This window comes from Marmota monax, unplaced genomic scaffold (assembly GCF_021218885.2).
Source record: "Marmota monax isolate L192 unplaced genomic scaffold, Marmota_monax_Labrador192_F-V1.1 WCK01_AAM20220418_F8-fsc00155, whole genome shotgun sequence".
Classification (NCBI taxonomy): domain Eukaryota; kingdom Metazoa; phylum Chordata; class Mammalia; order Rodentia; family Sciuridae; genus Marmota; species Marmota monax.
Genome location: NW_026694554.1, coordinates 3,052,898 through 3,124,986, shown reverse-complemented (window position 1 = coordinate 3,124,986; position 72,089 = coordinate 3,052,898). Strand labels below are relative to the sequence as shown.

The following is a 72,089-nucleotide window of genomic DNA, read 5'->3' as shown; positions in this document are numbered from 1 at the left end:
CCCCAGACAGATGCTGTTGTGGTGGTAAACCTGCTGGCACTCTGGCCCCATGCCCTGGTTAGTCCCCCAAGATGGGTGAAGCCACTGGCAACCAATCCTGGAGTCTCCCCTGCAGCAGTCCTCTAGGCAATGTTAGCAGTGGTAGTGCTGGTGGTTGGTGGCAGCAGGTCAGCAGCAGCGGTACTGCAATGGTGTCTGCAGTGGTGGCTGCAACTGCAGCTGTGGAGGCAGCATCACCCAGATGATCTCCGGGGGATGCAGCAGGTGGCTGCAACTGCATGGGCAGCAGTACCCAGAAAGAAGACCTCCAGGCGACCTCGGGGTGGCAGCAGCAGTATCAGAGGCAGCTGTGAAGGCTGTAGTGGTGCAGGCTGCAGCTGATTGGAGAAGACACCTCCTGGCATCAGCAGCAGTGACCTCAGAGGTAGCATTGGAGGTAGTGTCGCCTGTGCCCAGAGAAAAGACCTCCAGGCTCTTTGTAATTTTTAAAATTAAACTTTACTTTTAACTGATACATAAAAAGAAAAATACTACGTATTAATGGGTTACTATGTAATGTTTTGATACATGCATACATTGTATAACTTTTTTTTGGGGGGGCGGGTATCAGGGATTGAACTCAGGGGCACTCGACCACTAAACCACATCCCCAGCCCTATTTTGTATTTTATTTAGAAACAGAGTCTCACTGAGTTGCTTAGCACCTCACTTTTTGCTGAGGCTGACATTGAAGTTGCAATCGTCCTGCCTCAGCCTCCCAAAATGCTGGGATTACAGGCAATCGCCACTAGGCCTGGCTACATTGTGTAACATTTAAAGAGTTAAATACATCTGAAAACTTCATAATTTTTTTTCTGAAAACTTCATAATTTTTTTTTTCTTTTTTCTGTTACTAGGGATTGAACTCTGGGGTGTTTTTACCATTGAGCTACATCCCTACCTTTTTTGTTTTTTTATTTTGACACAGAGTCTCACTAAGTTGTGAAAGGTGGCTTCAAATTTGCAATCCTCCTGCCTCAACCTCCTGAGTAGCTGGCCATTTACCTTTTCTTTATAACGAAAGCTTTCAAAATTTTTTCTTCTAGTTTTTTGAAATGTACATTGTTACCTATAGTCACCCTACAGTGGAGTTTCTTATATATTCTGAATATCAACCTCTTGTCAGATGTATCTTTGCACAATTTTTTGCAACATTATTGTAAGTCTGAAAGTTGAAACAAACAAACTAAGAGAACTCAACAGAATAGAAAATAATATTGATGATAATAATAATGTTGTTTATATATAGCTGACCAATTCATTAAAATCTCATTTCTCCAGTGAGACATGGTAGGGACTGTGTTAGTAACTATTTTGTTTCTTGGAGCTATATAGAATACAAGACGAATAATAATAAAAAAAAAGAATAAGAAGAACTAAAGCTAAGGCAGTGCCTAGTAATTCTCATGAAAAAAACAAGGAAGAGGCTCAGAAGCAAGACTAGGGCCTTAGATATACATGTACTAACACCCAGAATATGGGTAATAAAGTGAATGTAAAATTTTAATACAAGCAGAAAAACACAATTTTAAAGGTATTGTTCAGTTTCCATAGAATGGGACTTACGGCCGACATCTGGAAAAGGAAGAATAAACCTGGTTCAGAGAGATTCCATGTAGAAGGAGAGGAGAGCAATAATTTATCAAGAAGGTATAGCCAGGGCTGGGGATATAGCTCAGTTGGTAGAGTGCTTGCCTTGCATGCACAAGGCCCTGGGTTCATTCCCTAGCAACGCACGCACGCACGCACGCACGCACGCACAAGAAGGAATAGATAGTAATTCATTGGCTGCAGGGTAAATGTGTTCATCAAGAATGAAAAGGAGGGGCTGGGGATGTGGCTCAAGCGGTAGCGCGCTCGCCTGGCGTGCGTGCGGCCCGGGTTTGATCCTCAGCACCACATACCAACAAAGATGTTGTGTCCACCGAGAACTAAAAAATAAATATTAAAAATTCTCTCTCTCTCTCTTAAAAAAATATTTAAAAAAGCAGTCATTTATTTAAAAAAAAGAATGAAAAGGAGAAATGAAAGTGATTTTAGTTGTGAAGGTATATAAGAGCGTATATCTTAGGTAGATAAAAGAGATATGAAGAATTTATAAAACTATTATAGAAGCAAGAAATGATCACAAACATAGACCATCTGAATATCTGCTGGAAGTTTCAGTTTTTTTTGTTTGTTTGTTTTTTGTTTCGTGGTGCTGGGGATTGAACCCAGGGCCTTATGCATACAAGACAAGCACTCTACCAACTGAGCTATACCCCCAGCCCAGTTTCATTATTCTGATGGCAGCACATCTGGCAAGTTTGTGACTCTCTTCCTGATAATTACAGTTTGCACACAAATGAGAAATAATGAATACATTGCTAAGCTGGGCTTAAAACAACCAATAAGAAAGATCTGGTTAGCAAAGTGAAAGTGACAGGAATCTTGGGGAAAGTGACCATGCCATCTGGATCTGTTAAGCAAAAGAATTGGTCACATAGGTTAATTGGCGTGTGTGTGTGTGTGTGTGTGTGTGTGTGTAGAGCTCAGAGAAAAAGTAAGTGTGATATCCTGTTCAGATACCAAAAAGGAAAATTCAAGAGGGAGGGGGATCCAAAAACAAAATATAGATCTGCACAATTTAGCGAAATTCCAGTGAGAAATTAAACAGGAGAGATATCTAATAAACTACAGGATCCGTATAGATTATTCTCTGATGAGCTCACATTTTATAAGTACATGTAAAGATGACAGAAGGAGGACTAGGCTTCCTAGTACAAAGACCAGAGTATCACAAATCTCCAGGAACTGAATCATAAGGACAAAAGTCCAGAGTATACCCAGGCTCATAAAATGGGAAGAACTGCAATAAAGTGTTCTAATGCTATATATATTTTTTTTGGGGGGGGATTGGCTTACTTTTTTTTTTTAAATTTTTTATTGTGGGTTGTTCAAAACATTACAAATTTCTTGACATATCATATTCCACACTTTGATTCAAGTGGGTTATGAACTCCCACCTTCACCCCATACACAGATTGCAGAATCACATCAGTTACACATCCATTGATTTACATATTGCCATACTAGTGTCTGTTGTGCTCCGCTGCCTTTCCCATCCTCCACCATCCCCCCTCCCCACCTCTCCCCTCCCCTCCCCTCCTCTCTCTCTACCCCCTCCACAGTATAACCCTGAGGGTCTCCTTCCATTTGCATGCAATTTCCCTTCTCTCTCCCTTTCCCTCCCACCTCTCATCCCTGTTAAATGTTAATCTTCTTCTCCTGCTCTTCGTCCCTACTCTGATCTTAGTCACTCTCCTTAAATCAAAGAAGACATTTGGCATTTGTTTTTTAGGGATTGGCTAGCTTCACTTAGCATAATCTGCTCTAATGCCATCCATTTCCCTGTAAATTCTATGATTTTGTCATTTTTTAATGCAGAGTAATACTCCATTGTGTATAAATGCCACATTTTTTTAATCCATTCGTCTATTGAAGGGCATCTAGGTTGGTTCCACAGTCTTGCTATTGTGAACTGTGCTGCTATGAACATCGATGTAGCAGTGTCCCTGTAGCATGCTCTTTTTAGGTCTTTAGGGAATAGACCAAGAAGGGGAATAGCTGGGTCAAATGGTGGCTCCATTCCCAGCTTTCCAAGAAATCTCCATACTGCTTTCCAAATTGGCTGCACCAATCTGCAGTCCCACCAGCAATGTACAAGTGTACCCTTTTCCCCACATCCTCGCCAGCACTTGTTGTTGTTTGACTTCCTAATGGCTGCCAATCTTACTGGAGTGAGATGGTATCTTAGGGTGGTTTTGATTTGCATTTCTCTGACAGCTAGAGATGTTGAGCATTTTTTCATGTACTTGTTGATTGACTGTATGTCCTCCTCTGAGAAGTGTCTGTTCAGGTCCTTGGCCCATTTGTTGATTGGGTTGTTTGTTCTCTTATTGTCTAATTTTTTGAGTTCTTTGTATACTCTGGATATTAGGGCTCTATCTGAAGTGTGAGGAGTAAAGATTTGTTCCCAGGATGTAGGCTCCCTATTTACCTCTCTTATTGTATCTTTTGCTGAGAAAAAACTTTTTAGTTTGAGTAAGTCCCATTTGTTGATTCTAGTTATTAACTTTTGTGCTATGGGTGTCCTATTGAGGAATTTGGAGCCCGACCCCACCGAATGTAGATCGTAGCCAACTTTTTCTTCTATCAGACGGCGTGTCTCTGATTTGATATCAAGCTCCTTGATCCATTTTGAATTAACTTTTGTGCATGGCGAGAGAAAGGGATTCAGTTTCATTTTGTTGCATATGGATTTCCAGTTTTCCCAACACCATTTGTTGAAGATGCTATCCTTCCTCCATTGCATGCTTTTAGCCCCTTTATCAAATATAAGGTAGTTGTAGTTTTGTGGATTGGTTTCTGTGTCCTCTATTCTGTACCATTGGTCCACCCGCCTGTTTTGGTACCAGTACCATGCTGTTTTTGTTACTATTGCTCTGTAGTATAGTTTGAAGTCTGGTATCGCTATACCGCCTGATTCGCACTTCCTGCTTAGCATTGTTTTTGCTATTCTGGGTCTTTTGTTTTTCCATATGAATTTCATGATTGCTTTCTCTATTTCTACAAGAAATGCCGTTGGGATTTTGATTGGCATTGCATTAAACCTATAGAGAACTTTTGGTAATATCGCCATTTTGATGATGTTAGTTCTGCCTATCCATGAACAGGGTATATTTTTCCATCTTCTAAGATCTTCTTCTATTTCTCTCTTTAGGGTTCTGTACTTTTCATTGTATAAGTCTTTCACCTCTTTTGTTAGGTTAATTCCCAAGTATTTTATTTTTTTTGAAGATATTGTGAATGGAGTGGTTGTCCTCATTTCCATTTCAGAGGATTTGTCGCTGATATACAGGAATGCCTTTGATTTATGCGTGTTGATTTTAAATCCTGCCACTTTGCTGAATTCATTTATTAGCTCTAATAGTTTCTTTGTAGAGCCTTTTGGGTCTGCTAGATATAGAATCATATCATCTGCAAATAGTGATAATTTAATTTCTTCTTTTCCTATTTTTATGCCTTTAATTTCTTTCGTCTGTCTAATTGCTCTGGCCAGTGTTTCGAGAACTATGTTGAAGAGAAGTGGAGAGAGAGGGCATCCCTGTCTTGTTCCAGATTTTAGAGGGAATGCCTTCAGTTTTTCTCCATTCAGAATAATGCTAGCCTGAGGCTTAGCATAGATTGCTTTTACAATATTGAGGTATGTTCCTGTTATCCCTAGTTTTTCTAGAGTTTTGAACATAAAGCGATGCTGTACTTTGTCAAATGCTTTTTCCGCATCTATCGAGATGATCATATGGTTCTTATTTTTAAGTCTATTGATGTGGTGAATAACATTTATTGATTTCCGTATATTGAACCAGCCTTGCATCCCAGGGATGAATCCTACTTGATCATGGTGCACAATTTTTTTGATATGTTTTTGTATCCGATTCGCCAGAATTTTATTGAGGATTTTTGCATCTAGGTTCATTAGAGATATTGGTCTGTAGTTTTCTTTCTTTGAAGTGTCTTTGTCTGGTTTAGGTATCAGGGTGATGTTGGCCTCGTAGAATGAATTTGGAAGTTCTCCCTCTTTTTCTATTTCCCGAAGTAGCTTGAAAAGTATTGGTATTAGTTCTTCTTTAAAGGTTTTGTAAAACTCTGCTGTATACCCATCTGGTCCTGGGCTTTTCTTAGTTGGTAGTCTTTTGATGGTTTCTTCTATTTCCTCAATTGATATTGGTCTGTTTAGGTTTTCTATATCCTCCTGACTCAATCTGGGCAGATCATATGACTTAAGAAATTTATCTATGCCTTCACTATCTTCTAATTTATTGGAGTATAAGGATTCAAAATAGTTTTTGATTATCTTCTGTATTTCTGAAGTGTCTGTTGTGATATTGCCTTTTTCATCCCGTATGCTAGTAATTTGAGTTCTCTCTCTTCTTCTCTTCGCTAGCATGGCTAAGGGTCTGTCGATTTTGTTTATTTTTTCAAAGAACCAACTTTTAGTTTTGTCAATTTTTTCAATTGTTTCTTTTGTTTCGATTTCATTAATTTCAGCTCTGATTTTAATTATTTCTTGCCTTCTACTTCTTTTGCTGTTGTTTTGCTCTTTTTTTTCAAGGATTTTGAGATGAAGTATGAGATCATTTATTTGTTGTTTTTTTCTTTTTTTAAGGAATGAACTCCAAGCAATGAATTTTCCTCTTAGAACTGCTTTCAATATGTCCCATAGATTCCGATATGTTGTGTCTGTGTTTTCATTTATCTCTAAGAATTTTTTAATTTCCTCCTTGATGTCTTCTATAACCCATTGATCATTCAGTAACCTATTGTTCATTCTCCAAGTGATGTATGCTTTTTCCTTCCTTCTTTTATCATTGATTTTCAGTTTCATTCCATTATGATCAGATAAGATACATGGTATTATCTCTACTCCTTTATATTGTCTAAGAGTTGCCCTGTGACATAATATATGATCTATTTTTGAGAAGGATCCATGTGCTGCTGAGAAAAAAGTGTAAATGCTTGATGTTGGGTGGTATACTCTATATATGTCAATTAGGTCTAGGTTATTAATAGTGTTATTGAGTTCTATAGTTTCCTTATTCAACTTTTGTTTGGAAGATCTGTCCAGTGGCGAGAGAGGTGTGTTGAAGTCTCCCATGATTATGGTATGGTGGTCTATTAGACTCTTGAACTTGAGAAGAGTTTGTTTGACGAACATAGCTGCACCATTGTTTGGGGCATAAATATTTATGATTGTTATGTCTTGTTGGTGTATGGTTCCCTTAAGCAGTATGTAGTGTCCCTCTTTATCCCTTTTGATTAACTTTGGCTTGAAATCTATTTTATTTGATATGAGTATGGACACTCCTGCTTGTTTCCGAAGTCCATATGAGTGATATGATTTTTCCCAACCTTTCACCTTCAGCCTATGTATGTCTTTTCCTATCAAATGCGTCTCCTGTAGGCAGCATATTGTTGGGTCTTGTTTTGTGATCCATTCTACTAGCCTGTGTCTCTTAATTGGTGAGTTTAAGCCATTAACATTTAGGGTTATTATTGAGATATGGGTTGTTCTTCCAGCCATATTTGTTTATTTCTGTTACTAAACATGGTTTGTTTTCCTCTTTGATTATTTTCCCTCCCTTTACTGTCCTACCTCCCACTGTTGGTTTTCATTGTTATTTTCCATTTCCTCTTCCTGTAATGTTTTGCCTAGGATGTTTTGAAGAGATGGTTTTCTAGCTGCGAATTCTTTAAACTTTTGTTTATCGTGGAAGGTTTTAATTTCATCTTCCATCCTGAAGCTTAATTTCGCTGGATACACAATTCTTGGTTGGAACCCATTTTCTTTCAGTGTTTGAAATATGTTATTCCAGGATCTTCTAGCTTTCAGAGTCTGTGTTGAAAGATCAGCTGTTATCCTGATTGGCTTACCCCTAAATGTAATCTGCTTCCTTTCTCTTGTAGCTTTTAAAATTCTCTCCTTATTCTGTATGTTGGGCATCTTCATTATAATGTGTCTAGGTGTGGATCTCTTATGATTTTGCACATTCGGCGTCCTGTAGGCTTCTAGGATTTGGGATTCTGTCTCATTCTTCAAGTCTGGGAAGTTTTCTTGTATTATTTCATTGAATAGACTGCTCATTCCTTTGGTTTGGAGCTCTGTACCTTCCTGTATCCCAATGACTCTTAAGTTTGGTCTCTTAATGTTATCCCATATTTCTTGGATGTTCTGCTCATGGTTTCTTAACAGTCTTGCTGAGCTGTCTATGTTCTTTTCCAGTTGAAATACTTTGTCTTCATTGTCTGATGTTCTATCTTCTAAGTGTTCTACTCTGCTGGTAGTATTCTCCATTGAGTTTTTAAGTTGGTTTATTGCTTCCTGCATTTCTAGGATTTCTCTTTGTTTGTTTTTTATAACCTCTATCTCCCTGTATAGTTGATCCTTTGCTTCCTGGATTTGTTTGTGTAATTCCTTGTCGAAGTGATCTTTCATTGTCTGATTTTGCTGTTTAATGTCTTCCTTGATACTCCAGATCATCTGAAGCATGTATATCCTGAATTCTTTATCTGACATTCCATCTGCTGCAGCTGTTACCTCTTCTAAAGTTGCGTTGACCTGCATTGCTTGTGGTCCTTTCTTTCCTTGTCTTTTCATACTGCTTGCGTATCTTTCCTGCAGGTGCGGGCGGCGGCTCTGCTCTCTCCTTATTCCAATTGGGGTGTCGTGGCTACCACGCCGGCAGGTCACTGGGCCTGTTCTGGGCGCTGGCGGCGGCTCTGTTCTGCCCCTACTCTAATTGGGGTGACGAGTGTACCACGCCGGCAGGCCACCGGGCCTGATCCGCCGGTCGGTTGCAGGTTTGCCTACCCTGCAGGCGCGGGCGGCAGCTCTACTCTGCCCCTACTCCAAATGGGGTGACGTGTCTGTCGTACCAGCAGGCCACTGGGCCTGTCCCGCTGGTCGGTCGCAGATCTGCCCACCTTTCGGGCATGGGTGGAGGCTCTGCTCTGCCCCTACTCCAATTGGGGTGTCGTGACTACCCCGCCTGCAGGACGCTGGGCCTGTTCCTGGCACGGGCAGCGACTCTGCTCTGCCCCTATTCCAATTAGGGTGGTGTGTGTACCACGCCGGCAGGCTCCTGGGCCTGATCCGCCGGTCTGTTGCAGGTCTGCGTACCTTGGAGGCGCGGGCGGCGGATCTGCCCTGCCCCTCCTACCACGCTTGCGGACCCCTGGGCCTGATCTGCAGGTTGGTCACAGGTCTGCTCACCCTGCGGGCACGGGTGGCGGTTCCGCTCCGCCCCCACTCCAATTGGGGTCACGTGGCCACCACACCGGCAGGGCCTGATCCGGGCGTGGGAGAAGGATCTGCTCTGCCCCTACTCCAGTTGGGGTGACGTGTGTACCACACTGGCAGGCCACTGGGCCTGACCCGCCAGGCTGTCACAGGTCTGTTTACCTTGCAAGCGCGAACGGCGGCTCTGCCCTGCCCCTCCTACCACGCCCATGTACCACTGGGTCGCGGGTCTGCCCACCTTGCGGGTGCGGGTGGCGGCTCCGCTCCGCCCCCTCTCCAATTGGGGTCACGCGGTCACCACGCTGGCGAGCCGCTGGGCCTGCTCCGGGCGCTGGCGGCGGCCTGACTCCTCCCCTCTGGCTCCACGACAAATTGAGGAGACTCGGGTGTCTGTGCCTCACCCCCCCTACCAGGAGACCAACTGTTTCTGTCGCCGCTGGTATTGATGAAGTTCTCTCCTCCGCCGCTTTCTGATGACATCAGATCTCTGCCATGTTGGTATCCTATGCGAATGGCAGCATTTCGTTCCCCTTGCCGGGCAACCAAAGCAACGGGTGAGTCCTGACCGGCCCTCAGCAGGACCCGGACCGAGACGCAGTTTCCGCGGGCTCCTAGTCCCGGGCCAGGGAAGTTCCGGGAGCTGGAACTCGGCCGCTCCGTGCTCGGTGTAAGCTCCTATAAGAGTAGGCTCCAAGAAGCAGTCCCCGCAGGCTCATTTCCGGGAGCCGGAATGTTCTAATGCTATATTTAGTGCAAGACATTTAAGGATAAAGAAGTAGAACTTAATTGTAGTGTGTGTGATAAAGAACTGGGGGGAGGGATCTTGTCTGTGAATTGGTAATGCCCCAAAGGGCTGAATGTTGGGCTGGACAGCTCAGGGGGACTAAATGGTAGAAGCTTCATGAAGGTAGATTTCAGCTTGACAAGAAATTACTTTCTAAAATATGAGGTATTTCAAGGTCAAATATGTTGCTGTGTGATGTGGTGCACTTCCCATTCCTGGAAATGCTAAAATTTGAGGTAGACTAGCCACTTAATATGGACATTGTGGAGGGGATTGCTGTGTTGGTTGGGAAGGGAGGTCTACAGGCCTTCCAGTTCTATGATTATATGGCTCTATAGTTTTTTTGATGGGGAGGGTAGGGTGGGTACTGGGGATTGAACTCAGGGGCACTTGACCACTGAGCGACATCCCCAGCCCTGTTTTGAATTTTTTTTCTGAATCTGTTGCATTTTATCAAAGAAGTATTTTGCATTTGCAGAGGCACTGAAAGGTTATTGAACCAGTAGGCAATATAAAGGTTACTGCATTCTTTTGAAGAATTGTATTATATATGTTCTTTTTTTAAACTTTAAATTTATTTATTTATTGTAATTTGTTATACATGACAGCAGAATATATTTCAATTCATAGTACCCATACAGAGCTAGATCCATAATTTTTTAAAAAAAAAATGCATTTGTAAATTAAAAGTTAATAGTTGTTTTCTAATGATTTACTCAGGCTTTTCTTAAAATGCTGCCATTTGAGATGATAACAATTTCACCCAGTAAAACATCTTGATATTTAACTGATAGGTCTAAAAAATCCTTTCAGAATTAAATCCAGATCTCAAATGTTGCGGTTGAAGCACCTGCCTGCCTTTTGTTTTCCTTCCTTATTCATAGTAAAAAGAAAAAGCAAAAGGAACAAATGCAATAACCTCTTCTTTGTCTTCCTAAAAATGTAAGCTGATTTTCAGAAGGCAGTTAGTAGTACATCCTTTTTCTTTTTTAAAATTTTTTATTTTAATTTGTTATATATGACAGCAGAATGCATTACAATTCAACTATTTTGTATTTTATTTAGAAACAGGGTCTCACTAAATTGCTTAGTGCCTTGCTTTTGCAGAGACTGGCTTTGAATTCATGATCCTCCCGCCTCAGCCTTCGAGCCACTTGGGATTACAGGCCACTGCACCTTAGGGAGGCCCTAAGCAACTTAGTGGGACCCTGTCTCAAAATAAAAATATAAATATATTATAAGATTGAATGGGTTCAAACATCTGGGTCCCAGCATATGGGGCAAAATGAGAAAAGTTATCCCAGTGGTTAAGAGGATAGACTCCGGAGCCAAACTACTTGAATTCAAATTTGGTCTCTGCCGTGTTCCTAGCTGTCAGGCCTTGAGCTCTGTTGCTTTTCCTCTTTAAACTTCAGTTTTTTCAGGTATTAAACAAGAATGATAATAGTATCTACACCTCAAAGGACTGCTTGAACAAGTAACAATAATAAGCAATAATGTATATATAGAACAGAGCCTGATACACAGTATGCATTCAATACATGTTTGATTTTATTACTATTAAGAAAAGTGCTACCTTACTTAGGTTGACCAACTCTAAATTTTAGTGAACAGTTCACTCAACCCTGCTTAAGTAGGGTGGTAACTCAGTTCTTCATTGTAGCCCAAAGGCCTACGTGTACTTTGGCAACCCTATCAGAGGCCAAAGGATTTGAATTTCTAAGAGGCGCTCAGAAAAAGTGCTCTCAGTTCTTTCAGACCTGGCTTATGCTTCCAGTGTGGAAGATTAATTCATAATGTAATTACTGGGGAAAAATCCATGTATATAATTTGTGGATCATTCTTTTTGTGTCTAGTCTGTCACTGCTTCAGCTTCTGGAATGTTCCTGCCATGCCCACTTTTTATCACATCAACTGTTACTCAAGAACCTAATGGCTCCCTTTTGCTTACTGGATCAAACCTAAACTCCTCAGCATAGTCTTGGAAGCACGTTTTTCTTTTCCTCTCAGTGCTTAGAGGGACTTTATTTCTGGCAGGCTTAGAAAGCATTTACAGATTTCAGCCCTGGGGTAAAGGTTTAGAAGAAACAAAATAAATCTTACTGAGGTATAATTGTCATGCAAGTAGCTGGGGCCCTGGTGCATGCATATAATCCCAGGGGCTGAGGCAGGAGGACTGCAAGTTCAAAGCCAGCCTCAGAAACTTAGTGAGGCCCTAAGCAACTTAGTGGGACACTGTCTCAAAATAAAAAAAATTAAAAAGGGCTGGGGATGTGACTCAGTGGTTAAGCACCCTTGAGTTCAATCCCCAGAACTGCCCCTCCTAAATAATTGTCATGCAAAAGAATTGTACGTATTTGAAGTATACACTTTGATAATGTTTTTACATATGTGTATACCTGCAAAATTATCATAGCAGTGAACATAGTGAACCTGTCCATCAACCCCTACAAATTGAACATGCCCCTTGGTAATCCCTCTACCCCAACACAACCATTGTTCAGCTTTCTGTCATTCTAGATTAGTTTGCATTTTCTAGAATTTCATATAAATGGAATCATACGGTTTCATTTTATATTAATCATACAGTTTTTGTGGTCTCACTTCTCTTGTTATTATTTTAAAATTATTATTTTTATTTTAAAATTCATCCATGTCATTGTATGTATTAACAGTTCTTTCCTTTTGCTAAGCAGTATTGCATTGTAGGGATATACCATATTTTATCTGTTCATCAGTTGATGGACATTGGGTTATTTCTACTTTTTGCCTATCATGAGTGATGCTGCTATAAACATTCCTATGTAAGTTTTTGTGTGAACATAGGTTTTCATTTCTGGGCTACAAACCTAAGAGTGGAATTGCTAGGTCATATGGTAACTCTATATTGAACCAGTTGAGGAACTTTTCATTTTTTCCAGAGTGATTGTATCATTTTACATTCCCAACAGTAGGGTACAATTGTTCTATTTCTTCCACATCTGGAGGCCTTTCTTTAGCTGCCATCCCTTCCATGTCATTTCTTGTTTCTTTCTTTGAGTTTCTTCCCATCTATTCCTTTGATGGTCTCATTCAGTCCCTCCACTTTAAATGCCATCTATCTGCTGATGACACCCAAATTTCTATTTCCAACCATCACTTTTACCTGAACTACAGACTTCTCCTATTTTGAAATAATTATCAACAATGTTCTGGTATATTAGTTTCCTATTGCTTCTTTAACAAAATTATCACTAACTCCATGGCTTAAACAACACAGATTTGCTATTTTATCATTTTGTAAGTCATAAGTCTGACATGGGTCTCACTGGGTCAGAATCAAGGTTTTGGCTGGGCTGTGTTCCTTTCCTTTCTGGAAGATCCACATGAAAATCCATTTCCTACCTCATTCGGCTTATTGACTGGATTCAGTTCTTTGTGGTCATGGGACTGAAGTCCTCCTTTCCCTACTGGCTGTCAGCTGAGGTTCATTCTCATCTTCTAGAGTCCTTCTCCATTCTTTGGTTCCCAGGTACCTTTGTCTTCAAGGCCAGCAGTGAGTTGAGTCCTGGTCATGCCTCATTTCTCTCATCTTTACTGCATCTCTGACTCACTCTTCTGCCTTCCTACACCACTTTTAAGGACTCCTGTGATTAGACTGGGCCCATATTAACAATCCAGAATAATCTCTCTGTCTCAGTGTCTAAGTGTAATTTCTTCTGCCAGATCTCTCTCTCTCTTCTTTTTTTTTATTGGTATGGGGATTGAACTCAGGGGCACTCTACCACTGAGCCACATCCCCAGCCCTATTTTGTATTTTATTTAGAGACAGGGGCTCACTGAGTTGCTTAGTGCCTCACTATTGCTGAGGCTGGTTTTGAACTTATGATCTTCCTGCCTCAGCTTCCCGGTCTCTGGGATTACAAGTGTGCATCACCATGCCTGACTTCTTGATTTCTATGTGTCCTGGGCATTTCGAATTTTACATGTCCAACATACAACATTTAATTCTTTACCCATCAAAACTCTGTCCCCTAATCTTTCCCACATCAGCAAATAGCAATATCATCTACCTTGTTAACTCAAATAAAAACCTAAAAACTGGGCTGGGGCTGTAGCTCAGTGGCAAAGCACTTGCCTAGCATGTGTGAGGCACTGGGTTCGATCCTCAGCACCACATAAAAGTTAACAAATAAAATAAAAGCATTCTGTCCATCTACAATACAAAAAAAAAATTTTAAATAGAGCCAAAAACCTAGGTGCTATGTTTAATTCTTTCCTTTTACTCCCTACATTCAATTGTTCAGCAAATCCTGCTGAGTCCAATTCCAAAATAGGTCTACCTTTATTGACACCATTGTACTTCAAGCCTTCATTTCTTGCTTGGACTTCTGAAATCACCTCTTAATTGGTTTTCCCACTGCCAGACTTGCTTGCCTCCACTCCATTCTCTACATAGCAACCAGAATGATCTTTAAAAAATGAAAATCATATTGCTTTTCTGCTTAAACACCTTCAATACTTCCCACTATATTTAGGATAAAATCAAACTTCTATCTCTGGCCTATGTGGCCACATAAGATCTGGCTCTTAGGATCTGGAGCTGTCGTTCAGGGCTAGAGCATGTGCCTAGCTTGGGCAAAGTCCTGGATTCAATCCCCAGTGCCATAAACAAATGAAACAGATCTGGTTCTTTAATTCAACCTCATCTCACAGTACTTTCCCACTTGCTCACTGCACTCTGGCTACACTCCCCAAACCTTTTCTCACAAACAGATTTTTATACTGTTCTTCCCTCTGCCAGAAGTTTCTTCTTATTTCTTTCTATGGTTGGCTCATTCTTATCCTTTGGGTTTTATCTCAAATGTTTCCCTCGGAGTGGGCTTCATTGGCTCCTTGATTTAAACCGGTTCCTTCTTTACCTCATAATCCTTTAATAAAGAACTGTTTATTACCCTCATAGTGTAACCAAAAGCTCAGTTCTTGTCCCTGATGCCAATTCAATAAGGAGGACACAGGAAAAAACTTTTATTGCTATACTAGCAAAGGAGAAACACTAGGGACTCCTGTCCCAGAGGCTGTGATTCTACCCATCCGGGAAAATGGAGGACTTTTAAAGGAGCTATTCAAAAGCCACATTCCAGGTGTGCTCTGCAAGGGGGGTCCTAGGGCGCCCTCCTGGTGTGTTAGGATTTACTTGTTAATTTGGGAGATAAACACTTCCTAGATTCTCTGCCCTGCCCGACAACTCCTCCCTATGGAGCACAGATAATTCAAGGTAATCTTATTCCCTGCCCTCAGGTTAGGAGGGGGAGAGGGAGAAAAGGAAAAGGAAAACGTGTCCTTTTTAAAAATAAGCCTCAGAACTATATTCAAAAGATCAAATGGACCACTGTTACAATAGCATAGCATTACAATGTATAATTACCTAACTTATCTATTAGCTTACATGTTTATTGACTGCACCCCATGAGTGTAAAGCTCATGGGGGCAAGAACCTTATGTGTCTTTCATACCATTGTGTCCATACTACCTAGCAGTTATTGCATGCATGAAATGTCTTCTCACTCTATCCCAAACACTCCTTCCTTGCTATGACATTACTTACACCCAGCCTTCAAGCTGCAATGGCTTTCTATTCTTGACCAATTAGTATTTCAGGGCTTAGTTCAAGACTCAATACCTCCAAGAGCCCTCGTTCTTTATTAGCCCACCCCCCTGTAATGATCCCTTTAATAATTTATTCAGTTAGTATATATTGAGCTCCTTGGCAGTCTTGCCAACAGTTGAAACTACATCATCAAGACTTTTCTTGTATTTGCTTTATAATCATGGTCATGTCATGCATGTATGTATGTTTTATTTCTGAAGACTGTAAGTTACTCCTGGGTCAATATTTCATCACACCTCTTTATAATCCTCATGAAGTACTTAATCTTGTGTGGTGCACACTGGAAATGATAAAATAGAGCAGGAAGACAGAACACTTCCTCATACCTTTGAGAGCTACATCCCCAGTCCTTTTTTTGTTTTTTGACAGGGTCTTGCTAAGTTGCTGAGGCTGGCCTTGAACTTGTGATCCTCCTGACTCAGTCTCCTGAATTACTGGGAATGCAAGCATGCAGTCACCAAAGAGTTGTTAGGGGGTAGGGCTGGGGTTGTACCTCAGAGGTGGAGTGCTTGTCTAGCATGTGTGAGGCACTGGGTTTGATCCTCAGCATCACATAATAAATAAATAAATAAATAAATAGAAAGGTATTGTGTTCATCTACAACTCAAAAAAAATTTAAAAAAAGAGCTGTTCGGAAATGAGAAAAATGAGGCACATTCTTTTTCCTCATTTAAATTTATTGAAAAAAATCAAAACTGCAGTTTAGGAAACATTTCTGTGATAAGTAGTAAGAGTTTAGCTATTTTATAGTTGTAGAAGAATATATAGCAGGGCCTGGGGCTCTAGCTCAGTAGTAAGAGTGCTTGCCGAGTTTGATCCTCAGCACCACATAAAAATAAATAAAATAAAGGAAAGGCATGCTGTTCATCTACAACTACAAAAAAAAGGCATCTATAGTGTAATGACAGATTCGTGGGACCCCAATAGACCTCCAGGAGCTGAATCAGATACAATCACACAAAAGTCTTTATTGCAAGCTCAAGCCTGGACTCACAACCATTTCAGACACAGCTGTCCCAGGGAGTGAGCCCTGGTCCTTTGTTCAGTGAGATTTTATAGGTTTTGGAGGGATACTCTATGTGTCACAACATCACACAGCAAATCATTCCATACTACGGGAAAGTCAAACAACAACTCTTAACATTGATTAGCACATTCACTTGTGGGAACAAGTTGGGTAGGGGTGATTGGTTAGTACAAGAGGGGGATTGTTTGAACTGATTGGTTTAGGCCACGAGGGGTGTACGTGCTAAACTACATGGTTTCCCAACATGTTATCAACCACCATAAACTACTGGGGGGGGGTCATCTGGCATCCCAGGTATTTTCCCTGTCTCATGCTGATTGGTGGTTGCTAGGGGGTTGCTATGGGTCCTCACCTAGCCTAACTGAGTCAGGGACACCTGGTGCTGTAGATCTCTCCTGTTATTTGCAGACAAACAACTCAGCAGGGTGGGTATGTGCTTAGGAGTGCTCTGTGGGTTTTTCCCAGGACAAGGGTCACGCCCCCTTCCTTAGGATAGGCCTTGAGGTAGAAGCTGGTTTCTCAAAAATGGAGTCACATCAGTATCTCAATAGCAGATATACTATCAAGTATATAACCTGAGGTTAGGATTTTTAGATTTTGTACAAAACTGTTTTTGAGGCTTTTAGAGCTTTTTGAAAGGTTGTTTGCTTCAAGGGAAAGAAAGAATGACAAATATGAACTATTCACTGGGTTAGGAATTTGCCACCCTCCAAACTCTTTAACAGAATGGGCTACAGATAAAATTGTTAACCACCATTCCTTGTAAAACTGTTAAGGTCTAATCTATATACTGTAGTGTGTGCTCTCAGAAGTTAGCAAAGGTTATGAATTCAGGAACAACTGGTATAGGTTCAGGTGAAATGAATAAAACTAGGCCAGCAGTTTGTGTGCTCTAGCAGTTGGAAAATGAGTTATTTTCATGTATCTATATAGGACAATATTCTAAGAGTTTAATATTTTTAATATAAGTTCAAGGCCAGCCTCAGCAACTTAGCAAAATATTATTTAAGTGTTTAACCATAGTTTTAAAACTCTGATTAGTAACAAATGACCAACACAACATTTTTTTCCTTTGGAAAATAAATTTAATAGCAAAAGTACTTTTAACATACTGAAAAACCTTAGTGTGCGTGTGTGCATGAATTAACAACTTAATGTTAGATATTAATGTATTTTAAATGAGTAGATAGGCACTATTTGAAAAGGTATAGTTATATGAATTTTACATGAAATCTTCAATGTGGAACAATCATGCAATTTGACTTTTAAAAATTCAGTACAGATTATTAGCCTAAAGTGCTTTTATTCTGTTACATTTTTAGGGGGACTGTGTCAAATGTTCCTTTTGATTCTTCCTAGGCAACTAGGACATCTTGTGAGAATAACATGATTAAATAATTTATTTTCAGGGTAGGCTTGCAAAGCAAGTGAAAAAGGCAGAGAATTCAGGCCATTTGAACTATACGTGATTTTAGTCAGAAGATCTGTGGGGCATAATTATGCAGTCATGGTAAAAACTGCCTTCCTGAAGCACAGATTCTAAGCCTAGGATGCTTCATATTTCAATAGAGGTTGGTTCTACTATGGTGTGGCTAACTTTAAAAAAGTTAAATGTTTTCATTTGGTTTCTGTTAAGGTCTAATCTATATTATAGAGTGTGCTCTCAGAAGTTAGCAAAAGTTATGAATTCAAGAACAACTGGTATGGGTTCAGGTGAAATGACCAAAACTAGGCCAGCAGTTTGTGTGAGCTTTGCATCAACTGTGAGTAACCCTGTGGCTAAGTTTGTGACATAGATTCTACTTGATCATTTCATCTACTTGTTACTTGAGCTGTCGTGGCAATGCCCTTTTGTGTTGTGTTTCTATTCAGAAGGTAAATTGCACATTTTGTCACTGCTATGTGTTGGTTATAAAATCTGGTAGGAGGCTGTCAAGACATAGTAGTGTTGAGAAACTTCATGGCACAGGTGTTCACAGGGACATTAGTATGGGGCTCTAAGGACGTATGTGGCCAAATTGTGTAATTTCCAAAAATGGCAACCAGAAATACCCTCTTATTACTCTTCAAGAGGATAATTATGAGACTACATTTATCTCCAATTTCAACATGTGTTTTGCTAGTGCACTTCTAGTTCCATTCAGTTCTACAGTGTTGGTTTTTTAGACTTCAGTTTTCCAGTTTTGAAGAACTTCCTTAATTCCCTTAATTCTTGGGGCTTCAAACTCTGGTCCACTCCTGGGGTCAATTTATAGCTCAAAGGAGACACGATGTAACCATTTTGATAAAGACAGATTCTCTTGCAGAACTCAAAAGTGCTAAACATAACTCCAAAATATGGAACTACCTGTTAAAACAGAAAATGAAAATTGTGTTAAAGTCTTCAAATATCAATGTATCTGCATCAAGACAAATCAGGACAAATTGACAATAGCTGTGGGCAATACAACATGGTAATTGTTTTTGAAATTGGGGAAAGGGCAGAAAGAAGGCTGGCACAGTATGGATGGGGGGAGAGGGATGACAGCAATTGAAGGGCATGCTCTGAGCAAACAGTGGGCCTGGATTAATACGCATGTAGACACCTGACACTGCCTGTCAATATGTATGCTGGCCTTGATTGGAATCATTTATATATCAGCTAGTGCAAAGTTAATTCAGAGTTCTTAACCTTAACTTCTGGATCATGGAGTTCTTTGGGAATATGATACACACATGCACACACACACAAAACACAGTTTTGCAGACAATTTTAGGATGAGATTAGGTTCCCCTAAGTGGTCCATGAACCCCAATATTAGGAACCTGTAGACTAAATGCTCTTCTCATCTAGGGTGGGAGAGAAGATGATCCACCACTGCACAGGGTCTCCTCTCTTTAGGGTTGACAACCAGCCTGCATCTATGGGCCTTATGCTACCATCAGTGCTAGTTGGTGTGTTTCCATGTATACTGTATGGGTGGGCAAGGTGACAAAGAAAGGGGGTAGAACTGGAAGAGGCAGAGAGGCAATGGACTGGTCACCCTTCTCACCTTCAATAAGTTGGCTGTCAATCCATTCCAGAGCCCCAGTACCCCTTGGGCCTTCACTATCTGCCGGAAGCAGTCCACTGCTCCTGAGAAATGGACATCTACACCTCCATAGTAGGGAAGATAGGGGCTCTGAGCCTGGCAAGAAATAGAAGGTGGGATGAAATTATTTAAATGCCAGGAAATAAATGTCCTAGTCAAAGAAGCCAGGGTCGCTGGACTCTGAATGTATGCTCCTGGCCAAGATGACGGCAAAGAATGGCTACCACAGGGACTTGCTCCATAGACTTAGAATGAATATTAACATGGAATAAAACCATGATGCTCTGTTCATATGCTTATGGTTTATTTCACTTGGAAGGAAGCTGGCATTTGGGACAGAATTGATTTTATGCTTACATTCCCTCTCAGCCTATGCCCTCTGGAAATGATAACATTTTTAGGGGGGATGGGGTGTACTGGGGATTAAACTCAGAGGCACTCGGCAATTGAGCCACTTTCCCAGCCCTATTTTGTATTTCACTTAGAGACAGGGTCTCACTGAGTTGCTTAGTGCCTCACTTTTGCTGAGGCTGGCTTTGAACTCAAGATCCTCCTGCCTCAGCCTCCCAAGCTGCTGGGATTACAGGCATGTGCCACTGCACTCAGCTTGGATATGATAGCATTTTAGAGTTTATTTTTCTGGTTTTGAAGAACTTCTTTAATTTTCATTAATTGTTGGGCCTTCAAAATCTGGTTCAACCCTGGGTTCAATTTATAGCTCAGGGGAGACAAAATGTAACCATTTTGATAAAGGCAGATTCTCCTATAGAACTCAAAGGTGCTAAACATAACTCAAAATATGGAAGTAGATGTTAAAACAGAAAATGAAAGTTATGTTAAACTCTTAAAACATCAATGCATCTGTAATGAAGACAGATCAGGGTAAACTGACACTTAACCTTTTTAGTGCCTTCCTGAAACTTTGTCATAACTAACCTGTCTCCTGGGAATCTATAAAGTGGGGGCTGCTTACTTATTTCCCTATATCACAGTTGTCACAAGGTGGGGAATAGAGTGATAGTGGTGTTTTTGTAGCTCCCTGTTGCTGTTCGTAGACTCTTACTCCTTCATTCTCACGCCAAAGTGTTCATCTGGGGCTCATGTTTCTTAACTGCATTTGTTGTCCTGCTATCATCTACTGACCTCCTGGCTACTTTTCCACATTCACTGAAGACTGTATGACACCTGATGGCTCACCCTCACCTAGCCTCACCATCAACTTAGATAACTCTTTTTTAAAAAATTATTTGTTATATATGACAACAGAATGCATTACAATTCATATTACACATACAGAGCACAATTTTTGTATTTCTGGTTGTACACAAACTAGAGTCACAGCCTTTGTGTCTTCATACATGTACTTAGGGTAATGATGACTATTGCATTCCACCATCTTTCCTACCCCTATACCCCCTGCCTTCCCCTCCCTCCCCTTTTCCCCTTCGCCCTATCTAGAGTTCATTTAATCCGCCCCCCCACACAGCATATTATGGATTGGCATTCTTAAATCAGAGAAATAATTTGGCATTGGTTTTTTGGGATTGGCTAACCTCCCTTAGCATTATCTTCTCCAATGTCATCCATTTACCTGCAAATGCCATGATTTTATTCTCTTTTATTGCTGAGTAATGTTCCATTGTGTATATATGCCACATTTTTTTATCCATTCATCTACTGAAGGGCATCTAGGTTGGTTCCACAGTTTAGCTACTGTGAACTGTGCTGCTATAAACATTGATGTGGCTGTGTCCCTATTACTATGCTGTTTTTAAGTCCTTTGGGTATAGGCCGAGGAGTGGGATAGCTGGATCAAGTGGTAGTTCCATTTCCAGTTTTTCAAGGAATCTCCATACTGCTTTCCATATCGGCTGCACCAATTTGCAATCCCACCAGCAATGTGTGAGTGTGCCTTTTCCCCCCACATCCTTGCCAACACTTATTGTTGTTTGTATTCTTAATAGCTGCCATTCTGACTGGAATGAGATGAAATCTTAAAGACCTTTGTTTTGATTTGCATTTCTCTAATTGCTAGAGATGTTGAACACTTTTTCACATATTTGTTGATTGATTGTATATCTTCTTCTGAGAGGTGTCTGTTCAGTTCCTTGGCCCATTTATTGATTGAGTTATTAGGTTTTTTGGTGTTAAGATTTTTGAGTTCTTTATATATTCTAGAGATTAGTGCTCTATGTGATGTGTGTGTGGTAAGAATTTGTTCCCAATTAGTCGGCTCTCTATTCACCTCACTGATTGTTTCTTTTCCTGACAAGAAGATTTTTAGTTTGAATCCATCCCATTTATTGATTCTTGATATTAATTCTTATGCTATAGGAGTCTTATTAATGAAGTTGGGGCCTAATCCGACAGGATGGAGATTTGGGCCTACTTTCTCTTCTAAAAGACTCAGTGTCTCTGGTTTAATTCCTAGGACCTTGATCCATGTTAAGTTTTGTGCATGGTGAGAGATAGGGGTTTAATTTCATTTTGATGCATATGGATTTCTAATTTTCCCAGCACCATTTGTTGAAAGGCTATCTTTTCTCTAATGTACATTTTTGATACCTTTGTCAAATATAAGATAACTATAATTATGAGGGTTAGTCTCTGTGTCCTCTATTCTGTACAATTGTCTACATGTCTATTTTGGTGTCAACACCATGCTGTTTTTGTTACTATTGCTCTGTAGTATAGTTTAACTTCAGGTATTGTGAAGCCACCTGCTTCACTCTTCTAGCTAAGGATTGCTTTAGCTATTCTGGTTCTCTTATTTTTCCAGACGAATTTCATGACTGTTTTTTTTTTTTTCTATTTCTATGAGGAATGTCATTGGAATTTTGATTAGAATTGCATTAAATCTGTATAGTGCTATTGGTAGTATGATCATTTTGACAATATTAATTCTGCCTATCCAAGAACAAGGGAGATCTTTTCATCTTCTAAGGTCTTCTTTAATTTCTTTCTTTAGTGTTCTGTTGTTTTCATTGTAGGGTCTTTCACCTCTTTCATTAAGTTGACTCCCAAGTATTTTACTTTAAAAATATTTATTTAGTTTAGTTTTAGGTAGACACAATATCTTTATTTTACATTTATGTGGTGCTGAGAATCGAACGCAGTGCCTCACACATGCTAGGCGAGTGCACTACTGGCATCAGCTATGGCTTTAAACACCATCTACAGGGACATGACTCCTAATTCTTTATTTTCAGCATTGATTTCTGCCCCTGAGCTCCAAAACCAAGCACTCAACTGCCTACTGGACCTCTCCACCTGGACAGCACTCAAAGCCTTGACACACCAAGAACTATTATTGGCTGTCTTCTTCCTGGGGTCAACTTTTTTTCTTTCTTTTTTTTTTTTTTCTTTCTGGTGGTGTTTAGAGATGGATCCCAGATCCTTGTGCATATTAAGCAAAGCAAGCACTTGGCATTGAGATACACCCCCACACCCTTTTGTAATTCTTATTTCAGTAAATAGCCTCACCATTCAACCAGCTGCCCTGAGGCAGAAACCTGAGAGTCCTTTATTTCATTCACTCTTACTGCCCTCTCCAGTCAATCATTAAATCCTAGCATTTTTATCTTCTAAATCTAGTATTTTTCAGATCCATCTCTTCCTCTACATCCTCACACCTCCCTTAGTTCGTGCTACCTACACCTCATGCACACATTACTGTGATCCGATCTTAACACTGTAGCCAGAATGTGCTTCTATCATTTCAATTTGGATCACTGACTCCGTCCCTGACTTTCTGCCACCTAAAGGATGCAACTCAAGCTTCTTAGAATGACATACAAAGTCCTTAAGGACAACTTTTCCAGTATTAAAAGCATTCTTCACCACAACCATACTAATTGTGTTTCTTAGCTCTTTTTTTTTTGCACTCCCATTCTCTCCTCTGAAGGCTTTGTTATTACAATATTTATTGAAGGGCTGGGGGCACAGCTCAGAGGCAAAGCACATGCATAGCTTGCAGGAGGCCCTAGGTTCCATCCCCAGCACAACAACAAAATAGGGCTGGGGATGTGGCTCAGTGGTCTAGTGCCCTGGAGTTCAATCCCTTGTATTCCATACCCAAAATGTCACTGGTATTTTGATGGGAATTGTATTGATTCTGTAGATCACTTTTGGCCATATGGCCATTTAAGGATATTAATTCTGCCTATCTATGAACACAGGAGCTCTTTCCATCTTCTAGTGTCTTCTTCAAATTACTTTTTTGAACATTTTGCTTGTAGAGGTTTTTCACCTCCTTGGTTAGATTTATTTCTAGGTATTTTATTTTTTTGAAGCTGTTGTGAATGGAATTATTTTCCTGATTTCTCAATGGGTTCATTATTGGTATATAGAAAAGCTATTGATTTTTTTCCTTTAATTGGTTCTTTTTATTTACACATGAGTATTCATTTTGGTATAATTATAAAGTATGGAAAATAATTTGTTCTAACTCAGTCCCCTGTACTTCCCCTTTCCCTCCTCTCCTTCCTCCCCTGTACCTGAGAAACTGATGTGACTCCATTTTTGAGAAACCAGCTTCTACCTCAAGGCCTATCCTAAGGAAGGGGGTGTGACCCTTGTCCTGGGAAAAACCCACAGAGCACTCCTAAGCACATACCCACCCTGCTGAGTTGTTTGTCTGCAAATAACAGGAGAGATCTACAGCACCAGGTGTCCCTGACTCAGTTAGGCTAGGTGAGGACCCATAGCAACCCCCTAGCAACCACCAATCAGCATGAGACAGGGAAAATACCTGGGATGCCAGATGACCCCCCAGTAGTTTATGGTGGTTGATAACATGTTGGGAAACCATGTAGTTTAGCACGTACACCCCTCGTGGCCTAAACCAATCAGTTCAAACAATCCCCCTCTTGTACTAACCAATCACCCCTACCCAACTTGTTCCCACAAGTGAATGTGCTAATCAATGTTAAGAGTTGTTGTTTGACTTTCCCGAGGTATGGAATGATTTGCTGTGTGATGTTGTGACGCATAGAGTATCCCCAAGAAACCTATAAAATCTCACTGAACAAAGGAACAGGACTCACTCCCTGGGACTGCTGCGTCTGAAATGTTTGTGAGTCCAGGCTTGAGCTTGCAATAAAGACTCTTGTGTGATTGCATTGGATTCGGCTCCTGGAGGTCTATTGGGGTCCACGAATCTGGCATAACATACCCTTCCCTCTACTTTACTGATCTTTCTGCTATATACTTATGGGTTTTTTTAATATTTATTTTTTAGTTTTCAGCGGACACAACATCTTTGTTTGTATGTGGTGCTGAGGATTGAACCCGGGACGCACGCATGCCAGGCAAGCGCGCTACCACTTGAGCCACATCCCCAGCTCCTATACTTAAGTTTTTAAATTAGTGTCTTGTGCACTTAACTTTCTTATATGCATATATGAATATGCCACAGTGAATCTCACCATCACATACATCCATAAGCTATTGATTTTTATGTTGATTTTGTATCCTACTACTTTGCTGAATTTATTTATCAGAAGTCTTTGGGTAAAGCCTTTGGGATCTTCTAAGGATAGGATCATATCATCTGCAGGGAAATTTGACTTTTTCCCTTACTATTTGCTTCCCTTTTATTTCTTCCTTTTGCCTAATTTCTCTGGCTAAAATTTCAAGTATTATATTGAATAGGAGTGGTAAAAATAGACGTCCTTGTCATATTCCTAATTTTATAGTAAATTCTTTCCAGTTTTTTTCCATTCAATATGATGCTGGCTTGTCATATATAGCCTTTATTAAACTGAGGCAAGTTCCTTCTACCCCTAGTTTCTTCAGCATTTTTAATCATGATAAGATTTTGTCAAAGGGTTTTTCTGCATCTATTGAGATGACCATGTGATTTTTTTTTTACCTTGATTCTATTTATGTGATATATTACATTTATTGATTTTGCACAAGTTAAAACATCCTTGCATCCTGGGATGAAATTTACTGGATCATGATGTAAGATCTTTTTAATATGTTGTTGAATTCAATTTGTAAGTATTTTTATTAAAGATTTGTGCATCTATGTTTATCAAGGATATTGCTCTGTAATTTTCTCTACTTGATGTGTCCTTTTCTGGTTTGTGTATCAGGGTGATACTGGCTTTGTGGAATGAGTTTAGAAGTGTTCCTTGCCTTTTATTTCATGGAATAACTTGAGGAACATTGATGTTAGATATCCTTTAAAGATGGTAAAATTCAACTGAGAATCCATCTGGTCTTGGGTCTTCTTTGTTTCCTCATTCTTTCTTTCTTTCTTTTTTTTTGGTGCTGGAGATTGAACCCAGGACCTTGTGCATGCGAGATAAGCACCCTACCAACTAAGCCATATCCCCAGCCCTGAGCTCTTCTTTGTTGGAAGGCTTTTCATTACTGCTTCAATCTCATTGCTTATTATCAGTCTATTTAGGTTTTTTATATCCTGTTGGTAGGTCATATGTGTTTAAAGATCTTTTACAATTAAATATTCTTTTTCTTAAAAATTGTGTTTTAGCTGTAGTTGGACACAATATCTTTATTTTGTTTATTTTATTTTTATGTGGTTCTGAGGCTGAAACCTAGTGCCTCATGCATGCTAGGCAAGCTCTCTACCTCTAAGCTACTACCTCAGCCCCAATTAAATATTGTTTGTGAGTACACAATACAAAATCCAAAAGTTGCCATAAGTGTACATTAAAAACTAATACTCCCCACCCTTTGTTCCTTAGCCACCCAGTTCTTCCCAGAGACAACATTGTTGTTACCAGTTTCTTATCTGTATCTTTCCAAACTTAGTCCATGCAAAGATCTGCATAAACATGCACATTTATGTTCTTTTGGGGGGCGGTAATCAGCAGCATACTACATATACATTTATGCACCTGTTTTTTTTAACCTAAAACTGTATCTTGGAGATGACACCATATCAGTCCAGATGGATCTCTCACATATTTTTTTTAACTTGGTTATATACCTTTATTTATTTATTTATATGTGGTGCTGAGAATCGAACGCAGTGCCTCACACATGCCAGGCAAGTGCTCTACCACTGAGCCCCAGCCGTCTCTCATATTAAAAAAAAAATATTTATTTTTTTAGTTGTAGTTGGACACAATAGCTTTGTTTTATTTATTTATTTTTATGTGGTACTGAGGGTCAAACCCAGGGCCTCGCACTAACTAGGTGAGCGCTTTACTGTTGAGCCACAACCCCAGCCTGTTCTGACATATTTTTAAATTGTGACATAGTAATCCCTAATATAATACCCTGTTTCTTTACTCCCATTTGTGGACATTAGATTATGTCCAATCTTTTATTATTACTAAACATGCTATAAGAAATATGCTTGTAATATACATCATTTCCCACATATGCAGTATATCTATAGAATAAATTCTTCTAAGTAGGATTACTTTGATCAAAGGGTATATGTGTTTTACACCTTTATACATATTGTTTAAGCTTGGCATGGTGGCTCATACTTGTAATCCCAGAAACTTGGGAGGCTGAGGTAGGAGGATGGCAAGTTCCAGACCAGCCTGGGCAACTGAATGAGACTCTGTCTCAAGATGAAAAATCAAAAGGAGTAGGAATATGGCTCAGTGGTAAAGCACCTCTGAGTTCAATCCCCAGAACCAAAAACTAAATTAACAAATTATTAATTAAATTATTTCAGTATTCATGGAAAGAATGGTAACCAAAATGTTACCTCTGTTGGAAGGCCTTTATGAAGTTTATCACAGAAATGTTCAAGTGATTTGAAGTATTTGTTCTTCATTTTCATCTCCTATAAGTTTGTTCCTTCTTTCCTTCTCTATATATTAAGCACATACTATGTGCCAGGCATGTTAGTAGGCTTTAGGGATAAAACCATGGACAAGACAGAAGCTCATCACTGCCCTCATGGTATTTGTAGTTAGAGGTGGGGCAACGGGGGTAGAGACACATGAAAGGAATAATTGCACAATAGATCATTACAAACTGTGTTAAGTGTCCTGACGAAGAAATACAGGGTGACCAAAAGTGTTCAAGAGGCTCCTGACTTAGTCTGGGGATCTGAGACTACTTTCCAGAGAAAGGACTATTTATTCTGATCAATAAAACTGATTAGCTGCTGGGTGTGGTGGTGCATACCTGTAATCCCAGTGGCTAGGGAGGCCAAGGCAGGAAGATCGCATGTTCAAAGCCAACCTCAGCAAAAGTGAGGTGCTAAGCAACTCAGTGAGACCCTGTCTCTAAATAAAATACAAAATAGGGCTAGAGATGTGGCTCAGTGGTTGAGTTCAATCCCCCATACCCCAAAACAAAAAAAAAGACAGATTAGCAAGGCAGAGGAAATGGCAGAGCTGAAGTCTTAGAGGCAGGAAGGAACATGGAATCAGACTAACAGTAAAGAGTATGAGCTGAAAGGGTCTTCAAGATAATTTCATTTTAATCTCCTCTCTTGACAAATGAGGCTACAAAGGTTTAAAGAGGTAAAAGACTTGGCCAAGGTTACACAAACAGTGGCAGAGCCAGGCCTGGCTCCCTTAATTTTTTTCAGATGATATCATCCTGCAGAATCCAGTATTCTCCTGAGAGCTATGGATCTGAACTAGACAGCTACATTTTATTAGCCTGGATAGTTGCCTGGGTTTGTATAGAAGGAGGAATTAAGTACAGGTCCTTGTGACAAGCAGCCTGATGTGCTGTTTCTTTTTACTAGCAAGATACGGTTTGGGCAAATGGAGATCTAGCATTCCAGTCTAGCAGGTTGGTTTGGTCTTTAGCATACTTGTCTCTTCTCCAAGTTTAGCTAATTATAATAATGACCTTAATAAGAGTGTTTACTTATTTAGTGCTTGCTATATGTCAAATACAGTTCTAAAGACTTTGCATGTATTAAATAATTTAATATGGACAACAATCTGACAAGGTAGGTGTTATTATTACCCCACTTTACAGATGAGGAAATTAGGGTTCAGAAAGACCAAGGTATTTGCTAAAGGCCCCAAAGCTAGTAAGCCACTCCAGGATGTCTAGCTTTCCCCAAGTACTCTTAGTGATTTTAGCAGGCCAATGGTCTGAGCCCTGAGCTGCATGTACTGTGGAAGGCCCACACCAATGGGTGTCAACTTGGATACATATCAGAATCACCTGGAGAGCTTGTAAAAATGCTAATGTCCAAGACTCACCCTAAGTCAGTTATATGGCAATCACTAGGGGGTGGATCCCAGCCATTGATGATTTATAAAACTTCAGCCCTGGTTAGGCTTAACATGAACCTAAGGGTTGAAAAGCACTGGTATTGGACTGCGATTGTAGCTCAGTGGTAGAGCTCTTGCCTAGTGCATGTGAGGCACTGGGTTTGATCCTCAGCACCATATAAAAATAAATAAATAAAATAAAGGCATAAAAAATACAGTAACATTAAAAAACTGTTTAAAAAAAGAAAAAAGAAAAGCATTGGTATTTAGCCTAATCATCCCTTCATCCTTTGGGGGTGACCAGTAATATATGCTTGCCTTTATGTTCTGGATACCCATTAATATGACACTTGTAGAGGCACTTATCCATACCATGCCAAAAGCTCCAGTCTTCGAATAAAGAATCCATTCAACAAGGCATGATGACATACATCTGTAATCCCAGCAACTTGGGAGGCAGGAGAATTGGGAGTTCAAAGCCAGGCATAGCAACTCAGTGATATATTTAGCAACTCAGCAAGACCCTGTCTCTAAATAAAACATTTTTTTTTAAGAGAGAGAGAGAATTTTAATATTTATTTATTTTTTTAGTTCTCGGCGGACACAACATCTTTGTTTGTATGTGGTGCTGAGGATCGAACCCGGGGCCGCACGCATGCCAGGCGAGTGCGCTACCGCTTGAGCCACATCCCCAGCCCCTAAATAAAACATTTTTAAAAAGAGCTGAGATGTGGCTCAGTAGTTGAGCACCCCTGGGTTCAATCCTCAGTACCACAAAAAAGTGGGGCGGGGAGCACAAGGTAGGGAGAGAAACCCAACTCAAAGCTAGAAAACAATTCTAAGGGCCTGGGGGTATAGTTCAGGGATAGAATGCTTACCTAGCATGTGCAAAACCCTGGGTTCTATTCCCAGCACTGCAAAAACAAAAACAAAAAGGACAAAAGGAAGAAAAAGAAAGCAATTATAAAATAATTGAAGAAATGTGACCACTAACTGGATACAATGATGATATTGAGGAGTTATAATTTTTTTTTGGTACCACACATTGAACCCAGGGGTGCTTAAGCACTGAGCCATATATTCAGCCCTTTTTAAATATTTTATTTATAGACAGGGTCTTAAGTGAGGCTTATATTTTATTTAGGGCTTTGCTCAGTTGCTAAAGCTGGCTTTGAACTCGCAATCCACCTGCCTCAGCCTCCCAAGCCACTGGGAAGGAATTATAAATTTTTAGGTGTGATAATGGTAATCTATACAGAATATATATATATATATATATATATATATACACACACACACACACACACACATATATATATATATATACATATATATATGTATGTTATATATATTGTATATAGATAGGTAGGTAGATAGATATATTCCCTCTAAGGAGCCATTATAACTTAAAGAAACATAACTACATATTCACAGTCAAATTGAAATGCTATCTGTGGGAGTAGAGATGAAAACAGATTGGCCATGTATTGCTAATTGCTAAAGCTAGGCATTGGAACTTTGTATTCATTTCATTAGCCTACTTTTGTATATGTTTGAATTTTCCACAGTACAGGTTAGGTGACTAGTATTTTGCCCATCTGAAAAAAGTATTCATACTGTTCAGGAGATGTGTGAAAAGTGTGCATGGATATAAGGTTCCTGGGGTATGAATATGTATTGGGGTTCTCCAGAAAAACAGAACCCATGAGATATGTATGTAAAGAAAAAGATTTAAATTTTTTTTTTTTAGTTGTTGATGGACCCTTATTTTATTTATTTGTATGTGGTGCTGTGAATCAAACCCAGTGCCTCACACATGCTAGGCAAGTGTAGAGATTTTTATTTTAAGGAATTGGCCCACATGATTGTAGGGAATGGAATGCTGGAAATCTCCTGGATGGACTGACAGGCTGGAGACCCAGGGAAGACTTATTTTGTAGTTCAAGGCCAAAAGCAGTTGGCTGGCTGAATACCTTCTTCCTGAAGGGACTTTAGGCTTTTTTCTTTTAAGTCATTCAATTGATTGCATAAGGCCCACTCACATTATGGAGGATCATTTGTTTTATTCTAAGTCTACTGATTTAAATTTTACTCACCTAAATAAAAAACACCTTCACAGCAATATTATCCAGACTGGTGTTTAACCAAATATCTGGGCACTATGTCCTAACAAGTTGACACAGAAGATTAGTCGTTACAGGGTTGTAGTGGGAAGTGATGCTGGAAAAACAGGAGGGGGCCATATTATGAAGGGTTTTGAATTCTGTTAAATTTCTCTCTAGAAAACTCCTTTGGAGCCAGGCATGATGATGTGTGCCTGTAATCTCAGTGGCTCATGAAGCTGAGGCAGGAGGATCCCAAGTTCAAAACCAGCCTCAGCAATTTATCAAGACCGTAAGCAACTCAGTGAGACCCTGTCTCTAAATAAAAAACAAAATGGGGGGGCTGGAGTTGTGGCTCAGTGGTAGGGCATTTGCCTAGCACATGGGAGGCACTGGGTTTGATCCTCAGCACCACATAAAAATCAATCAATCAATAAAGGTATTGTGTCTGTCTACAACTAAAAAATATTTTTTTAAATAAAGAACTTAGCCTTTATTTTATTTATTTATTTTTTATGTGGTGCTGAGGATTGAACCCAGTGCCTCACCTGTGCTAGGCAAGCGCTCTACCGCTGAGCCACAACCCCAGCCCCTCACATTTTTTAAAAAAAATACAAAATAGGGCTGGGGAGTGGCTCAGTGGTTGAATGCCCTTGAGCTCAATCTGTGGTACCAAAAAAAAAAAAAAAACAACCAAAATAACAAACAAACAACAACAACAACAACAAAGGAAAAAAACCTGAAGAACTGACAAGATTGGAGTAGAGTAAAATAGAGTTCTGATTCGTCATATTATATTATTACATGATATAATTTGATCAAATTGTGTTATATGTTTGTACAAACATGGCATAATGAATCCCACTATTATGTATAATTGTAATGCACCCCAAAATTAATGTCTGTTTGCAGCATTGGTGAGAAAAGAACCAGGGAAGAAGATAAGCATGAAAACAGGAACAAGCTACAAACTTTCTTTTTATTTTTAATTTTTTGTATATATGTATGTGTGCTGGGGATTGAATTCAGGAGCACTCTACTACTGAATTACATTTACAGGCCTTTTTATTTTTTATTTTGAGACAGGGTCTAAGTTGCCTAGGCTGACCTTGAACTTTCATCCTCTTTCCTCAGGCTCCTGATTTGGTGGAATTGTAGTAGTGCACCACTGTGCCCAGATCCCTAACTTCTTTTTTAGGTGTCATAAATTGCAGGATTCTTTTTGTTGCATTTTATGAGAAAATAGAGACTTCATGTTAAGAAATTAGCTTATATATTTAAACCTCATTAAGATTTATTGAAAGTTATGCATTAAAGAGGATATAATTCATTAGTTTTTAAAATTACCTAATGTACTTCTAATAAATGAAATTTAAATAATTAAATTTTATTTTTAGCAGCACAAAATCATGAAGTAGGCATTTGAGGATGTTTTATTGTAAAAATCTCTGATATATGTAACAAATATATACTCTTCCCTAAAAACAATTAAAAAAAGAGTTCTGATTGGGACAAAAAGTGTTGGAGATATTTATTAGACTTCTGAATGCAGGTGTCAAGAAGATAGTTGCATGATCCTGTGGCTCAGAGAGATAGGAACAGCAGGGTAGAAATCTGGAAATCATAAGGCAGAGAATAGAAAGCAGGCCAGTGCAGTGCAAATGTTAGTACATGAACAAAAGAATGATAAAGTTGCAAAGATGGGCAGGGCACATCATGTAAGGCCTAGTAGCCTACAAGCAGGGTGCTAAAGCCAGCTCCTGCTGGCTCAAGGGAGCTAATACTTAACTTCAGGAAATTTGGGAGCTGGTTGACCTAACATTCAGTACTCTGAAATCAGCCATGGTAGAAATATTTACGCTTCAACTCAAGAGATTTTATTCCCTCTAAGAGACCCAGTTGGTAAACATTTACCACCATGTTGCCACTATAGCTTGAAGGCAATAAGAAATATAGATTTCCTTCAAAGTTGGGTATAAGTCATTAAAATATTTGAAGCAGATGAGTCAAAGGATCTGATTTTTTAAATCATCACAGAGAATGGTCTAGAGAGTTGGAAGGCAAGGAGACCACTAAGGAAGTTGAAGTGGTGGCCCAAGTGAATAAGGATGTTAGCTTGGAAGTGGAGGGGGAGTAAAATAAAGACATTTAGAGGAGTGTTAAAGTCTTATCCTGAATATAGATGGCCCTGGATTTATCACAAATTGATTATAATTGACCCATTATATAATTCATGTAGGGGCTGGGGCTATAGCTCAGTGGTAGAGTGCTTGCCTAGCACATGTGAGGCCCTGGGTTCAATCCTCAGCACCACATACAAATGAATAAATAGAATAAAGGTATTTAAAAATAAATAATTCATGTAGCTTAGCATCTTTTAGTTGTGGTGGTGGGGTAACAGGTTACAAAATAATTACTTTGCCTCAAGAGTTGGACCTTTTGCAGTTCTTACTAGAAACTAGCAGAAGACAAATATTATTTCCTAGGAAGTCAGGTTACTTTTCTACACAAACATCATTTCCTCTTTTCAGTATTTCAGTCACATGGTAGCAGGAGGGACTCGAAGTCTTATGATTCTTTCTAAGGGAAAAAGAGGCTTAATATCTATTTGACAATAGCTGTCTACTGATAGAAGATGATGGGATGGAGGCCAAATCTGAACAGTGTTAAGGGAAACACCGTATGACATTTACCAAAGACCCCTGACCATTTTGGCTACTGAAACTCCAGACCAGGAGACTCAACTTGTCCATTTCATGTTCTAGTTCTCATAATCTGGCCTGTGATTGGTTGTCATTGTACCTTAAAGGAAAGGCCAAATTCAGAATTGTCACCCTTCACCTTGATGGAAAGCTCTGTATTTTTAAAGTACAGAATGTTGATCCTTTAAGCTAGATTAATGAGGAAAGATATGATAGTCATTTAATAGAAGATAAAGAACTGGGAAATCTCATTAACTTGCATGCCACTAACCTAAAAATTTTAATAACCCAGGGCATTTTAAGCAAGTGAATCATATAAACAGCATAATTACCAGAATATTAAACTCTCCCAAAAGAAACTGCTTATAAAGCCTATTGAAATACCTATTTAATATTAGTAATGGCTAATTATCATTGAACACTCATAATGTTACTGGAACTCTTCTTCATTGTCTCATTTAATTTGCACATTTGAAATGAGGACAGTGAAGCTCAGAGATATTAAGGAACTTACTAAGATCAAATAGCTAGGGCTGGGGCTGTGGCGCAGCGGTAATACACTTGCCTGGCATGTGTGAGGCACTGGGTTCGATTCTCAGCACCACATATAAATAAATAAAATAAAGGTCTATCAACAACTAAAGAAAAAAAAGATCAAATAGCTAGTGAGTGGAATGGAAGAGACAGTGGTTCAAACAGGTCCGTGTGATGCTAAAGCCCACAGGTAGAAGGCTGGTGCTCTACTTAGGCTTCCACAAACCACTCAACTACCTATGAAAGTAGGGCCTGAAAAGTTTCTCCACTAGGTTACTCTTCATTAATCTAGTTCTAGTCATAAATAATAAAATAGAACATTTTCTCAAATTTTTATAATTTATACTCACTCCCCTTTACACATATGCACTAGTTGGAATTAGTGGTAGTTTACTGTATGGTTTATTGAATGTCCTTATAGCGGGGGCTCATGAGCTAATGTTTAACTTAGGCAAGATGATGGCTGTCATTTCTGGGATTATGCAGCAACAGGAACTGGGGTGGGGTGTCCTACAAGGGCACGAGATAGGTAGCTGTCAGGTGTAGCCCAAGTTGTGGTTTTAAGCCTTAGAGCCTGGAAGCCAAGGTCAGAGAGCCACTGGAAGTAGGATTCTATAAAGCAGATTGGAGTAGACCAAGAGACAGAGCATCTGGCTTCTAGTCTGGCCCCTACTGCACAATAAATCGAGTTTTGAGTTAAATTACTCTTCCTCTCAAGGTTTTAGGTTTTCATCTGTAAAATGAAATAATTATCCTGGAAGATCTTAAGGTCTTTTTCAATTTGAAACTGTGATTTGGGGATTCTGGGCTTATAGACCTTACAGTAATCACTGCTTTGAAGATCTAGGACTCAGAAAGAGAGCAAGAAAGAGTCAGATTTCGGTGATCACAGGCAACAAAAATCAAAAAGCCAAAAGGTTTGGTTTGAATCATTACAACTGAGTTTTAGCACTACTCTGAATGTAATTATAATTTTTCCTCCAGTCTAGAGATTTTTATGGAAGAGAGAGGAGAGAGAGGCTAAGTAAAATATGGTCCTAGCCATCACTGATCTCACAGTATCCTAGGAAAATGGGACATGAAGCAACTTACTATAATACAAAACAGAATAAAATGTGCTAGTAACTAGCTATGTGGATCTTGGTCAAATTGCTTAGCCTGTTCTTAAGCCTCAGTTTCTTCAACTGTAATAGGCACATTAGAAGTCAATAAAGGTTGGTAGCTATTATTAATGGCAGTAGCATTATTATGGACTACATATGTAATATTTTGTATTATGTTGTTGCATCTTAGTAAAACAGAACTATCTACAAAGTGTTGTGAAGAAAAAAAAATTTAAAATTTATTTTCTAAGGATTCTGCATTACATTGTATAGATCTGTCATTTTTTTAAAAATATTTTTTAGTTGTAGATGGACACAATGCTTTGTTTATTTAGTTTTATGTGGTGCTGGGGATTGAACCCAGTCCCTCACACATGCTAGGCAAGTGCTCTAAAACCAGCCCCTTGGTCTATCATTTTTATAATTCATGCATAAAATTATGTTAAATGCTTTGAAAATTCCAGTCTGTTCCTATCCTGAGCATTTTATTCATTCATTCAGCAAACCATTCAATGAGTACTGGAAATGTGTCAGCTTTTGGTTAAGGCACTAGAGATACAGAAATAATCTCTGTTTCCTGGTTGCCATCTCTGAGCTGGTTTTCTCCACCATACCCTTCTGCTATGATGCTCTGCCTTACCTCATGCCCAGAGCTATGGAGTCAGCCAACCATGGACTGAACCTCTAAAACCATGAGCCAAAATAAAATTTTCCTCCTTAGGAAAGAGAGACATAGACAGAAATTAATAAGACCTAGTACTTAGAGTACTCAGCCATGTTAGTTAGCTTTCTGTTGCTATAACAAAATACTTGAGCTAATCAACTTAGAAAGAGGAAAAAGTTGTATTTCACATCGGAGTTTTGGAAGTTTTGGTCATGGCTGTTTGGCCCTATTGCTTTGGAGCCTGAATCAAGGTCACATCATGGTGGGGAGTGCACAGCAGAACAAAGCCATTCACCTTATAACCAAGAAGCAAAAGATAGAGGAAAAGACTGGGATCCCACAGTCCTTTTCAAGAGCATACCCCCAGTGACCTGAATACCTCCCACCAGGATCCACCTCCTAATGGTTCCATCATTTCCCAGTAGCACTATGCTGAGGGACCAAGCCATCAACACATGGTCCTTCAGAGATATTCCAGATCCAAACTATAGCAACAGCCTACTGGGAAAAACAGCCATGTAAGTCAGACATGATTAAAAAACACCTGTGAAAAGTTGTCCATATTCACTGTGTCTAATCTTTCTATTCTCATTCTCTCTTTTATTAGGGGCGGGGTGGGTACCAGGGATTGAACTCAGGGGCACTTGACCACTGAACCACATCCCCAGCCCTATTTTGAAGCTGGCTTTGAATTCGTGATCCTTCTGCCTCAACCTGCCTAGCTGCTGGGATTATAGGCGAGTGCTACTGCATCCAGCCCATTCTCTCTTGAATATATTCCAGTTAGGCTTTTGCCCCACACCACTCAATAGAAAATTCTCTTCTTATGATAACCAGTATAACCTTCATGTCTCTAAATCCAACAACCAATTCCCAGTCCTCATCTTATCTGGCCATCAACTGCTGACCACTCCCTCCTTCTTGATACATTGCCTTCACTTAGCTTCCTGGACACCACACTTTCCTGGTTTTCTTTCTACCTTACTGCTCTTTCTCAGTCTTCTTTGCTAGTTTTCCTCTTCCTCTGGCATCTAAATGTTGGCGTATACTTGGGCTGAGGCCCTACTCTGTCTCTTGGCTTTAAACACCATATGTGTGATTTTTTTTTTCTTTTGGTACTGGGGATTGAACCCAGGGATTCTCCATTGAGCCACATCCCCAGTGCTTTTTATTTATTTTTATTTTTTTAGAATTTTGAGACAGGGTCTTGCTAAGTTGCTCAGAGCCTTGCTAAATTGCTGAGACTGGCTTTGAACTCAGGGTCCTCCTGCCTCAGCCTCCTGGGATTACAGGCATGTGCTGCCATGCCCAGTGCTAAGATTCACTTTTATTTTTATTTATTTTTTTTAAATCTATTTTTAAATTTTAGGTGGACATAATATCTTTATTTTTATGTGGTACTGAGGATCAAACCCAGGTTCTCATACATTCTAGGTAAGCACTCTACCACTGAGCCACAACCACAGCCCCTAGGATTCACTTTTAAAGGCTTCTATACACATTGAGTTTTATTCAAAACTTTTCTCCAGAGTCATGTCAGTTTGTAAACATCAAAGCCACAATAACCTACTTTGATGGTTGAAATGTTTTGCTTCAGGAGTAAAGAATATGTTTTTTTGAAAAATGCTTACATTAAATAATACAATTATTATTTTTAATTTCTTTTGGTGGTGGTGTTGGGGATTGAACCCAGGGCCTCGTGCATGTGAGGCAAGCAGTCTACCAACTGAGCTAAATTCCCAGCCCCAATTATTATTTTTAAAAAGAATATTCTGCTGTCATGTATACCTAAATAGAACAGATAAGAAAAAAAGAACTTTAAGAAGTAGAAATAAAGTCAGGCACAGTAGTGTATACCTGTAGCCCCAGCTATTTGGGAGGCTGAAGCAAAAGGATCACTTGAATACAGGAGTATGAGGCCAGCCTGGGCAACATAGCAAGACCCTATTCTGAGGGGGATGTGGGGAGAGGCAGGCAGGCAGAGATAGACAAAAGAAAGGAAAAACAAAATTAAGAGTCTGCTAGCTCGAGCAAAGAGGAGGTCAGAACCTTTCAATTTGTCATTTGGAAGTGATCTTTATCTTCTGTAGATGTGCAAGATTCAACCTGAAGACAAAGCTATCTACTTTCAAAACCATCTGAGATGTATATATGCGGAAGGCAGTTGTGATAGGCTTGAATCTCTTGGCAAATCCCCAATAATCAAACAAAAAAAGCCAATTGAATTGGAGCAAATAGACCCTTCTATCCTGTGAGCCACATGACCCATATTTCTCTTGGCATAGCCATGACCCAACTAGATGTCATTCTACTGCTGGAAAGTCCCTAGTCTGCAGTGGGGATATTCACACAAGTGGCTTTAGGCTGCTGCCCTTCCAGCACAGCATGCTTACAAGATTATTTCCAGTCCCTCCAGAGTGAATGTCTTCCATTTCAGCAGCAGGCCAGAGTGATGATTAGCTGATCACTAAGCCTGCCATCACCATGGGGGGAGTGGGCAAATGACGGCAGGTTAGTATTCTGCTTGGGCAGAGAAAAGAAACAGTAGGTTCCTGTGTGGCCACTGGGGTAGAGGTTGGGGAAGTCTAAAGGGCCCACCCAGGCCTGCTCGGAGAAAGCAAGTTAGATGCAGATGAACAGAACATGCTGCAGCTGAGGCCCAGGATGAGGCAGCCCCATGCAGAACAGCCATGGCCAACTTTTAGAAGATCCAACTTTGAGAGTGTCATCTTGACTGAGGGTGAGAATGTGTAGGACCAGCAAAGAAAAAGATTTGGAAGATGACAGTTTTTAGAAGGCTGGGAATATCCAGATATACTCAGGACTTGTGTATGGTGGCCTCTCAGTAAATGCCTATTAAACTAACCAAACAAAAGAAAACGAATTCTCTTACCATCCCTGCTCATCATTAGCTATAGAAACTGAGGTTTTATGATCTTGGCTCGTGTGTGGGTTTAGAGTAAACACAGGAAATAAACACACCTGGACTGGCTTTTATAGTTCAAATCAGGCCTTCCATGCTATGCATAGATTCTGAAGAGATGCTGCAAGCTCATAAAAATACCATTGATTATGTGCCTGGCTCTGGATCTGCAATAACCAAATTCAATCTTTTCTGTATGTATATGAGGTAGGCACACTTCTCACTCCCATGTTTTACAAATGAGAAAGATTAGGCTAAGAGAAATTGTGTGGCTCACCTGCAAGAGTAAGGGGCAGGCTGGGATCCAGAGTCCACACTGTGACCCATTGAGCTTGTGTGTCCATTAGAGCCTTATTGTGAACACAGACACTAAAAACAAATAATTGGCAGCTATGTGGAAAAAAGGACATGAAATTGGTGGTTCATTTCCAAAGCTGGCTGGAAGCCAGTGCAAAAGTCAGCAAACTTCAGTCTCCCTATCCTCCTCAGAGCAGGGGCTTTCTATGCATGCTCATGGCTAGAAGCGGGGCTTAGCTGGTTGACAACAGGCATTTTTTTGGACCCTTTTTCTTTTTGGGGGGGCTACCAGGGATTAAACTCAGAGGCATTCAACCACTGAGCCACATTCCCAGCCCTATTTTATATTTTATTTAGAGACAGGGTCTCACCGAGTTGCTTAGCACTTCACTATTGCTGAGGCTGGCTTTGAACTCATGATTCTCCTGTCTCAGCTTTCTGAGCCACTGGGATTACAGGCATGCACCACTGCACCCAGCTGGACCCTTTCTTTCACTTTCCCCTACCACTGTCTTCACTTCCACTCTGGGCGGAGGGAGGTGGGCCGAAGCTCCTATCTTAGCTGCTGTTACTGTTTAGGTAGAGCACGAGGAAGCCTGCCTAGCACAGGTGGTCATTTTGACTTCCAGGCCTTTATCCCTTCAAAGTAGTAAGTCAGCTAGGACCAGGGGAAAAGGGCAGAATGATTTTATATTTAGTGGAATTAGGAAGGCTCCTCCTTACTCCCTCCTTGCCAGCTCCCTAGGGACAGTCTTGTTTCCATGATCAACAACTACCATCCCTGAAGTATTTAGGGCACTGTATACCTTTTGGAAAAACAAAGGGGGAGAGTTTTCCTTTTCCTTCACTTTAACAATGAGGTTTAAAAAAGCTACCTTGCCTAAGGAATATCCAGGTATCCACCTGGATTGGAAAAGCATCCTTTTTCTACAATAGCGAAGGCAGTGCCACTCACTTAGGCAGAAGTTAGTCCTCAAAGGGAACAGACCTCAAAGCAAGATGACAGCGAGGGATTAATTGAAAATGCAACAAAGGTAAGGTTCCCATTGTCTCTCACTACCCTTAGAGATCAGCCCTCAGCAGTGTTTCTACTTCCACACAGGTAAGTCGGCTCTGTTAGGAAAACAGAGGTCTGATCCTACTGAGAATAGGTACTATGCCAACCAAGAGAGGTTGCAGGAGGCAGAAACCCTGAAAATCTGTTAACATGTCTTACCAAGGGTGATGATAACAATTTTCTCTCTTCTCTTGGGGCTTTGTCCTTGCTCCCCCAAGGGCTCAGAGAGCCAGTGGGGCTCTCTTCCCAACCCTTCAGAACAACCATGGTCAGTTTATGACTGGCCAAAGGGTCTGTGGCTGTTGAATGATCTATGCCTGTGGCTCATTGTTCCTCATTATGATCTGATCTGATGGCTTCAAGTCAAAGCTGCCAATTTGGCAAGCATTCTGTTGCCAGGCTGCCAGGGACTAAAGCAAGCCCTAGGACAGCCCCATTTTCCTAAGATTTTTTTTCTTTCACTTGAGTTAACCATTTCCTGGCCAAAGTCAGGCCAATGTTATGGTCTGAAGGTTTGTGTTTCCTCCAAATTCTATGTTGAAATCCTGACCCCCCCATGTGATGATATTAGGAGGTGGGGTTGCTGGGAGATGAGTAAGGTATCAGGGCTCCACCCTTCTGAATGGGATTAGTACCCTTACAAAAGAGGCTCCAAGGGGTGGCTTTGCCCCTTCCATCATGTGAGGACACAGAGAGAAGTATACCCCCTGCCACCTCCCCCGCCAGAACAAGGAAGCAAACCCTCACCAGACACCAAATCTGCCTTGACCTTGGACTTCCCAGCCTCCAGAATTGTGAGAAGTAGATTTCTGTTGTTTATAAGCTACCTAGCTTGTGGTATTTTTAACATAGCAGCCTGAAGGGATTAAAACAAGGCCCCTGCCTGTCAGCTTCTGAGCTTGCATGGTATTATTTTTCTCAGCTTCTCTTGCATGGAGGATTTCAGCTCCCAGTTCTCAAGGTGTGTCTTCCCTCTCTCTCATCCCTTACTCCCACACTAAGGGCAAGGGAACTAAAGTAAAAATTAATCAATTACCTAACGTGTAGGAACAAGTCCCTGGATTCCTGGTCGACAAAGGAAGGACCTAAGGAAGGAGAGACCCAGGTTCAAATTCCAGCTCCACCACTTACCAGCCATGTGATTTTTGGGCAAGTGACTTACCCTTTCTTGCCTCACTTCCTCATCTATAAAATAGGAATGATAATGGCACTTATTTTTTAGGGGTTACAGAAGATCAAATGCATTAAGAAACATCTTGTACAAATTAAATGACAAATATGGTAGTTAATATTATATCACTACAATTTCTTAATCTCAGGGGAGGCACTCCTGTCATTATCTCCCCTGACATAACTTGTCCCCATGCTTATACCCCTGACAAAAGCTTCTCCACCAAAGAAGAGCACAGATTTCCATACATTCATTTAGATCTGGTCACATTTACTGAAAGCAATCAACTAATAAATATAAATTTGATGATGCTATAATTTTCCAAGAAATTCCAGGTACCACACATAGCAGTGAGAGGCTAGATGGAGAGAGAATATAAATCAAAATGGTGTGAAGTTTTTTGTCTTCTGTCCTTTCAGAAAATTTGCCTGCCTTGAATTGTTATCAGCTGTTTGCTCTAGGCTGCACAGAACCTGACTGCTAAGGTAGGAGATGGAAGATGTGCATTGTCATAATGAAGCACATAGGCAGTCTCAGGCAGGGGATAAGCAGAGGTTTCCTTGGGCTGAGGAGGAGGCAGGCTTGGATGCCTTCAACTAGGGTAGGTACAACCATGTGGACATGGGGCTTAGTCAGCAACAGCTAAGGTTGAATTTTATACTTGCAGCAAGATATTCTAAGCCCACCCTAAACTTATTTTTTATTTTTATTTATTTTTTTGGTACCAGGGATTGAACCCAGGGGCATTTAACCACTGAGCCACATCCCCAACCCTTTTTTTTATATTTCTAAATTTAGAGACAGGGCGTCACTGAGTTGCTTAGGGCCTCAATAAGTTGCTGAGGCTGGCTTTGAACTTGCAATCTTCCTGTCTCAGCCTCCCAAGCCACTGGGATTACAGGTTTGCACTACCATGCCTGACTTAAATTTAATTTTTTTTTAACAAGTATGAAGTGCCTGCCATGTGAAACTATGTATTGTGGGGATATATAAATGTGTAAGACATACATCCCATAGACAAAGAGCTTGCAATTTAGAGAAAATAAGGAACACAAAAGAATGTAATATAAGGAAGCATGTGACCTGGGCCATAAGGGAGCTTTACAGGTTGACTATCCCTTATCTGTAATGCTTGGGACTAGAAGTGTTTCAGGCTTTGGATTCTGGAATATCATTACATGTAATGATATCTTGGGGATGAGATTCAAGTATAAACATGAAATTCATTTATGTTTCATGTATATCTTATTTGCACAATATGAAAGTAATTTTATGCAATATTTTTAGTGTGCCTGCATTTTTGCTGCAGCCCTTTATATAAGATCAGGTGTGGAAATTTCCACGGGGATGTCCTGTCTGTGCTTAAAAAGTTTCGGATTTTGAAGTATTCTGGGATTTCAGATTAGGGATGCTCAACTTGTAGCAGGAATGAGCTAAGGCCATTGAGAAGAGGGAGACTACTTCTGCTGGGGAAGTGAGTGATGACATCAGGAGGTGGCTGTGACAGTGAAGAGACAGCAGAGCAATGGTGCTGAGATGGGAAAAAGTGGGGGCATGGAGAGAAATGCTAGGGAAAAGAAACTGGCTGCATTAGAGGTCACATACAGGCTCACAGCATCAACTAAAAGGAGTTATTCAACCATAAATCTTTTGGAACCAAATAACTGTGCTCTTGTGTGTGGTGTGGGGGAGTCCATGAAAACCCGGAATCCATAGTTATAGATGGAGCACGCTGTTTGTTAACTCAGCCTCTTGCCCCAGAATCCCTACCCTCGTAGTCTGGAGCAGCTGCCCTGTGATTCTACTTCCATCAAAATTAGATAGCTGTTTTAGGAAAGTCAATATATTTATCAAACAAATGCGTTAGATCCTGCGACAGTAGGTCAGGAGAGACAGCCCTCACTGAGGCAAACTCAGAAGAGCCTTTAAGTAGACAGTAGAGATGCTGAAGCACAAGGAGCCATGTGAACAAAGGCAGGGTGATTGAAATGTAGAACACACTTAGTCTTCAGGGCTTGGGTGAGGGGGACTAAAAAGATCACTTGGGTGAAAATGGAGGCTTGAGTAGAACAGAGGTCATTAAAAGGCATGTTTTGTTTAGCCCAGTCAGTACTTAATTGTTATTTGTAACACTGAACAACTGAGAGACTTACATAAAAATCTGGATTTTCAGCACCCTTGAAAACTAGGCCTGCATTTTGAAATGGCAGCCATCCTTTGGATAGGAGGGGCTTGTAGCTTGCCTGCAGCCTCCACTGGCTCATTTCATTCCTTTCTGCTAAACATATTTAAATGCTAATCACATTTTGTGAGCCGGGTGAAATTGAGCTCTCCAAAATGCTTTCAAACGCCATGATGGCTCGAAGCACAGGATTATTCTTTAGGGCTGAGTGTGTGTTCTCTGGGTTACTCCACATTCTCTTTTCCATGTTACTTCTAAGTTCCTACAGACATTTGATTTTGCAACTCCTGATACAAAGGGCCTCTGTGTGATGAAGATGGCAAAGTTGGTAAGGGAACATGCCAGGCCAAGGGGCTCAGACTTTATTTAAGGGCAATAAAGAAGGACCAACACAGGCAGATCTTAAGAAAATTTGTCTGGCAGAAGCCCATGGGCCAGGCTGGAGGGGAATGAAATGAATATTGACCTTGGAGACAAGCTACCTGGGCTTATATCCAGTTCAGTTACTGGCTGGTATACCAGCAGGCTGCAGAACCTTTCAGTGCCTCAGTCTTCTCATTCATAAAATGGGCTCAATAACAACAGTGCCCACCTCATAAAACTGTAAGGATTAAATGAGATAATGAGCATAAAGCACTTAGGACACTGCCTTCTATATCATAGTGTTTGATGTTTATGATCATTTTTAGAATTAATCCTGGAGACCAATTAGAAGATTGCTGTAATAGTGTAGATGTGAGCTGATAAGATTCTAGATTGGGGCAGGGGGCAAGAACAATAAGAGACCTGTATGGGAGAGTTAGGAATGAAGGAGTAACTGGGCTTAAGGATGACTGGGTTGGCAGAAAGATGGTCAAACCTAACTTCTGGATTTCCAGCCTGCCTAACTGGGACAATGATCCTATTGAAATGGAAAACTCTGAAAAAAAAAAAAAAGAAATGGAAAACTCTGGGAGGAAAGTTTTTGGGGACAGAGAGGTCAGTTTGATACATGTTAAATTAGAGATGATGGTGGTGACATGATGGCTAAATGCTAATGTCTGGCACAGTGTGAGAACTATGGTATTGGGGCTCAGGAGGGAGGTCAGGCTGAAGATAGAGACTGGAGCATGAGAAGCAACCATGTCCAATCCAGCAAGGGCAGCTCAAGGTGGAAACCACCTCACCTAGATATGGAAGCTCTATTTGAGCAGGCTGGGGCCTCTGTTTATTCACTGACCATGTGTGTTCTGCTCAGTCAGCTGTGCCACTCGGATACTACCTTTGTCCTTCATCTTATGTGCTTTTAGTTCAAATGCTGACCTGGCCCAATGCTGCTTACCTTGTGAGCTGTGGTGATGGGGTCAAAGTCCACTGGGGTATAAAGCAACAGGCTGACACTTGGTTTTATGTTTGATGAAATGGAGACACCTAATACCGGCAACAGGGGAGGGTACTGAGCAGAGTTGTGCGTGGACCACGCTTGGGCCTGCTGCCTCCTTCCTGATTCTTTCAGAAGGCCTATTAGGCTCTAAGGTTCCTGCTTTCTCAGCTGCTTCCTGGAGGTTCAGGACAGTGTTTCTCCACCTGTCTACTTCTTCATATGCACCTGTCCCCAGAACCATATTCTGGTGACTCCCTGGTCCTTTTTAGGAGCCCATAGATTAATCTTTGACAGTATTTCCCCCTCCATACTTGTTTTCTCAATACACTAAGTGCTGCCAGTCTCTTCTGGCCCACATCTGGGCCAGCTGTGGGAGAGACAGACAAAAGGGATGTACCTTGAAGAGCTTGGACTATAATGTACAGAAATTTGGAGAAGGGGATTTCAGGCAGGGTGGTACACTAGGTGGAGGCATCTCAATTCATTTGTGCACAGGGTTGACCCACCCCCTCCCATCAAAAACATTCTATCAAAACATGCACATGCATAATTTATTTACCTCTCCATTCTCTAGCATGCCAGACAGGAGCCAAGGTAAGAAAAAGGGGAAAAAAAGGAAAAAATGAGTGTAAGCATGGTGAAGGAAGGGCTCAGGTGGTTAAACAAGACTTCTGATTACTGTCATTAATGTTCAAAAGAGTTCCAACCTGATGTGGCATTAAATGGGTAGATTGTGTGTATATGTGTGTATCTGGATAAAAGCATATTAGGAGAATGAGACATTCAGACAAAGGGGCTAGTCATCGTGGGGGATGAGAAAAATTCCCTGTCCAGTTGCTGGTCCACCAGACACCTGCTACTGATTTGCTTGGTGCCAGGCAGTGCAATGGGGAAGGCCACTGGAATGCAAATGTTACCATTAACATGGTTTCAGGTCACAGCAGCCTGGTTGTCCTGCAAAGGTCACTTATTACAAATTCTGCTGGCAAACACTGCCTGCTCCAGTGAGGCAGATAGTTCTTAAAGTTCTCTCTTCTTGGTGAATTTGGATTTTGTGGTTTGTCTGTTGTCATTATGAGGATAAGGATAATAATTGGACAGAGATCCCTGAGATACTGGCTCTAGTACCCTCAGATGGTGCTCAGATAATTTCCATTTACTGCAGCGACACCTAATGGCCAGAGAAAGTAATGCCATGTTTGCATTTAAAAGCAGCCTGTGATTTTATTTGGGGTGTTAATTTTTTAAAATATAGTATGGACAAGGTATTATTATATTTATTAACTCACGAAAAGTAACAGTTTGAGGGGCTTGGGCTGTAGCTCAGTAATAAAGTGCCTGCTTTGCATGTGTGAGGCACTGGGTTCGATCCTCAGCACCACATAGAAATAAATAAAGATACTGTGTGTTCATCTACAACAACAACAATAACAACAGCAAAATAAAATTAAAAAAAAATAAAGTGGGCTGGGGATGTGGCTCAAGCAGTAACGTGCTTGCCTGGCATGCGCAGGGTGCTGGGTTTGATCCTCAGCACCACATAAAAATAAAATAAAGATGTTGTGTCCACCAAAAACTGAAAAATAAATATTAAAAAATTCTGTCTCTCTCTCTCCTCTCTCTCTCTTTCTTAAAAAAAGAAAAGTAACAGTTTGACTGCAACACTAAGAATTTTATTTCTATAACCTTACATGACATGATATTCATAATTAGCTGCTGATCCTATTTTGTGAAGCAACACAATTATCTCTTTGGATTTTTAATTTTTACAACTATCATGATTTTGCATTTATTAGAAAGCTTTTATTGAAGCTCTTTGTATGCATTATCTAGAAGGTTCCCATAAAAGGGAAAAGATAATCAGGATTGCCCTCAAATAATCTACTTCTAGTGTATCTTACCCCAGTTCTTGGCAGATTGTTGTGGTCAGTATGTATCCTAGTATAGAACACATTCTTGGCTACATTCTCCCAGAGGAAGTCACTATTCTAGCTCCCAGTAAGAGAAAGGAAAGCTAAAGGTTTATGGAGAATACTGAAACCCCTCAGCTCCACATTTAGATGTCAGTGAACTTCATCTGAAACCTTTCTCACAACAAGTCCTAATCCCCACCACTCCCCCAGTCTCAAGGCCTTGTTTTTGGACAGGACTGCTAGGGGAAGGAAGCTGAGCTCACCAACTTTTAACTATGCATAAGGAATACTAAATTATAAGAGGTGGCAGAAAGTGCCCTTATTATTTCACTGCCCTTGGCAGTGAAAGAAATTCTTAGGGCCAGGATTTTGTGGTACTGGGGACTGAATCCAGGAATGTACTATCTCTGAGTTACAGCACCAGTCCTTTTTTAAAATTTTATTTTGAGACAGGTTCTCACTAACTTGTTGAGGTTGGCCTTGAACTTGTGATCCCTCTACCTCAGCTTTCAGAGTAGTTGGGATTATAGGTATGCAACACCACTCCTGGCAGGGCCAGGATTTAAAAAAAAAATGAGTAAATGCTTGTAGTATATCATACCTCCTTCCCAACTTATCGCTGCTCATTTTATGTTTCTTTTTGTTTGTCTATTTGCTGCTGGGGGTTAGGGCTCATCCATGCTAGAGGAGTACTTTGCCACTGAGTTACATCCTCAGCTCTCAGCTTTTGTTTTTCTTTTTCTTCCTTCCTTCCTTCCTTCCTCCCTCCCTCCCTCCCTCCCTCCCTCCCTCCCTCCCTCCCTCCCTCCCTCCCTCCTTTCTTTCTTTCTTTCTTTCTTTCTTTCTTTCTTTCTTTCTTTCTTTCTTTCTTTCTTTCTTTCTTTCTTTCTTTCTTTCTTTCCTTCTTTCATTTTCTAACAGGGATTGAACCCAGGGTAACTTCATCACTGAGTGACATCACCAGTTCTTTTTCTTTATTTTTATTTTGAGATGGGGTTTCGCTGTGTTGCTTAGGACCTTGTGAAGTTGCTGAGGCTGGCCTTGAACTTGGAATCCTCCTGCCTCAGCCTTCAAGTCACTGAGATTATGGGTGTATACCAGCATGCCTGGCAACATTTTTTTTCTTTTTAAAGAAGGTATCTTTTTTAGAAAGAGCATAAATACCATCTGAAGAAAATACCTTTTCAAGGGTTGAAACATATGAAATTGCCATTTGAATATGTCAAAATGTGGGATGCTGGCAATTTCATTTGGTTCAACCTAAAAAAAGAAAGCTAAAGGATATATTATATTCCTGAAGAAGATAGAAAGTTTGACATAATTTATTCCATGTTTATAGTTTAATATAAATAAAGTTCTAAGCACAAGGTAATTCTAAAGTTTATCAGGAAGAGCAAATCACTGAGAGTAATCAAGGAAGTGTTTTAAAAAGTGCAATGAAGATAAAAGCCATTTTAAAGCTATAGTAATTGAAATAGCATGGTACTGGCACAAGAACAGACTGACAGATTAACGGAACAGAATATACAGCCCAGAGATAGAGACCCTAGAATATTTCTAAACATTTAGCATGTGGCAAAAGTCAAATTACAAAGTAAAAGTTATTAAAAAATAGTGCTTATGGGGCTGAGGATATAGCTTAGCTGTTATAGTGCTTGCCTCACATGCACAAGGCCCTGGGTTCAATCCCCATCGCCACACACACACAAAAAGGTGAACTAAGAGTTAGATGACTGCCTCATATCATGCCCCAGGTAAATTCTAAATGCATTCAAATGTTAAGTGTGAAAACTATGACAAAACATATTTAAAGAACATATAAAGCCAAGCTCAGTGTCTCACGCCTGTAATCTCAGCAGCTCTGGAGGCTGAGGCAAGAAGATAGCAAGTTCGAGGTCAATCTCAGCAACATAGCAAGGCCCTAAGCAACTCAGCAAGACCCTGCCTCAAAAACAAAAACAAAAAACAAAAACCAACCAAACAAAAAAACAGCTGGGGATGTAGCTCAGTGGTAAAGTGCCCCTGGGTTCAATCCCCAGTACTAAAAACCAAACACCAAAAAGTCAACATATAAGTGAATAATTATTCATAAGATTAGTATGAAGTAGACCCTTTAAGCAGAAAAGCAAAGTTAGAAACAAAACAGTAATAAAAATACATACAACAAAACAGCAACCCAGGGCTGGGGATATGGCTCAAGTGGTAGTGCGCTTGCCTAGCGTGCATGAGGCACTGGGTTCTATTCTCAGCACCACATAAAAAATAAAATAAAATAAAGATATTGTGTCTACCTAAAACTAAGAAAAAAAACTCAGAAACCCATAAATAGAATTAGAAGCCAAATGTAAAACTGGGAAAATATGTGCACTGTGTGACAAAAGGTTAATTCCTTTAATATATAAATATTTCTATCAATCAATAGAAAAATCTGTGTGTCCTAGAAAAATAGGCAAAGGACACAAAGAGAAAATTTATAAAGAAATACAAAGGGCCAAATGATATATGGAAAATGTGCAACCTCACTTAGAAACAATAAGATACCATTTTTTAGCTATATGATTTAAAAAGTAACAATAATATAGGTTGAGAATTTAGAAGATGAATCACTTTCCCTTACTGCTGGTGTAAGTGTAAACTTACAAATTTCTGCAGAGTAAATTTCATTAAGAGCCTTAGAATAATTTATATCTTGTGTCTTGTTCATTAATTTCTAGGAATATATCCTAAGAGTACTATCACAGGTCTGAAAAAAACATAAGGGTTTTCACTGCAATGTTATTATACTTTAGAATTTGAAAAAATTACTCTTAAAAAATGAGAAACTATTAAATATTTTCTGGCACATCAATTTGGTGGAATATTATACGATAATTAAATACTTAACAGCCTGGAGCAAAGCTCATTATATAATAAGTGAAAAAAGCAGGAAATTCATTTTTTATTTACCATCAAGACACAATTCTATAAAAAGAAATAATCTTACATATATTTACATATATACTTATATTTATACATACATACATATACATAAGAGAAAAACTCTTCATCATTATAATCCATGGAGTGGCGGGATGGGTAATTTCTATTTTTATTTATTTATTTTGAGATCAGATCTCATTATGTTGCTCCAGCTTCTCTCACATCTGTGAGCTCAACTGATTCTTCTGCTTCAGCCTCCCAAGTAGCTGGGAACTACAGGTATGCCACCATGCCCACCTATGGATAATTTATTGTGTTTTTTTTTGTACTTTTATATATTCCTCCAATTCCCTATATCCTATATGCATTACTTTTTTTTTGGTGGCCAAACATATACAGCATAAAATTAACTATGTTAACCATTTTAAGTATGTGTATATAACTTTTAAAATTAGAAACAATGCTATTAATAAATAAGTATGCACTAAGCAGCCTCTCAATTTGCACCCACACTACATTTATAACAATGTGACTATTATTTATCTGGTCAGGGACAGGGAAGAAACATAACCCAGACAGATGAGAAGTGTCATAGACTGAAGTGGCAGAAATGAATGTGATCATGTGTGTTTGTCCAAAGGCAGCTTTGATAGATAAGTACCTTCAGGCTTTTTAGTGCTGAGGTAAGCAATGGCCCAGATCAGCAGAGAATACTACAAAGTAGAAGCAGGAAGTGGGGAGGGGCACTGAGCAAGCAGGCGGACAAGTCAGTCACATGGAAAAATGAATGACTGAGACTAATAATTTAAAATTGCAAGTTGAGTGCAGTGGCTCATGCCTATAATCGCAGCAATTCTGGAGGAGGATTGCAAGTTAGAGGCCAACCTCTGAAACTTAGCAGTGGGGTATATGGTTATGGAACAGAATAAAGTAATTAGCTCTGTCTCAAAATAAAATAAAAATAAAAAGGGCTAAGGATGTAGCTCAGAGGTAAAGCACCCCTGGGTTCAATTCCCAGTAACAAGAAAAAAAATTGCATTCAACTGACCCCAAATTCATTTTTATGCAGCTCTTCAGGAATATATCAATTATATAAATCAGGAATTGTCCAGAAGAGGTAAAGGAGGGAGACAAGCAAGCCAATGGAGGTGTAATTTTAAGGGAGAGATCTTGATTAAAGGAATATGCAAAGCCTCAATCCTGCTTGGATTGGGAGCCTGCTCCTATTATGCACATGTGGCTATACTTCCCCAGCCTTATTTGTACCAGTCTGATTTTTCTTTGATCAAAACTGGCTCATTCTAGGATAAACCAATTATTCAGTTTGAAAGCTCTGCTACTAGGCTTGCCTCTATGGTCTATAGAAAAAAATGCAAGTTTCCCCAGGTAACAATTAGGAAAATGCATGGTCAATCCCACTAAGATGTGGCCTATTTTAACCATTAGTCCTGCAGTTAGTCCTCAGTGAGGGCGTCAGGGACTAGTGGATCCTTGCTGGCTAGAATTGTTGGCTTATTTGTCCTAGGCAGTCAATTCACTGAGGCAAGGTGCACTGATGAAGCACCTATACTACTATGTGAATCTTGGAGGAAGGAGAATCACAATGATGTATCCAGGAGGAGAGGACTGAAAGGGGCCTTATTTGGAAGCTTCATAAAAGACTGAGAACAGAATATGGTATCAGGTGGCAGCTTGGGCTCAGGCCGAACAGCCCTGAGGTTAGCAGCAGAAATGCCACAGAGTTGGGGTTTGCATAGTATTTGCACAAGCAGTCATGAGCTCCTCGGAAGTCTGGCATTACTTGGGGCTGGTATTCTTTGCTGTTGTTTTTATCCACCCACAAACACTTCAAGGCATCGTCTCACCTGCATCTTTCTCTTCACGGTGTCAAAGGGAAAGGAGAGGGTCTGGGTCACAGCAGCAGCCAGACAGACAGTGGTAAAGTTCTGCAGCAGAGAGAACTGGTCTCGGGGTCTGTTCCAGATTTTCTCCAGGTTCATGTAAACAAGAAGGGAGCCCACGGAGAATGGAAGAGCACCTGCAAAGCAACAAGAGGCTGCTGTCTGGAGAAAACAAAGTTTAGGAGTGGGGTATATAGTTATGGAACAGAATAAAGTAATTAGCTCTATATGGATTGAACAGTCTGTTAAAACCATATATATATATGGTTTTAACACACACACACACACACACACAATTTTTGTACCAGGGATTGAAACCAGGGGCACTTAAAGACTGAGCCACATCCCCAGACCTTTTTATATTTTATTTAGAGACAAGTCTCCCTGAGTTGCTTAGGACCTTGCTAAGTTGCTAAGCCTGGCTTTGGACTTGCAATCCTCCTGCCTCAGTCTTCTGAGCTGCTCAGATTACAGGCATGTGCCACCATGACTTCTATATTTTGATAGGGGTTGTATCATTCATCAAAATGCATCAAATAGTTCATTATAGGTGAAGGTTTGTGTGCACTTTACTGTATATAAATTCAACATAAATACAAATGTAAATATTGAACTTGAGTTAATGATATACATTTGCAGTGTTCAGGGATGAAGGATCAAGTGCACTGATGTTCAAAAGTTACATTGAAATTGTCAATAAAAAGATGAGGGATGGGGTTGTGGCTCAGAGATAGAACGATCCCCTAGCATGCTCACCTAGATTGTGTGAGGCACTGGGTTTGATCCTCAGGACCACATAGAAATAAAATGAAAATATTAAAAAAAGATGAGCTGAAGATTAGGATGGATAGATATGTGATAAAGCAAGAATGCTAAGTGAGCTGGGTATGATGGCACACACCTGTCATCCCATCTATTTGGGAGGCCAAGGCAGGAGGACCAACCTGGGCAACTTAGTGAGACCCTGTCTTAAAATTAAAAATAAAAAGGACTGGGGACATAGATCAGTGTCAGAGTGCCCTTGGGCTGAATACCCACTACTGCAAACAAAAACAAACCCCCACAAAACAAAACAAAAACAACCAACCCCCACCTCCACCCTGGCAAAATGATAAGTGTAGCATCTAAATGGTAGGTATATGGTGTTTATAAGTCTTCTAACTTTTCTGGGAGTCTCAAATAAAATGTTGGGAAAAAAATCACTCCCAGAAAAGGAAAGTTAGTGGGCAGCACCTAATTACATTTTGGAGCTTAGAAGGGACTGGTCTCTAGCTAAGAAAGTGTTTTGTGAAAACTGTATTTGGGGAGGATATCTGACCTTGCTTTTGAGAATGACACAGTTTTATCAGGGCCCAGTGGGCACGCTACCTTGTGAGGCATCCTCACCTTTCTAGTAACTAAGATGGTGAGACACTAACACAATAGGTGGCCCTCTTACAAACTTCCAGAAATTGGGCGACATCTTTGGCTTACAGAGGGACTAAATTTCTCCCCCAAAATGAGATTGAAAAGAGGAGATAACAAAAGTGGGATTGCTTATCTTTAGATCAGGTAATATTTATTTAATGAACATATTAAAAATGAATCACCAACCTCCCTTTTACCTTTATTCAGAAAAATTTGGAGAGTTCATGGTATGTGCTGGGCCCTATGCCAGGTGCTGGGAATACAAGGGTGCAGGCCAATTCCTGGAGATAGTTATCACTGAGGGCAAAAGATCCCAGAAAGGGCCAGGGTTGTGGCTCAGTGGTAGAGCACTTGCCTAGCATGTGTGAGGCACTGAGTTCGATCCCTGGTGCCACATAAATATAAAAACAAATAAAATAAAGGTATTGTGTCCATCTACAACTAAAAAAAAAAAAAGATCCCAGAAAAACTAATAAGGGTATGGTCTCTGATATGCATCATAATAGGGGCCTATACAAGATGCTTTAGGTACACAAGGATTGAAAGGATTCGGTTTGACTGGGAGAATGAGGAAGGACTCGACAGAAGAGAGATTTTTTAAACTTGGTCTGGAGGAATGGGTAGGAGTTCATTAGGCCTAAAGAGAGTGGAAAGGCAGTTCAGGCAGAGGGAATAGCATGTATGAAGGAATAGTATTTCTGGGAAACACAAGTCCTGTATGGTTGCACATGAGTGCAGGTGGAGGCATGGCACCAGATGGGATAAGGTGAACTAGATTGGCAGGGGCAGGTCTGAAGGATTTGAAATGCCCTAAGGAGTTTGAGTTTTCCTCCTTAGCTCAGAAGAGCCAAGGAAGGCTTAAAAAGGGCAGGTGGTGAAACAAATGCACTTGAAAAGATCATGCTGCCCAGCAGCAATGTTGAGGTCTGCTTTTCTACCAGTATAGCTGAACCACTTGTATTCTGTACTCCTCTCTTCCACGGAATGTGACTGGCCAAAGTTTAGGAGTGGGGTATATGGTTATGGAACAGAATAAAGTAATTGGCTTTATATGGATTGAATTCATACAAACTTGACCTTGGTGAAACTGATTTCACTGGTTATAAAGGTATGTAAAACATTCACATATGCCAGAGAACATAGCCTTTTCTTGAACAAGGTGAAATGTTCCATCTTACCTAAAACAGTGAGGGAAACCCCTCGATAAAGGGCCAGGAACCCTTCCTGTTGATAAATAGTAGAAAAAGCATGGAAGATTCCCTTGTAAGTCGGTTCCAGCATGTTCTGCACAATTAACCGGGTTTTGATGAGGTCTGTAGGATATGTCACAATGGTGGAGACTATGCCTGCGAGACTCCCAGCCACAATAGAGCTCTGCTGGGAAATATGGCCTGAGTCATCTGTGAACAGCCCAACAAACCTGGGAGAAAATAGGGAAAATCCCAAAAGAATCAGATATGGATTGTGTTTACACTACTTCTCAAAATAAGTGCTTTATAAAGTGGTAATTTCTACTATTAGAATTGATGAATAATGTATTTAAATCCTATATTTTTAATTCTAATTTGTTACATATGACAGCAGAATGCATTACAATTCATATTACACAGACAGAGCACATTTTTTTTTTGTATCTCTGGCAGTATATAAAGTATTTTCACACTATTTGTGTCTTCATACATGTACTTAGGGTAATGATATCCATTTCATTCCACCATGCCCCTTCCCTTCCCCTTAAATCTTATATTTTTAGAATGCTAGTTAGCAATAAAGAAAAGATACCTAACCCTTTTATTTATTTCTACCATAAATTCTTCCCACTTCATTTCAAGCAGTTTTCCCCTTCTGCTTTTTTGCGGGGGAGTACCAAGGATTGAACTCAGGGGCTCTCAACCACTGAGCCACATCTCCAGCCCTATTTTAAATTTTATTTAGAGACAGGGTCTCATTGAGATGCTTAGCACCTAGCTAAGTTGCTGAGGCTGACTTTGAACTTGAGATCCTCCTGTCTCAGCCTCCTGAGCCACTGGGATTACAGGTGTGCGCCACCCTGCCCCACTGCAGTTTCCCCTTTTATCTGCATATCTGTCAAGTCTAGCTTGCCTGTGAGGTATAAACGCACAGAAGTACTTGGCAAATACTAAATTGGAATGCACTCTCTCAGTTCTGTTAAAACCTAAAAGGAATAGAATTTCTTGAAATGACGACTTTGAGCATCCCAGAAACTGAGTTTTGAAAATATAGATTTAGTAATGTTAAAGTTTTGTAGGAGGTCATGGATTTGGATTGAGCACCTATACTGGGCCTAACAGACCTGATACAGAGTTTAACCATAGTAACTGGGCTTTCGATGCAGATGGTCCTATAGCCAGTTAGTTAACTTATTAGGCTATAAATAATTAGCCTTAAGGTGTAACCAACTGATTAATTGATTGACTAGGCTGTAGCTAATTAAGTTGTTTTCTAGGCTTTCCTTCTATTGTACTATAAATGGTGTCTGACCACACTGTTGTTTGGAGTTTGCCAAGCCTGCTTGATTCTGGGAGCTGTTTGATATGTGAATTTTGTATTTGTTTTGTTCAAATAAGCTCTACTGACTTTAATTGATCTAAGGAATTTTCCTTTTAACAATAATTATAAAAGAAGATGCTCTGTCTCAGTAGTTACCAGAAAAATGACAAATAAAACAATGACAAGATACCATTTATCACCAAGAAGATTAGCAAAGGTCAAAAAAGTCTGATAATGTGAAATGATGGTGGGAATTGGCTTTCAAATTTGGAAACAAGTCTCACCCATTGCTGGGAGGAATAGAAATTTGGCCACTTTGCAGTATCTATTGAAACTGGAGAAACATCTATCTTTATTCCATTAATTCCATTTGTAAGTGTACATTCTAGAGAAACCCTTGCAAGTATATATATGAAGACATACTACAGTAGTATTTATAAATATGAAAAGCTCATGCAAACTAAACTTCCATGGGTAAGGAGATGGATAAATTGTGGCACTGTCATACCATAGATATTAAATAACCATTAAGATGAATGAGCTTGGAACTATTTGTCAATATAGATAAATCATAAAAGCATAATGTTGAATGAAAAAAGCAAGCTGCAGTGATATATAGTGTATGATAACCATCTATTTAATTTAGAAACCCTTACAGCAATGTCTTATACTATTCATGAATAAATATATATGAAGAAGTATGAAAATAAACCTCTGGGAAAGAGGAGAAGGAATGGGACTGGAAATGAGAATGAAGAATTCAGCTTTTTCTGTTACATCTTTTTGTATCTGAAAAAGAAATGTGGCTGCCCAATGCAGTGACCCATACCTGTAGCCACTCAGGAGGCTGAAGTGGGAAGATCACTCGAGGCCATTCAGTTTGAGTGTTTGGTAGACTATTCTTTTTATCTTTCTGCAGTTTTACAATTTAGTTAAAATGTATTTGGGTGGAGTTTTCCAAACCACAACATAAAGCTTCTCTGTTACAATTCTTCTAAGAAGGGCATCCCCAGTCACAAGGGCCTATCCTGGCAGAAATCATTATAAGGGGACTTTTCATCCACTCCCTGGCCAGGAAGCAAAGGGATTTTACTCTTTGCTGATGAGAACAAAATACTAAAGGGCTTGAAGTCAGAAAAAAATAATATTTTCTGCCAGATAGTGGAAATAGGGAGGGAGATAGTGAAGGTTTGAAATATAAGTGAACATAGCTAGACTAACATAAGTGTTTTATTTATTTATTTATTTATTTAAAATGAGCGCATCCCCGGTACTTTGGCTTTCAAACCTCTAGCGAAGAGGTTATTTCTTGCTCATTCAGCTGTCAGCAGGCCTGGGCCCTGTGCATGATGAGTGACTGTTAAGGTGAAACCATCTTAAAAGGTTCTAGGCTAACACCTCTGCTCCTAGAAAACATTCATTGATTAAACACATCTCTTCTGAGCTGTAGAACAAACAATCCTTTGAGTAAACCAACTATTTTTTTGGAGGGGGAGTACTGAAATCAAATGCAGGAGTGCTTTATCACTAAGTTATATCCATCCCCAGCCCTTTTTGACACAGGGTCTCAAAAGTTGCCCAGGTTGGCCTAGATGCCCTTCAGTAGATGAATGGATTAAAAAAATGTGGCATTTATACACAATGGAATATTACTCAGCACTAAAAAATAATAAAATCATGGCATTTGCAGGCAAATGGATGGCATTAGAGCAGATTAAGCTAAGTGAAGTTAGCCAATCCCTAAAAAACAAATGCTTAATGTCTTCTCTGATATGAGGGGGGTGACTCAAAATGGGATAGGAAGAGCATGAGAAGAAGACTACCATTAAATAGGGAAGAGAGATGGGAGGGAAAAAGAGGGAGAAGGGGAGTTGCACAGAAGATGGAAGGAGAACCTCATTGTTATACAGAATACATATATGATATTGTAATGAGAAAAAGAAAAAAAAGTGTGTCACATTAGATTGGATAGAGAGGAAGAATGGGAGAGGAGGGGAGGAGTAGGAAGGATAGGAAGGGCAGCAGAATAGAAAAGACAATATGATTGATTTATGTACATTCCATGTATGTATTATATATCAAAATGCATTCTATTGTCATGTATGACTAAAAAAAATAAATAAAAATTTAAAAAAAAGTTGCCCAGGTTGGCCTCAAATGTTCAATCCTCCTGCCTCAGCCTCCCAAGTAGCTGGGATTACAGGTGTGTGCCAGTGCACCCAGTGAGTTAACCAACTACTTTTTAATAATGCATGTAACTGAAGCTGGCATTCACCAATATACTATTTGCCTCATTCTTACTGTCTATATCCTTCCTCATTCCTCTCCCCTCTCCCTTGGCACTGCTGTCAAGTTAGAGGGGTAGGGAAGATACAGGAAGTGGAAATGCTTGACTGGATGTTGGCAGCAGCTGGAACAACCTAGAAGGTGGAGTATGAATTGCCAAAAGAGACATCATTCATTCTCATTGTCCCACCCTTATTCCCCATTCCACTTGGCCACTTCTAGGACACTGATTAATTACACATTTGTTGAATATCCATAATGTGCCAGACACTGTGCTAGCTCTCAGCATAGATCATATATGAGAGCTGAACAAGCCTGATAAGGAAATGACTAATGGAACAACCAGTGGGAAACAGGCCCTTGGTCCTCTCGATGACTTGAACTAGAAGTAGAACCTTATCTTATATCAGTCTATTTTATAAAGTAGGGTCTTACTATTTTTATATATTTATTTTAGTTGTAAATGGACCTTTATTTTATTTATATGCAGTACTGAGACTCGAACCCAGGGCCTCACACATGCTAGGCAAGTGCTCTACCACTGAGCCACCCCAGCCCCAAGTAGGGTCTTACTATTAAATATACAAAATTAAAAAGAAGAACCAAAGGTAACCCTTTCTTCTCAGACTCCTATCATCTGACATAGGGACAAGGAACACCAATCTCCCATTAGAATTGCTAAATCAAGACAGGCAACCCTGATTGGCCACCAATGACATTATCCTGGTCCCTATATCTTAAATGCTTGTCTGATTGGCTGGGAATGCTGGGGTTCCCATTTCTGTTCTTCCTCCCACCCCCACACATACATACATGCACAGAAGCTTCCCCCCCCCCGCCCCGGGGAGTCTGGATAAGCTAGTGAACTGCAGTAACCCCTTCCTTTCAGCCAGCACAGACATTCCACACACCTTGGATACGTGTGATTAGAATGGCTAACACTTCAACCTAACACAGGCTAGCAGCAAATGTAGCCAAACACATGCTCATGGAGCAGTTGTTCAACAAGGAAATGGCATTGGTTCTAAACAATTTCAGAGCTGCAGGGACCCAAACCAAAGTTTAGATAGAAAAATAAAGTTGAGAGAGGTTCTTCTATTTGATGTATTTTTAAGCCATCCATTGTGTTATCTATCATTGGTTTATGACAGGAACCTACCTACTGATAGACACTATCAAGTGGACTCTTTTGATCTTTAATTTGAATAAGCAGATATTTCTGCTGTGAAATGGTGGACAGAGCCCTGGAGTGGCTTCAGGAGCCAGAGGACCCAGTTTTAAGTTCCAGCTGTGTCATTGTGTTTGCAGACAAGTGGCTTAAGCACTCTGTTTCCTGAACATGCCAAATGTTTATGCTTTGTTCAAACCCACGAACAGAAGCAGTAACATTATCCCATCCACCTGTTTTACAAATTTGTCGTCAGGAAAAGAGCAGAAATGAGTCAGTATAATGATGAATCATGAATATCATCTTTAGGTAGGAAGGATGACATTGTGATTAATCAACCACTTTGCTTTCTGGCTATGCCTTGCCATTTATTGAAATACTTCTTTTTAGCTTCCAGAAAGAAAATAATCCTGCAGGAAGAAAGATATTAGCAAATCTAGCTCATGTAACCCTCTGTTCTCCCATGCATTGTTCTCTTCTACGGTCACTAGCCTATTTCAGGTGCCTTCAGTTGCCATGTGGACTAGAGCAACAGGTTCCTAACTGGTCCTGCCACCCTAACCTTCCTCCTTTCTAGTCATCCTACCATGCTACCATATGACAATCATTCTACATGAACTGCTTTAATCACAACACTGCCTCCCCAACCCTGCAAAAAAATTTCCCACAGCTAACCTTGCATACCAACTTGAATCTAAATTCCTTAATCTGATCCTCCAAGATCATATCCCAACCTGCCTTTCCTGCTGCATTTCCAGTCATGCTGCATGCTTTCCCGCCTCTGGCCTTTGCTGACATTACCTGCAGTTCTTTCTCCCGATCTTTACCTCAAGGCCAAACTCAAATCTTTTTCCTCCTCTGTGAAGTCTTTATGCCTTCTTTGTTTCTTCCCTCATCCAAAGTGCACATTTCTATAGCACTTTATCCACAACAATTATATGCTACTTCATATGTTATGGTTAGAGATGCACCTACTAGTCTACTGGTCTTATTCTTATATTACTCTGTAAGCTCTTGGAGGCAGAGAGATCATCCCCTCCCATCCTTGCATTGTCCCCAGCATTATGCACACAGTGAGTACTTCATGTACCCTAAGTAAATTAATGTCAAATAAATTTGGAGAGAGGGGTGGGGAAGGGAGAGTGAGGCGGCAAGATGGAATAGAAAGAGTATGAGAAATGGAGTCAGAGAGCCCCATGGTAGCACTCAACTCTGTCACTGATGTAGTATACCAGTCTGAGCCCAATTCTGCATCTGTCAAATGGACATAATTCTTCCTGTCTAAAGACCTTACAGGGCAGGAGACAGGAGTTGTAGAAATGTAATGATACACACACACACACACACACACGGTGATTAGCAGAAAAGCCACAATACTTGAACCTGCCTTTGAAATTCTGCTTCCAGTTCTGTGGTACACATTTCTATCCCACGCAAAGGAAGATTTCCATATCACTTTGTGGAGAAAGGGTGAGGTGAGGAGAAATTCAATTATTAAAACCTAGAAGAGATTATTTACAGACTGCAGGCAGATGTTGCTGAGGGCAAGGGGGGCTGTGGAGGGAAGACAGCCTTGACAGATAGGGCACACAATCCTACCCATGATTCTCTCCTCAGAGAAGGAGAAGGGAATGCTCCTCCCAGACAGAAATAAAATGAATGCCAGCTGAGAGGACTCTGTGAGAAAAATTTTGTTTGACATGTCAGGTGAGCCTTCCAAGTGACAGCATCAAGGCAAAAATCCTTTGACTGTTAGCCACCAAGGCTAAACTATGAGGTCAAGGCTCACCAGCTCTTGAGACTGGAGTTGTAGCTCAGTGGTAGGGGCTTGCCTAGCATGCATGAGGCTCTGGGTTCGATCCCCAGTGCTGCAAACAAACAAAAAATCACAAACAAATAAAGACTTATCTGCTCTCTGGGCTATGTGCTGTTTGTCTAATTCAGAGACAAGGCCAGTGCCCACTGAATAAGAATACAAGGAGTATCCTTCCAAATACAGAAACTGCTCCCTTTCCTAGAATGCCATCACTTCCAGTTTTCTTTTAGGCTGCTTCTCCAGTTCCAAGGCAAATATCTCTAAGCCCCGAGGAAGCTTTTGGGCTCATTCCACATGTGCATATCTAGATTTTTTCCTAAGGAAAAAATAGGTGCAGGAGAAGGTGCAAAAGCCCAGAGAACAAGGCCAGTGGGCAAGGGGAACCCTTCACAGCTTAGGGACAGGGAAGCTGCAGCCTTCATTGGGGTCTAAAGTCAAGCTTGCATTAGTCTGGGTTTGGGGCTGGGGATGAGAGTGGGCAGGAATCTTTGGCTTTTGTGAGGTGAGGAATCAGTCCCTCCCACCCAACTGAGACCGTTTTTTTCTTGGGCATTGGCCACACATCCCCACTTACACACACACACACACACACACACACACACACGCCTTCAAGAGGGTCTCTCTCCGAAGCCAGCCAAAGCAAAAATTTCCAAGTTGTTGAATTGATGGGAACGGTCAGGAGTCATCTTTGGAGAACTCATTCCTTTACCCCAAATCTCCATTCCACCCCGTCACCCCTTTCACCCGGGGAAAACTCCCAGGGCCTGGGCTGCGTGCCACAAAACTGCATCTTCCAGGGCAAGAATCCCTGGAAGTGAACAACTTAGGGACTGGGCTTTGGGGCTCTAGGTGTAGCCTTGTGGCCTAACTGCTCCGAGAGGCCCCATGTGATGTGGAAGGGGTCAGGCCCCCACTATAGGGCCCGACCTCAGACAGTAAGGTGGCGGTGAGCCGCCGCACCGCACCGGGCCCAGTCCCGGCCTCCCTGCCCCACCCGCGCCGGCCTGGCTCTTACTTGCGGTAAGCGGCGAGTTGCACAGCACTGCAGGGGAAGAGGCGCAAGCACGCCACCCCATTCCCCTTCCACAGGGCTCGGGGCCCCTCGGCCCGCCACACCCGGCGTCCTATGGCCCATGGTCCCCGGGCGTGGCCTCGTGCGACGCCGACCTGGGCCAGCACGGTGGCGAGCTCCAGGGGCGCAGTGAGGCTGAGACTGAGCGTCCCCGCCAGCCCCGCGCACAGAAGCCGCTGACTGCCGGTCAGCCGGCCGTCCCGCCTCCACGTAGCCATCGAGCCCGGCCCGGCCCGGCCTGGCCCGGGAGACCGCGTGGCTCGGGCCTGGGGTTCGTGGGCCACCAGCAAAGGGGGCGGGCCAGGCCCCGCCCGGCGTGGGGCGGACCCGTGGGAGGAACTGAAACACGGTCCACGCCTGAGCCTGCCTTGGGGCTAGGGGTGGGGTCGAGGGCCTGCTGACCCGGGGCGAGGCCTCCTGGTTGAATGGCATGGGGGCTCTTCAGTTGTCATGACTCGGTTTTCAGTTGAGAACAGTTAGTCTATTTTCTCAAGGCCTAGCCAGCTAGATTTTTTGTTTCCTAAGTGTTCAGAGATTCCTCTGCCCCTCTTCAGGTTTGCCCCTTTTCTCATGCCTCCTGGACCTCTTCTTCCCCCTGCTCTTTCCTCTTTCTCCTTTTCTCTCCAATCTTTTTTTTTTTTTTTCCTACCCCAATAAATAGCCCAGAACGTTATGCAATGTAGAATGGACAAACCAATTCACAACCATGGCCGCTACCTATCAGACACTTGCAAAGTCCTGGACTTTACAAATATCATTTTAGTTAATCCTCAAAACAGCCCTTAGTAGGTATGACCTCATTTGGAGAGGCTGTAGGGTTGGTAGTTAGAACCTAGAATCTGGATCCTGCCTTAGAATCTTGACTGCAATTTGCCAGCTGTGTGACCTTGGTGAAGTCACTGAATCTCACTGTGCCTCAGTTGCTTCATCTGTGATGTGAAGATTGTGGTCTCTTTCTCTTAAGGGTTGTTGTAAGGATTAAATGAACAATGACTGGGACAGGTAAGCAGTACATATGTTAGTTATGGTGGTACTTTACAGCACAGAAAACTAACATCCAAAGACATTGACTTGCTAAGGGTCACAATACTACTAGAAGGCAGAGTCAAAATTTAAATCTTGATCACTTTTCTGCCAACATCTACTAAGAGCTACACTACACATTCATTAGTACTGTAGAGTGTAACTCCAGTAGGGACATTATCAGTGGTTCTGTTACTTACTGGGACAACTAGAGGCAAAGAAGGGCTCTAAGAGTGACTTGACCAGAGTCCAAGAAGGATTTTATTTATTTATTTATTTATTTGAGAGAGAGAGAGAGAGAGAGAGAGAGAGAGAGAGAGAGAGAGAGAATTTTTTAATATTTATTTTTTAGTTTTGGGTGGACACAACATCCTTGTTTGTATGTGGTGCTGAGGATCGAACCCGGGCCACACACATGCCAGGCGAGCATGCTACCGCTTGAGCCACATCCCCAGCCCCAAGAAGGATTTTAATAAGTTTTAAAAAACTTGCATTTTTGTCTTTTTTTTTAAACTGGAGATTGAACCCAATAGGGCTCTATCATTGAGCTACATCCCCAGTCTTTTTTTTTTCTTTTAAGACAGGGTTTTGCTAGGTTATTGAGGGCCTATTTACATGGCCAACACTGACTTTAAATTGTGATCCTTCTTGTCTCAGCCTCCCAAGTTACTAGAATTATAAGTGTGCACCACTGCACTGGGCTGGCTCCATGACTTTTTTTTCTTTTCTTTTTTCTTTCTTTCTTTCTTTTTTTTTTTTTTGCACTACTGGGGATTAACTACGGTGCTCTACCACTGAGCTGTTCCCCCAGCCCTTTAAACTTTTTATTTAACATGCCAAGACTGTCTTGAACTTGGGTTCATCCTGCCTCAACCTCCCGAATTGCTAAGATTACAAGTGTGCTCCACCATGTCCAGCTATCTCTCTTTTTAAAAAAATCCATATCAATAATAATAATTACAAGGACAGGGACAGTGAACAGTCTATTAGTGTGAGCAAGATGTCCCAGGGACCAGTTGCTTTTAGGACTGTGTATTACTTTGTACATCAACTAACAATAAATGAATTCTTTTTTTAAGTGTGTGTGTGTTTGTTTTGTGTGTATTTAAATTGACACATAGTAATTGTACATTTTCATATGGTGCAGTGTGATACTGGATACATGTATATAATGTATCACTGTATTAGCATATCCATTGCCTCAAACATTTATAGTAATTTATTGTATATTTTAAAATTGCTAAGATAGGATTTTGAATATTTTTGAATATTTCTGACACAAAGAAATGAAGGGAGTTTTTCTAGAAGGCGCTGCAGGGCTTTGATTGGGAGAACTTGTTATATTTACAGAATCCCTGCTCTGCCCTCAGCAATTGGGAAATGCTTATTTTTCATGTTTTGTGAATTATCCTGTGTTCCTGTAAGTTAATTTTATAGTTGTGGGAAATTGGCAAAAGTAGGTCTATGACTGGAAATCAGAGGACAACAAAATTTTAAAGGACTTGAATTGGGATTTGGGACTGTGATAAGGAAATCTTCAGGCACTAGCCTGTGCTAAAGCATTCTGTTGTCAACAGGACTGGATCCTAAAGCCCTTGCAGGGAGCTTGGCCTGGGACTGGAACAATTGATGCAATACCCTATTGTATGGAGATGGGATCAACTGAGCTATGTCATTTGGTTTTGTTTTAAGGCAACTTATGTGAGAGTTTCAGTTGTACCAGTCTTGAGAACTGAATACTCTTTTCTTTAGCATTGCCAGTACCCTGCCCCCTCCCCCCTCAGCACAAATAAGATTTTCAAGTGAGCCAGATGCAAGAAGGGCCATTTTAAGTCTTCATAGCTAGAGGCCAAGAAAGATAATGAGCTGATGGTTTATTTTAATCTCAAAAGTATATTTTAGTATATTTTCTCTGCAGATAATGAACAGTAAAATGAGTAACAGCAAAGTATATATCTGATGCCTTCTGTGTTTTCATGATAATGTGCTAACAAGATGTGTTCATATTTGATTCAGCTAGTCTCATTCATTTACTAAGCTTCGGGCAAAATATGTGCATTGATTTGTGTTTGTGTGTGTGGTGATAGGGATGGAGCCCAGGGCCTCCTTCATGCTGTGGGGGGGGGGGGATAGGCAGTCAGTTAAAATATTTTAGAAGTACAATTGTAACAGGAGAAAGGTAGTTAGCTCATTCCAGACAATCACCTTATTCAGGCTTTGGGAGATGCTAATAGTTTGTTATTTCTCCAACTCTAACTTTTCTGTTTCCTTTCTAACTGCTCACCATATTATCTTAGTGTAACTTGCTAATATTTCTCTTTAAAAAACATTTATTTATTTTTTAGTTGTAGTTGCACACAATACCTTTATTTATATGTGGTGTTGAGGATCAAACCAGGGCCTCGCACATGCTAGGTGAGCGCTCTACCACTGAGCCACAACTCCAACCCCCTAATATTTCTTATAATCTATTTTACAGCATTTATACTAATGCTGATTGAGTCCTACTCTTCTAATTTTTCTTTTATTCAACACTCTTATGGAATTACACAAATTACAAAAGTGGTACATATCTGTTGTACAAGATAGTACAAAAGTGTACTAAGGAAAGTGACATCTATGCTCTGAGATAACCACTGGTGATATGTGTATGCATACTCTGTGACTTTGTGCTCAAATAATTTTGAATTTATTTGAGGTTGTTTTCTTCTCCCTTCACTTCTTTCTCCTCCTTCTGTCATTCCTCCCTCCCCCCACCTTTTTTCTCTCCTCCCTCTCTCCCATTCGTCTTTCCTTCCTTCAAAATAAAAATGAAATTATTTCTCCAGAAGGATACAACAACAACAACAACAAAAAACAAATCCCCAAACCTGATAATCAGGTTATCTTTGAGGAAGGAAACCAGAATATATGGGAACAGAGGTGGAAGAGGGATTGTGTTTTGACTCCACTTTCCCCTCTCTTTTCTTTTATCCATGGACATGTATTATCAATTGAAAAAATTCTATCCTCCCTCAATTTTCTATGAAGCATTCCCATCAGATAGTTTTCTGTGGTACTATCTAGTCATTGATGAGGTGTTTTTATTTTTATTTTTTAAAGCAAACAACTCTTGATTCTGAATGGAAGAAAACACAATCTTCCTTCTATTTACATGGTGCTTGCATTAGAAAATACCATGTACACAAACACTGTGCAAAACATGTTTTGTTTTTAAGGGTAAAGCGGAATTAAGTTCTCAATCCTGATAAACAGGTTTTCTATCTACATGGTCTGGTGGGATCTTTGAAAGCCATGCAGGATTATCTTGTGCATTACAGATGTGCAGCATCCTGGCGTTTGCCCATGAAATGCCAGAAGAATCTTGGTGGGGTGGTGCTTGCCTGTAATCCCAGACTTGGGAGACTGTGACAAGAGGCTGAGACAAGTTCAAGGCCAGCATCAGCAATTTAACCAGATCCTGTCTCAAAATTTAAAAAAATGGCTGAGGATGTGGCTCAGTGGTAAAGCACCCCTGGGTACAATCCCCAGTACCCCCCCCAAATGCTAGTAAAATACCCTGATCATTGTCCCCTCCCCATTTGCAAATGCTTCCTAGAAGGGGATGTCTTTCATGTTGAGAACTGCTCTCTACCTGCTGTCCCTGCTTGGAATGTTCTGCCCCCTGTTGTTTGCAGAGTTGGTTCTTTCTTGTCATTCTGGGCTGAGCTTAACTGTTACCTTCTCTGAGATGGCTTGCCTGACCACCCAACCTACAGATCCCCCCACTTACTTTACAACATTGCTCCATTCAATTCTCTGGATAGCATTTATTCCTATCTATTATTTTTTCTTTTCTTTTCATTGTCTGTTTCCTCCTAGCAGGATGTAAGATTCATGAAGGAAGGGATCTTATCTCTTGTTCACAACCCTGCTGTGTTCTTATTAGATGGAACAGTGCACAGGAATTATAAGATGAATGAGTAAAGGATACAAGGAAGGCAAGAAGAAAGGAAAGAAGAAAATCTCCAGTTGTTTGAATTGGAAAAGATTGGCAGAACACAATGTCTTCATGAACTTATTTATTTAGGGAATATATCATAAATATATTATGATCAGCTAAATTTATAAGACTGGTAGATTAATTTGCAGCAAATAACATCAATCCTGTCAGAAATTGAATATTTGCATTTTAAGTTTCCCACCACTTCTCAGGACTAGTATATGACAGAGACATTTGCTTTGCTTCCAAATCATCGTTTTCACCATTTCTTTTGTAACAATTTTGGCAAGTGTGTCAAGCAATGACTTCAGCAGCTCTGTATTTTGCAGTTAAATATAATACTCTAAAATGTGGTTTCCACTGCTTTTGCATTTGTCCCAGTGTCTTTAACTTTATGCAGTGCTTGAATGTCCTTTCATTTGGTTTCAACATTTTTGATGACATTTGAAGTGGGAAGCTTTCACATCAAAACATAGGAAACTTTTACTCACTTACTCACTCATTCACTCATTTATTCATTCTAAAAATGTATACTGAATAGTTATCTGTATCAGGAACTGTGATAGGGATACATGTCACATAAGGAACTTAATTTACTCCCATCACCAGGCCATGATAATCCATATTTGTTATTTTTTTTTTGTATTCACATTATGCTTTAAGTTTCTTTTTTGCTAGTATTCTTTTCCCAACACTAGTAGGTGGCCCTACCTCTGTAATACTTAACCAAAGACCTAGGAATAAACTCATCAAATGAGGATTTATCATTTAAATTGATACATATTAATTTTACATATTTGTGGAATACAACGTGACATCTCAATACATGTATAGAATTGTTATGATCAGAACAATGGTATATGTGTCACCTCAGATACTTATCAGCTCTTTGTGATACATTCATAATACTCTCTACAAAAAATATCCTTTCTGCTAGCTATTTTGAACTATTCAACTAATTGTTGTCATAGTTATCCTCTTGTACAATAGAACATTCAAACTTTTTTTTTTAATTTTTTATTGTGGGTTGTTCAAAACATTACAAATTTCTTGACATATCATATTCCACACTTTGATTCAAGTGGGTTATGAACTCCCACCTTCACCCCATACACAGATTGCAGAATCACATCAGTTACACATCCATTGATTTACAAATTGCCATACTAGTGTCTGTTGTGCTCCGCTGCCTTTCCCATCCTCCACCCTCCCCCCTCCAGAACATTCAAACTTATTCCTGCTATCCAACTGCCCACCATACCCTTAGCCACCCTCCTCCCATTTCCCCCTCTCCCATACCCTTCTCAGACTCTAGCAATTACCATTCTACTCTCTACTTCTATGAGATCAAATTTTTAGCTTTCACATATGTGAGCACATGCAGTATTTGTCTTCCCATGTCTAACTTTAATGTTCTCCAGTTCCATCAATGTTGCAAATGATAGAGATTTCATTCTTTTTTATGGGTGGAGAGTATTTCCCCCCGCCCCCTTTCTCTGTGTGTGTGTGTGTGCACATATACATAATGTCTTTATCCATTCATCCATTGATGGACTCCTAGGCTGGTTCCATATCCTGGCTGTTGTGAGTAGTGCTGTAATAAACATGCATGGACAAACAAACAAAAGCCTTCCATCTGAATGCTCACAAGAATAAGTAAGTGAGTAAAAGGTTCACATGGTTTGATGTGAAACCTTTTGCTTCAAACATTATCAACAGTGTTGAAACTGAACAAAAGGACATTCAAGCCTTGCATAAGCATGATTAGGATTGAATTTGTATAGCCCTTATTTTTGCTTGTAGGACATGCTTCATCAGTGTTCTACTATTGCAAGAGAAACTGAGTGTAATGATTGCAAAAACAGTAGCTGCAGCACACATTACTTGAAAGAGATTGTGGGGGCTGAGGCATTAAATGCTTCTTATTGTCTGAATTATCTAGCTGCAAATTTTACTGAAGAACTGGCTGAAAACATCTTGATCATAATGAAGAGACTCTTGAAATGCTTGATTAAGTATCTTCTAAAGAATTTCCCGAAAGTGGAAGGCAGTGGCGAGTGGCTAATTGTGTCAATTTGGGTCCTCTAGGAAGCAGATGCTAACATGGAGTTAGGAATGCATGATGCTGATTGGGGATAATGCCTGTGAAAGATAAAAGGGCAGGTAGCAAGATCAGGCAGGGAAAGTCTTCAGATCATAATGCAGATCTGACACATGTGAAAGCTTGAGGGGAAGAAGCAGAATTGGGCAGAATCTCCTTAGACTCTGAGGCACATGTGACAAAGTCTTGGTCAATTCAATGGCAAGTTCTGGAGGAAAGACTGCCTGTTACGAGTCCCATGTTGGATGGAAATGGTCAGGCCTTAACACTACTAGTCTGCTTAGTCATCAACTGGAGGTTGCACAGGGAGTGAAAACATGGCCTTGTCAAGAATGCTGTGGCTGAGGCCTGAGCTGACTGCACTCCTCACAGACATGTGGCAGATTATTTGTTGAAGAGGGAGCTGAGCTGTACACTTCCATGCCTGCCATGAACCACCCTTTGTGATGTGTAGATTAACTCCTCCAGATACATCCAGAGTTCCTGTGGACACCTTTTCATGAAGGAAAACTTAGAATAGGGGATTAATAGGAACAACTACAGCTCATCTTGCTGCAGTGGTCTCAGGGCTGCCACTGGTTCTCATCTTGTCTCTTCTCCACTACCCATTCTATCTCTGTATTGATTTTCTGCCTGCCTGATCTATTAACTACTGACACAGGGGTGTTGAAATCTCCAAAGTAATGGTGGATGTATCTATTTCTCCTTTGTGTCCTATCAGTTTTTGCCATATATATATTTATTTATAGAGGGACACAATATCTTTATTTATTTATTTTTATGTGGTGCTGAGGATCGAACCCAGGGCCTCACATGTGTGAAGCAGGCACTCTACCACTGAGCTATAGCCCCAGCCCTGCTTCATTTATTTTGATGCTTTGTTGTTAAGTGTATACACATTTAAGATTGTATAGTCTTGACAACTAACCCCTTATTCATTACATAATGCCATGTTTTATTATTTAAATCTTTTTTTAGTTGTAGACAGGCAAAATACCTTAATTGAATTTATTTATTTGTACGTGGTGCTGAGGATTGAACCCAGTACATTACACATGCTAGGCAAGTGCTCTACTACTGAGCCACAACCCCAGCCCTATTCTTGATAATATTCTTTGTTCTGAAGTCTACTTTTCCCTGACAGAAATACAGTTACTCCAACTTTCTTTTTTAAAATATTTATTTCTTAGTTGTACACAATACCTTTATTTTGTTTATTTATTTTTATGTGGTGCTGAGGATTGAACCCAGGGCCTAGCACGTGCTAGGTGAGCACTCTACCACTGAGCCACAACCCCAGCCCTTTTTATTGTATTTTTTTCAAATTTTGAGACAAGGTATCACTAAATTGCTGAGGCTGGCTTCCAACTTGCTAACATCCTGCCTCAGCCTCCCAAATGGCTAGGATTACAGGCATGCTCCATTGAGCCAGGCCTGTTTTATCTTCTCTATAATGATTGCTCTAGAGTTTATAGTATACATTTTTAACTAATCTAACTTTACCTTCAACTAACACTATATTACACTTTAACTAATACTAGTGTACCATAGATACTTTATCACAGAATATTTCTAATTCTTACCTCCCGTTCCTCTGGCCTCCAAAGTGCTCTGGTGGCAGCTGTAACTCATAGTTCAGTGGCACTCCTGCTGTGTCCTGTGGGGGAAGTACCTGTTACACTTCAGAGCTCTAATTGTGGAGAATGAAGGCTGATTTCTTCCTACTAGTAGGTTGTTGGGAATGATGATACTCCTACTCTGCTTCTTGGTTCCTGCACCCATGCACTGTAGTTTTCCTCTTGTGGAGATGGTGCCATATAGAGCTCTCTCATTTAGTGTTTGCACTGCACCTTGGATGATGATACCATATCTTTGTAGAATGTATTTCATAACTGGTGCCCCAGCTGTACATTCATCAGGCCATTCCATTGCTCTTTAGGGCCAGCTACTTATGAATGCTATGGAATATGACATGCCCAGGGAAATCCCATTGTCAGGGGCACAGTCTCAAACTCATTACTATGAAATAAGTTCCTTGGTCAGTTTCTGTGCTGTTTGCATTTCATGTGTGGAGCAGACACTTCTTAAGCCCACTAAGGTACTGGATGAGGTTCTGGGGCAGGAAAGGCAGAACCATGCCCAGAACAAATGTGCATATCTGTGAGAATTGCTGGCTTTCTAGGATGGCAGAAACCCCATCATTCCCATTATTGGTTATAAGCCTAACCCTGTGATTACCCCTCCTACTCTCTGTCCTGACCTGCAGAAGAGTCACATTGAGCTTAGTGATGCTGGTGCCCCTCTCACCAGCACATTCCTCATGGCCTGAGTAAATGATACATGTTTCTGACCTCATATGTCCACTCCCACATGCCTACCTCCCAAAGCCTTTTACTTCATTTCTTCACTGTCTATTGTGGCAATTCAGGCATTGCTACCTTACTTAGTGTGGACAACATGTCTTTCAAGCTTCTAGGATTCATGCTACCCCATGTTTGCATTGGGGTCTTTGCCAGTGTGTTAAATTCTTTATCCACAGAGGGTCCTCTTATATAGTGGTAAACTATCTATTATCCAAACCTGGAACCCTTGCTATAGAGAGACTTTGGGCCTTATGGTTTCAATCTCCAGTAGTCCTCTGAATGTCTCTTCTTGGTGTAGAATCACCCAAGTAAATGGTCACAGCTTCCCTCAGGGAAGGAATAGTACTATTATTTTGTATATATTTACAGGCCTCTTCTTTTTGGGGACCTAGTCACATCTTCAGTCAGTGGGTTCTGGGTCAAAAAACCAGCTCAGATCTAGAAACTGGGCAAAGGATCATGTCTATCTATTGAGGTATTGACCCTTGGCCTCCTGTTCCATCTATTGCTACTTTTAAAAAATGAAATAATATCCTTGCTGGAAAAAAATCCATATATTTTGTCTCTAGGGACACCATGCTTTATTAATCCTCTTGATTTCTTTAGGGTCAAGCCACCTTGGCTCCCCCCATGACTGATGGTCATTATGATAACTGTGACCTCCTAGCTTTGGACAGTTAAACACAGCCACATGGCCCTTATTATTTGGATCTCTATTGACAAGCCCAGCTCTTGTGACTGCGTCTTCTCCCATTCTCCTTGTAAAGAAGAATCACTGGAATTTCTTGGTGATGCTGGTGCTTCTCTCATGCAACATAATTGTCTAGTGGGTCTTCTGGCCTCTGGGTAATAGATCCACTCCAGCATGCTCATCTCCCTGAGCCTTTAGTTTATTTATCATCTGCCATGGTAATTCAGGCATTTCACTATCCCATTACTTTCCCCAGGC

The 72,089-nt window shown here is 40.4% G+C and overlaps 1 protein-coding gene across 3 annotated transcripts; it reads right to left on the bottom strand.

Annotated features, from left to right (window-relative positions):
* Positions 1 to 17,401: 17,401 nt before the first annotated feature.
* On the bottom strand, positions 17,402 to 61,968 carry Slc25a43 (solute carrier family 25 member 43). 3 transcript variants are annotated; one of them, XM_046420962.2, is made up of 6 exons: positions 61,615 to 61,968; positions 53,997 to 54,238; positions 51,376 to 51,548; positions 40,999 to 41,047; positions 19,372 to 19,506; positions 18,518 to 18,686 (listed from the first exon to the last, which is right to left on the bottom strand). In XM_046420962.2, the coding sequence occupies exons 1-6, from the start codon at positions 61,887 to 61,889 to the stop codon at positions 18,658 to 18,660; spliced, it is 903 nt and encodes a 300-aa protein (XP_046276918.1). In that variant the 5' UTR covers positions 61,890 to 61,968; the 3' UTR covers positions 18,518 to 18,657. The 3 variants fall into 3 exon arrangements, with proteins under 3 accessions (XP_046276917.1, XP_046276919.1, XP_046276918.1); XM_046420961.2 differs by lacking the exon at positions 40,999 to 41,047 and having other exon boundaries at positions 17,402 to 18,686; XM_046420963.2 differs by lacking the exons at positions 19,372 to 19,506; positions 40,999 to 41,047 and having other exon boundaries at positions 17,402 to 18,686.
* Between the last annotated feature and the right edge of the window lie 10,121 nt (positions 61,969 to 72,089).

Excerpts from the sequence above, each read along its gene's own strand:
- Slc25a43 (XM_046420961.2), bottom strand. The coding sequence starts at position 61,889 with ATGGCTACGTGGAGGCGGGACGGCCGGCTGACCGGCAGTCAGCGGCTT. Across the intron at positions 19,507-51,375 it reads CCGTGAAGAGAAAGATGCAG|GCTCAGAGCCCCTATCTTCC; the intron begins GTGAGACGATGC and ends ATTTCTTGCCAG. Across the intron at positions 18,687-19,371 it reads TGACAGCCAACTTATTGAAG|GTAGTTCCATATTTTGGAGT; the intron begins GTGAGAAGGGTG and ends CTGTTTTAACAG.